At 52.7% G+C, this 70,022-nt stretch overlaps 2 protein-coding genes across 3 annotated transcripts; one reads left to right on the forward strand and one right to left on the reverse strand.

Moving 5' to 3' along the window:
• The first annotated feature begins 2,502 nt into the window (after window positions 1-2,502).
• On the forward strand, window positions 2,503-26,827 carry KCNQ4 (potassium voltage-gated channel subfamily Q member 4). Of its 2 annotated transcripts, none has more exons than XM_069540405.1 (14): window positions 2,503-2,526; window positions 3,184-3,310; window positions 3,519-3,694; window positions 4,337-4,462; window positions 4,864-4,974; window positions 5,166-5,261; window positions 8,261-8,349; window positions 10,105-10,266; window positions 17,056-17,276; window positions 19,009-19,108; window positions 21,303-21,434; window positions 23,952-24,081; window positions 24,657-24,848; window positions 26,633-26,827. In XM_069540405.1, the coding sequence occupies exons 2-14, from the start codon at window positions 3,193-3,195 to the stop codon at window positions 26,699-26,701; spliced, it is 1,722 nt and encodes a 573-aa protein (XP_069396506.1). In that variant the 5' UTR covers window positions 2,503-2,526; window positions 3,184-3,192; the 3' UTR covers window positions 26,702-26,827. The 2 variants fall into 2 exon arrangements, with proteins under 2 accessions (XP_069396506.1, XP_059860037.1); XM_060004054.1 differs by having other exon boundaries at window positions 17,059-17,276.
• Window positions 26,828-45,555: 18,728 nt separating this feature from the next.
• On the reverse strand, window positions 45,556-46,914 carry CITED4 (Cbp/p300 interacting transactivator with Glu/Asp rich carboxy-terminal domain 4). The gene has a single exon (XM_060004067.1). It carries the CDS (start codon window positions 46,654-46,656, stop codon window positions 46,099-46,101), a length of 558 nt encoding a protein of 185 aa, XP_059860050.1. The 5' UTR covers window positions 46,657-46,914; the 3' UTR covers window positions 45,556-46,098.
• Between the last annotated feature and the right edge of the window lie 23,108 nt (window positions 46,915-70,022).

The following is a 70,022-nucleotide window of genomic DNA, read 5'->3' on the forward strand; positions in this document are numbered from 1 at the left end:
GGACAGAATTTAAAGGTTTTTCCCCCCCGTTTGTATTTTTAAGGAAATGCATTTTAAAATTGATGTTAGTTTGTTGTTACCCAAGCAGCACATGTTTATTCTTTAAAAGTACTAAGAAATGAGCTTCCCTGGTGGCGCAGTGGTTGGGAGTCCGCCTGCCCATGCAGGGGACACGGGTTCGTGCCCTGGTCCGGGAAGATCCCACATGCCGTGGAGCGGCTGGGCCCGTGAGCCATGGCCGCTGAGCCTGCGCATCCGGAGCCTGTGCTCTGCAACGGGAGAGGCCACAACAGTGAGAGGCCCGCGTACCGAAAAAAACCCCAAAAAACTAAGAAATGAAGATAAGCAAAAAGCAAAACAAACGCCAAATCATTCTTAATTTTGCCACCCAGAGATCAGCCCTGCTGACCCTTGGTATGTGTACACTAAAAATCTATATTTTAAAAGTTGGAATCACATTGCTTTAAGGTTTCATAATCTGCTTTTTTCACGTAACCTATTGTGAAGTGGACATTTTAGAGATGTGTACCTATCGACATGGAAAGAATAGTGGTGAGGAGAAAAAAATCTTTAAACACTCAGCAGGAAGCCCCAAACGTGACCCATTTGCCTGAGGTTCTGAGGTCAGCTGAGCAGTGGGATTAAAGGATTTCTGTCCAGGGCTGGGGTGAAGGCCCATCAGAATTTGGCTGCAGGCCTCCCAGAGGAGGGGGCTGGATGGAATAGCCTCAGGAGTACCCTTCCGCCCCTGAGCCCTGTGTCGGTGGTGGTCCCCATTCCCGGTGGATGCGGCACTGGGTTCGCTGCGTTTGCTGTGGTTAATTATTGAACATGAGGAGCTGGTGTTCTCCCCAACCTCTCCCTGTGCCTTACGTCTTTGCTGACTCAGCTCCTGCCTGGAACTGGCACAGGAGGCCTCCTCTTCCTCACTCATTCAACCAAAACCTTTTACTGACATTTACCACCTACGTCCCCCCCCCCCCCCGCCCCGGGGCATGTGCTGGGCTGCAGCCCTATACCTGCCCTCCACGCAGGCTGGGAGCCCTGTCCAGGGAGGTGTAAGTGGGCCAGGGTGGAGCCACGCCCTTCCCATGTCCCACCCCATCTCCCCGTCAGCCCCCACTTTACGGATGCCGAGACTGGCTCAGAGAAGATAGGTGACTTTTCCAGGGTCACACACACAGCAGGGCCGGAATTTGAACCCGGGTCTCTCTGACTCGGAGCCCATGCCCCTGCCGCGATGAAATGTGAACGCAAATAAAGCGCCATAGACAGTGACTTGGGAGGCGAGCACTGGGAGGGGCGTTCTGAGGGAACAGTGGGATGGGGGCATCCCAGCAGGAGCGCTGGGGCGAGGGGAGCGTGAACAGCATCTCATCAGGCTCCAGTGGTGAGTCGTTTCAGGCAGAATGCAGTGTCAGCAGTCCCAGGTGGGGACACTCTGGGAACACTTTGGAGAGGCTGTAGGTCTGTGCGTTTCCGGAGAAGCCCATGCCCTCTGGAGTCTCTTCCAGGAGCAACACCCCCATCAAAAGGAGGAGTGCTTCCGGGAGGCCAGCATCGTTCCCTTTTGCCGCATCTGCAGCCTGTGCCCCACATCCTGTCTTCCCTCACATATTCACATTCTCCCTGAGTCCAGCAGCTTCTCTCCTCACGCCCTTTCCCCTCTTCCCATCCACTGGGGAGTTGGAAACCCTGGCTCTAATCTCACCCCTGTCCTGGACATCCTGGGTGACCTTGGGTGAATCCCTTTCCTCCTCTGGGCCTCAGTTTCCTCATGTGTGCAATTAGGGTTGAGGGGAGTGTCAGATGAGTTGGATTATTTCTAACCATCTGGTTCTGAGCCACTCAGTAGCTTTCCACTGCCCTCCGGGAAGTTCCAGGCCTCGATGGCATGGCTCCCTGCTGCCTGATTGCCCTCCCACACCCTCTCCCCCTCTGCATGTTCCCTCCCTATCTGTCTTCCCCAATCCCCTTTCCTTCCCTAGCTGTCTCAGTATTTAATTCCATGAGAACTCACGAAGGCAGAGGCAATTGTCCTCATTCTGCAGGTGAAACCATGCTTCTGCCATCTTGGAATTCATAGGGAAGGGGGGATTCCTGGGTCCCTCCCTCGGCCAGCCCAGACAGACCTACCACCCACAGCTCAGTGACCACCTCTGTGAGCGGCAGCTGCCTCAAGGGCAACTGAGAGGGCTGTAAGGTGTCTGTGAGCTCAGCAGCCTCCTGGAGCTCGGGGGCTTCTCCCTTTGGTGTCCAGCACCAAGCCACAGCTCCAGGGAACTCTGATTCTTAGTCTGCTTTCCAGATTATTCTTCCCAAATGAAGCTTCCCTCCTCCTCCTTCTCCTCTGACTCTGCAGCCCCCTGCCAGAGGCTCCTTGGCTGCCCTGTCCATCCAGCAGTCTAACCCTCTCCTTCATGCTGCTATTGCAGATTTTTGCTGGTCTTCAGCTGCCTGGTGCTGTCCGTGCTGTCCACTATCCCGGAGCACCAGGAAATTGCCAACGAGTGTCTCCTTATCTTGGTGAGTGCCGGAGTCTGGGTCTGAGGGAGGCTGTGTCGGGGTGGCACCTCTGGTCTGAGGGTGAAGGTGGAGTGAGGCTTCTCATACCATGGCTCAGAGAGTGGCTTGCTGTGCTGTGTTCTCTGACCTGGTGGCTGCCCCTCTCTGGGCTTCATCCCTTGCTTTATAGCAGGTGTTGGGAGAGCTCCCGCCTCTATGCCAGGGCTTATGATGGGCCCAGAGGAGAGCCACTCCTTCTCAGGATCAAAACTGCTAACACCACCCCTGGTGTGATGGGGGTTTTCCCCCTAACGGGAAGCACCTTGGAGGGTCACAGTGACAGACAACCAACCACCTCTTATGTCACCTGGTCAGGGTTACAGAGGCTGGGATGGCTGGGAGGGGGAGGGTGGGATGAGGAGAAGAAAAACCCAGACAGCTCATGGGGACAGCAAGGGAGGATAGATTTGGGCTTTCAGTCTCTTTGGAAGACATGGAAGAAGCCACTTCCTTCTGGAATCCTCCTCAGGTCCATCCAGGTGTAAGAACCTCCAGGAGAGGTGGTCTGAGGAAATCCTAGTACCCCTAACCCAGGGACTCCGGGCTGGGTGGGTGCCGTGTGACCTAGACCCCGGTCCTGAAGAGTGGGGACCAGAACTCAGGCCCCTGGTCCCACAGGAATTCGTGATGATCGTGGTGTTTGGTCTGGAGTACATCATCCGCATCTGGTCCGCGGGATGCTGCTGCCGCTACCGAGGATGGCAGGGCCGTTTCCGCTTTGCCAGAAAACCCTTCTGTGTCATCGGTAATGGGCCTACCCAGCCCCGCCTGACTCTTGACCCCCAAGCCCCAGGGTTAACACCCTGACCCCAGGACCCTGGCTGCTGACACAGACTCAACAGACCTTCCCAATCGCCCCCTCGGCCCCAGGAACCCCCAACCTCGGGTCCAGGCACAGGGTAGGTTGGCTCCCCGGCGCTGGCCATGACCTCGCCCGCTCTCCGCCCCTGCAGACTTCATCGTGTTCGTGGCCTCGGTGGCCGTCATCGCCGCCGGCACGCAGGGCAACATCTTTGCCACGTCTGCGTTGCGCAGCATGCGCTTCCTGCAGATCCTGCGCATGGTGCGCATGGACCGCCGCGGCGGCACCTGGAAGCTGCTGGGCTCGGTGGTTCTCGCTCACAGCAAGGTGAGGCCGGGCGTTTCCGGGGGCGCGTCCGGGGCGGAGCTGGTGCGGCAGCTGGAGGGGCGGGGCCGAGCGGAGGCGGGGCCGTGGTAGGGGAGACCAGGGACCCAGCGCGGGCGAGGCCACAGGGGCTACCTCGGGGGGCGGGGCAAGGGCGGGGTCTGGAGGGGAGGTCAGAACCAGGCCAGGAGGCGGGGCCTGAAGGGCAGGGCTTGAGAGTCTCAATTGGAAGCTTCCGGGTTTGGGGGTCTACGCTTACAGGGAAGTGGGGAGCTGGAGCGGGGTCTGAGGGTGGGGCTGGGGCGGGACAGGATGTGGGGCGGGATGGAAGCCTGAAAGTGGGGCTTGGGGGGCGGTGCAAGATGGGCTTGTGGGCGGAGGTCTGAGCGTGGAACCTGGAGGGTCAAGGGCAGGGCCGGGGCGTGCTCTGAGGTTTTGTGAGGGCCTCGCTCTTCCTTGAAGGCGGGGCAGGGTCTCCTTGAAGGGAGTTGCTGAGAAAGAAAGGCAGGCAGAGCCACCTCCAGGGACTTCCGAGAGGTGGGTACTCTTATCCCCTTTCAGAACGCCTCCCATAGGCCATTCTGGGAGCCGTCCACCTCCCCACCTGTGCCAGGTGTATGGTCTCATCCCTTGCTGACCCCACAGGAGCTGATCACCGCCTGGTACATCGGGTTTCTGGTGCTCATCTTCGCCTCCTTCCTGGTCTATCTGGCTGAGAAGGACGCCAACTCCGACTTCTCCTCCTACGCCGACTCGCTGTGGTGGGGGACGGTGCGTGAGGGTCTGTGCAGGGCCGCCCTTCTCCCTGGGACCCTCCCCGGCCTGATCGTCGTGACCCCGACCTAGGGGCCTGTCCCTGTCCTCTCGACTAAGGCTGGGACCTTCGTGACCAGCCTCTGTGTTAGTCCTCCAGTGGACCAGCATGTGACCCCATCTAGTTCCCTACATCAAGTCCTTGTGACCTGTACCCCTCTCCTCCACCAGCACGGGGGAGGCGGAGAATCCACTTATGCCTCTAACCAGCCCCCTTGACAAGTCCTTGTGACCAGTACCTGTGGGCAACCATGGAGGCCCCCTCCCTTGTGATCAGGCTCCCACCTGCCTGGGACCCAACAAGCTCCTGTGGGTGGCCCCCGTAACCAGCCCTGCAGGTAACCTGTTTGCGTTCCCAGATTACACTGACGACCATTGGCTATGGTGACAAGACACCACACACGTGGCTGGGCAGGGTCCTGGCTGCTGGCTTCGCCTTACTAGGCGTCTCCTTCTTTGCCTTGCCTGCCGTGAGTCCCCCTCCACTTCGGATGGCCCAGCCCTGGGCGGGGGCGTCCTGGGGACAGATCCTGCTTAAGCCCCGTCCAGCATTTGCATGAGTGGTGGTGGGCACCTCAGATGGGCAGAGGTGGGGGCACCTTTGCTGCCTTTTGTTGTCCCCACCATCACCATATTCCGCGAACCATGCCTATCCTCCTAGGGCATCCTTGGCTCCGGCTTTGCCCTGAAGGTGCAGGAGCAGCACAGGCAGAAGCACTTTGAGAAGCGGAGGATGCCAGCAGCCAACCTCATCCAGGTACAGGACGCCCAGGAAGCCCCTGAACTGAATTGGTGTGTCAGCTCTGTATGATGACCCTCGTGTCCCAGCTTCACAACTATGACTCCACTTTGAAGCTCAGAGAGATGTGACTTTTCTGGGGTCACATGCCAAGTCAGGGACAGAGCTAGGACGCTGGCTAAGATTTTCAGAAATTTCTCCCTGCACCACATGCCCAGTTCAGGGCTAGCCAGAGCTGTCCCACTGACCCACTGCAACCCCAACTCTACATGGCCTGAAGTGGAGTGGAGACTGGACAAGAGGCCCTAGGTCCCTAGTGGAAACCCAGTCCTGCCACCCATCAGCTGTGCAGTCATCAGTAAGCCTGTTCTACTCCCGGCACCTTAATTTACCCCGCAAGCACTCCCACAAGTGAATGTTGTAGCTACAAACCGAGAGAAACACGTTGAAAGAAAGAAATGGTTCTCTGAAGAGCATTTTACAGGGGACCTGGCCTGATCTGACCTTAAAGGGGAACTCAGGGATGACTACACTGGGAAACTGACACTTGAGCAGAGAGCTGGAGGATGGGTAGGAGTTAACTAGGTGAAGAGGTGAAGGGGGAAGCCTTCGAGGTAAGGGAACAGCGTGTGCAACGGTCCCGTGGTGAAAGGGAGCAGGGTGTGTTTGATGAACAGGAAGGAAGCTAGTTGAGACGGGAACAGAAAGCTCAAGTGGAAGGGTTTGGATAAGTGGGCGAGGCCTAGACCTGAGGGCCAGAGAGAGGAATTTAACAGTTTCCTAAGAACAATGAGGATCCATTAACAGGTACGGGGCAGGAGGAAGGGGTGACATGATCAGATATGTGTTCTGAAAGGTGGTGAGTGGATTGGAGGGTGACCTGCGTGTGTGGAGGGAGCAGATAAGAGGCTCTGGGAACAGTCTGGGTGAGTCCAAGGCGGGTGACTTGGACTAGGGTAGCAACAGATGAGATGGAAGGAAATAGGCAGATGCTGCGTATTTAGGAGGTGAAATTGGTGACATCAGGAGTGAGGGAGAGGGAGATGGCAGGGTGACTGGCTTGCCTGACTGGATGGTGGATGACCTTCCTCACTGGAGGGGGACCAGACTTGGGGGCATGAAGAGTGTGAGTTTGGCTGGGGCACGCAGAGTCTGAGGGGCCTCTGAGCCCCCGAGGGGGGATGTTGAGGAGGTCACTGATGTACTGGTGTGCAGCCGAGGTGAGGAATGTGCTGGGCCTTGTGTGCGGATGGTAATGAAGTGCTTGCCCAGTGGGGAGAGGACAGAAGGAGAAGAGAAGATGGTCCAGAGCTGGGCTTTAAGGAACCTCAGCACTTCGTGGCTGGGTGGTCAGAGTTGAGCCAGCCAAGGAGGCAGAGGAGGAACAGCCAGACGGGTGGGAAAAAAGCAGGAGTGTGTGGGCTCAGTTTCCCCCACTGTCTGAGGCATTCCGACAGGGCACGGGCTGAGGCAAGACTCTGATTTTTTTGTGACTCCGTGACTCAGCCTTGTGCAAGAGGAACCTCGGCGAGAAATAGTTCAGGGCACCTATGCACAGCCTGCCTCGGCCTGCTCCCCAGCTGGCCATGCTCTGACCCCCCAGCCCAGGTCTGACTCAAGGCCCCCCTTATCTTTCCTCCCCAGGGTGGAACCCCCCTCCCATCTCTACTATCTCCGGCCACCAGCCCAACCTTTCCTTCTTAGCATCCCTTGGGGCACAATGGCTGCTGTTCCCTGGGAGCTGGCCTTCCGAGGGGCATTGTAGGGGCAGGCGGCTGGCACTGGCCAGGCCGAGAGACAGCTGGTATTGTGGTGCCCATAATTAATGAGACAGCTCTGGCAGCTGCTCCCCAGCCCAAGGGGCCTAGGCAAGCAGGAAGTAAAAATATTCCTGTCTTGGGAGGGTGCCTGGCCAGTGAGGTCAGCAGTGGGCCGTCCCTTAAGGACAAGAGGCACCCGAAGAAGGGACCAGTTCTGCTTCCTCCTGCCCAGCACCTCCCAAGCCTTCTTGCCCTCACTGATTACCCCACTCACAGTCCCTACCTGGCTCTTCTCTTTACCTGGGGGGAGAGGGACTGTCCTTCCTCTTGTCTGATCGTCATCCCTCCTGCCGCAGAGGAAACCCTGCAACTTCATGGGTGCTGAGGGGTTGGTAGGTGATGCTGTTTCCTCCCCTCGTCAATCCCATGGGCAGTGACAGGCAGCTGGGAAGGAGGGGGTGGGGTTATTATTAGTAACAATGGTTTATTCAGTCAGTGTTCATTCCCCAGACACTTGCAGTGCACCCATCAGGTGCCAGAGGATACAGTGCTGACCAAGACACAGCTTACAGTCTAAGGAGAGAGAAAGACGTTAATCAAATACACAATGAATAGATATTTATCAGCTGTGGTAACAGGATAACAGGAGTGTTTAAAGGGGGAACTTGGTCACTTTGTTATAAAGCAGAAACTGGAACTTGGTCACTTTGTTATAAAGCAGAAACTAACACACCATTGTGAAGCAATTATACTCCAATAAAGATGTTTAAAAAAAGGGGGGGAACCAGGTATTAAGTGCCTGCTATGTGCCATGCACTGCGCTTGGCATTTAATATACATTTGCCCATTTAGTCCTCACAACACTCTGTTAGGTAAGTAGTATTATGTCCGTTTCACAGATGAGGAACCTGAGGCTCTGCACATTTACTTAATTTGCCCACATGAGTAGGTGGCAAAGCTGGGATTGGAAACCCACTTCTACCTGATGACAAAACCGCAGCTCTTAACTCCCACGCTCCAAGGCCTCTGGCTCTGATGCTGACTGTGCGTCACCTTGGGGCAGTCTTTTCTCTCCAGGCCTCCTTCTAGCCCTGCTGGTGGCTATGGAGTTGGAACTGGCCTCTGGCTCTGAGTACCCTTCAACTGGCCTGAGGACTGGGTTCTTTTGGGGGCAGAGGGTTGGTGGGGGGCTGAGAGGCCTGCCTCTCTGATGCCTTGTCCCCCACCACCTCCTTCCCGTTTCTTCCACACCACCAGGCTGCATGGCGCCTGTACTCCACCGACACGAGCCGGGCCTACCTGACAGCCACTTGGTACTACTATGACAGCATCCTCCCGTCCTTCAAGTAGGTCCTACTGCAGGGGGAAGGGGAGGTGGGTGGCTGGTAGTAATGCCCCTTGGGGACAAATGGCTGGGACTCAACCCTGGTGGGGGGGCAAAGGGGTGACAGCTCCCATGGGAGCATCTGGGGCTGGCCCTGTAGATCTTATGTCACCCAGAGCCTGGAACGTCCTCTCTCCCACTCTGCTATGCCAGGGAATGCGGTGACGCTGGACACAGGGCATGGGGTGGAACCCTGCCCTGCTGGCTGAGCCCTGGGTCCTGGGGTGTTAGCAGGCCACATGCTCACCCAGAGTTGTTGCCACTCAGGGCAGTGGCCCAGGCAGCTCACTCCCCGCGGTCTGAGTTGGGGGCAGTGTTAGTGCTCGCCAGCCTGGCGTATTGCAGCTGGGTAGAGACAGCGTGGCGTGGGCAAGAACGTGTGTGCCACGTTGGGTACAAGCACCCACCCCAGCACCCCCATGCGTAACTGATTTTACTGTCCCAGGCAGCAGCCTTAGGGCCCAGAAGTGGGTTCGCCCCACTGGCCCAGGCTGGGGTAAGACTGCACGGGGGTGGCTCCGCACAGGGGATCATTAATAGCATCACCAAGGTTCGTGTGGCCAGGTGCCTGGCCAGGCCCTGAGGCAGGAATGAAGACCTTGGAGAGCGGCTCAGTCCCGTGGGCAGGCGGGCAGTGAGCAAGGCGGGGCCAGGCTGCTGCGCTCAGCGTTTTTGCCGGTGCCTTTTTTGCCTCATTAGTTCTCCAAGAGCAGCTGTTGCGTGACCCCACTCACCCCTACACCTGGCTGCCCCCATCCCCGCTCCCTCTCAGCCCCAGTGGCCTTCCAGGGGAGGAGCAGGAGAGAAGGGGCTGGGAAGGAGGGGCTCCCAGAATCACACTGGTTCCCCCCATCTCTCCACCTGGCAGAGGCAAGCTCCCACCTTAGAGACAGGGATGCCGGTTAGATTAGAAGGAGTCATCCTTTCTAGAATCAGTCCTAAGGACTCAAGGCCAGGCCTTGGGGAGTGGGGCAGGGGCTGGTTTGTTAGAAATATGATGTGTGTGATGGGGAGGAAAGATTTGGGAAGGTGGTCTTGGGTCCTCTGGAAAGAGGAACAGAGCTTGGTTTGGAAATTCTGGGTCCACTGGTCCTCCTTTTCCCTGGACCTCAGTTTCCTCATGCATACAATAGACAAAGAGGACAAAGAGAGGAGATATCCTTCTTGGGTTATAGAAACAAGAAAGTTTGTTATAGAAACAAGAAAGCCTGAGAGTTAAGAAGCTGAGCCCTCAATCTGGTCTCCAAGAGCCCGGTGGCAAGAGTGAATGCTGCAGGAGGAGGAAGCTGGGCTGCACTATCAAGGCTCCCTCCTCAGCCTCAGTTTCCCCCTAAAATCCAGTCGCATCTGGAGGGCGAGGATTTCAGGGCTGCCGCTGGCCTCCGGGTGGGCACAGCTCCACGTCCAGGAGCTCGGCTCGCTGAACAGAGTGAGGTGGATTTGCGCTCCCACCTGCCCCCTTGGGAGGGCGCCCTCGAGTGGCGCCCACCCTGCACTGTCATACTTGGCACCCTTGAGGGTTTCCCAGGAGCTGAGTATAGAGAGAGAGGGGGGAAGGCTAGTCTCCCACCCCCACCCCTGCCCACGCGGGCCTGGGGTGTTTGCCGAGCACCTCCAGAGAGGCAGGGCCTGGCAAGATCTGTCAGGAGCTCAGTGCCCTTGGGTGAGGGGGTGGTGCCAAGGCCCTGCCTGCTGCTGACGGTGCCCTGTCCTGCAGAGAGCTGGCCCTCTTGTTTGAGCACGTGCAACGGGCCCGCAACGGGGGCCTACGGCCCCTGGAGGTGCGGCGGGCGCCAGTACCCGACGGAGCGCCCTCCCGTTACCCGCCCGTTGCCACCTGCCACCGGCCGGGCAGCACCTACTTCTGCCCTGGGGAAAGGTAGGGGCCCCCCGGGGCTGCCACCTCCTCTTGCTTCTCCTCCTCCTCTTCCATTCTTTGTCTCATCCTCTCTCAGACCTGCCTCCAGCCACTATGTGGGTGTCTGGGCCTGTGCTGGGGACTCCCAGGCCTTGTCATGAGGCCTGGACCAGTTGTCATCAGAGGGTCAGACAGGTACAGAACGAGGGTCTCTCTGGAGAGGCCAGAGTGGACTCATCGTTTTGTCACCTTGGGTTCCAAGGGTCTGAGTGGGGGAGATGTCCACACCATCCTTTCCCATCACCTCCTCCATTCATTCCATTGTCCTCTTTCTTTCTCTGTTTCCACATCCCCCTCACTCTTCCATCCCTGCACTCCCATCCCTCCCGGGAAGCTGGAGAGAGGAGGAGGCCGCTGGCCACAGGTGCTTACAGCTCAGGTAATCGTGGACACCATACTGGGGTGTGAGGGCAGGAACCCCCCCCTCCCCCAGCATGTTCCTCTAGAAGGGGCTTGACGCTGAACTCGCCTCTCGGGAACGAGATGCCACCTGGAAAGAGAGCTCTGTGACTAAGAACTGCTGTAGGGCCTATGTAAACTCAACCAATGACTAATGCTCTTGTCGTGTGCAAGCCTTGTCCACAGCTTTGCTAATCCCAGAGGGTCCTCCTGGGATTCTCCCACAATGTCTTTCTTCCTTACAGAGGGACATTTTGCTGTCCCAACAGTCTCTTTCCCCTTGACCTGCCTCTCCTGGAGCTTTTGCATCTTGAAAGAAGAACAAAGAAAGAACAATGCTTACCCTCACGTAAATGTTCATAAATAGTGGAATTTCAGGCATATTTGGGTAAGGGAGGCCCACTAACTCACAATATGGGAAAGCAGCTTCTCCCGTAGAGGTGTAGTTTTGAGGTCAAGGATTCAATCCCCCGCCACCACAATCACCCCGTTGCCTACCCATCTCTTTGTTTTGTCTCATCTTTACATGTCATCCCTGAATCAGCCAGGTGGACATCTGGTCCTTGAGCCTCAGGTGTGATTCTGAGTCCCAGGCCCAGAACAAGGGAGGGGAGAAGAGGTGAGCCACTCGGGGATCGGAAGGTGGAGGTGCCCTGAAAGCCTCCGCCGCCTGGTGCCGCGTGTCCTTGAGAAAGTCATCAAGCTACTCTGAGCCTCTGGGTTCTGGGCAGAAAATCAGCAGTTTTTAGGCTGATCAGGGGCTCTGGGTTTCTGGGCTAAAAGGGCCTGGGGAACAGGGAGGAGGGGGTTCTGGTGCAGAGGATGCTGGGAGCAGAATTCCTTTTCCGGTCTCAGTGAGGGCACTTCTGGCCAGGGGCTGAACAGGAAGTGGGTAGAGAGGGAGAGCCCCTCCAGGTCTCTGGGAGGAAGGGAAGCGTGATTGGCCAGGGTAGGCTGGGAGTTCACTGGAAGAGGGTCCACGGTGCAGCCCCACTTGTATCCTTTGTCACTATCTGAATGTCCTACAGTGTTATCCCCACACCCAGCCAACCACAGCTGACAGGTAGAAACTCAGAAGTTTTGGCATTTGAGCACCACGGCCCACGGCCTGCGCCAGGGCTCTCTGTAGCTTCAGTTCGCTCTCGTCTCACTCTGCCTGAGTAGGAAGACACTGAAAATGGAGATTATCCTGGACTCCAGTACTGGTACCACCCCCCGCAGCTGCTCTGGGTCTCTGGCCCCCCGAGGCCTAGGAACAGATGACTGCCGAGAGCTCGGCCATCACTAACTTCCGGCCTGTGTCTGTCTGCCCTGCAGTGTCTGTGTGGCTGGGGCTTATGGTGCTGGTGCTGGAGTGTCCCTTCTTCCCAGGGACGCCAGGGGCTGAGCTGGGATTTCTAGGAGATCAGGCACCAGCCTCAGGCCAAATGGCCATATCCTTAATCTTGGCTCTCTGGGCCCTGTGGGGTGGGTGCCCAAGACAGGACCCCCTTCCCCAACACACACACACCCCTGGTTGGCCACACCTTTAGTGGTGCTTTTGGGTGGATCCAGGCTGAGCACGTTCCCAGGGCTACACGGAGCAGGACTTCCTGAGGGGTGGCATTGCAGGGCCAGCACCTCTCTCTATGGGTTTTGTGATGAGGTGCTAAGACAGTGGTTCTCAAAGCATGGTCCACTGACTCCCTGCGTCTGCATCCCATGGGACATTTGTTCAAAATGCAGAGATACTGGACCTCTCCCCAAGCCCACGGAATGAGCATCTCTGGAGAAGAGGCACAGAATTCTGCATATTTAACGTGCTCCCCATGAGATCCTTATGCAAAGCTGGAGAACCTCTGCATTCTGGGCACGTGGGCTGGAGGATGATTTGAGCTGGGGGGTCCTTCTCTCCCACCAGCCACGGGAGGCCAGCCCCATCCTGGCAGCTCCCCATGCTCTGCCCACCTGCCTCCTTCCCACTAACCTCTGTTTGTGTCTTGTTCTCAACTTTCCAGCCAGATGTTTAGTAATAAACGGAGTTTCTTTCGGATCCACGCCAGCTGGAGACCGAGGTACCCCCTCGCCTTCTCCTGTTGCCGTTCCTCCTTGCCCCACCCAGTTCTGGGGCTGGAGAGGCGGACAGGATGGGCCAGAGACAAGGTGCATGTGCCTGCCGCCTGCCATCTGCCTTGGGGCCCTGATGAGCCCCTCGCCTTCCTGGGGATGCCTCTGCCAGGTCTGGTGCCCAGTCTTCCAGGGCCTGGTGCCCAGTCTGCCAGGTCTGGTGCCCAGTCTGCCAGGAGGGACACGTACAGGAGCCTTGGGATGAGTTCTGGCTCTGCCGCTGACGCCCCTGCGTGATCTTGGCCGAATTGCTTCCCTTCTCTGGACCTCAGTTTCCCATCTATGGAATGGGCAGATTGCACTAGAGGCTCTCTGAGGGTCCTTCCCACTCTGACCTTTGCCGGGCCTTTAGCTTCCTGGCTCCCCGCTGACCACCTAGATCCTAGCAGGCGCCTGAAGGAGCTGGGATTGGCACCTCCTTCGCTAACTCCAGAGCCCAGTTCTTTAGCTGCCTCCTTTAGCCACTACATCCCTTGGTACCTGCCCTGTGCCAGGCCCTGCACTAGGAACACAATGATGAATAAAGCATTGTGCCTAGAGAGTTGCAAAGAGTAACTGCTCTTCGGTGTGATGAGCACAACTGAAGGCAGAAGCAGGGGGCCTGTGGAGCTTGGGTCAGGCATTTCACCCGGAGAAGGCCCCCAAAGGAGTGGGTGTGAGGGAGGGCCTTCCAGGCCAAGGAAGCGACGCGCACCAAGGGGAGGGGGTGAGAGAGAGCGCGGCTTTGGCAAAGAACAGGCAGCCCAGCGTGGAGGTTGGGAGCCGAGGCTGGGTCACGAAGAAGCCAAGGGCCCCGTGTGAGCTTTATACTGTTGGCACTGCCTGGCAGCTTGGGCTTACAGAGTCCTGGGTTTCCCAAAGTGCATCAGGAGCCTTGTGGATCAGGGGACCCATGAGGAGGAGATGGGTGCGGAGCTCCTGGCTGCTCTACCAAGAAGCAGTGTTTCTTAGAAACATGGGTCCTGGATCTGAGCCTGGCTAGGGGACCTCGGGCATAAGCCCTCTGTGCCTCCATTTTCTCCCATGTAAAATGCGGACGATCGTAGGGTCTGCTTCCGTTCAGACTGTGCCTGGCTCAGAGGAAGTGCTATATAAATCTCGGCCTCATGCAGTTTGGTATGTTATGATGTGAGCTTGGAAACCGTGGCTGTAGGACAGGGGCACATGCTGGAGGATAAAACCAAGGAGTCTCTGGGTCAGATCTGCCCCTTTGCAAGATTCCTTGGGATGTGTGGGTGTGGTGGGCAGGAAGGGCGAGGCCAGCCATGTGCTGTTTCCCAGTCCTGAAGAGAGGGGCTGTATGCAGCACCAGTAGGGGTAGGCTGCCTCCCGCCACGCCTCCACCGCTGAGCTTGGCCTTCGGCAGGCAGATGGAGTCCTTAAAGAAATCCCTGTGGGAGTGAGCACAGGGGTTGGGTCCAGCAGAGCAGTCAGAGGGCAGCCAGTGCCCCGAGCTTACCCTCTCGCACGGGGAAGCCCCAGTCAAGCCCACACATCTATCCCCCAGACACCAACAGACGCTGCAATCAGTTTCTCACTGGCGCCATTGATGTCTTGGGTCAGAAAATTCTTTATTGTTGGGGGCTGTCACATGCATTGTTCAGCATGTTTAGCTGCGTTCCTGGCCTCTACCTGGATGCTAGGAGCACCCCCCAGAGTGACGACAAAAAATGTCTCCAGCCAAATGTCCCCTGGTGAGCAAAACAGCCCCCACCTGAGCATCACTGCCCGACACCCTATCCTGGCGGCTTGCCCCAGGGAAAGAACATAGTCTCTGCGGTCACAGAAAACTGGGTTCCAGGCCTCGTTCCATCCAGAGGAGCTCTATGACCTGGAAGCCGAGTCACCCCCTTCCATATCTGTAAAATAGGGGAGGTAACACTGGAGCCCGCCACCTGAAGTGGCTGAGAGCTGAAAAGGCTCAGGCAGTCAGAGTGGACCTTGTGTGTTCTGAGGAGCCAGGGAGGGAAGGAGCTCTTTCGATGTCCACTGTGTGCCAGGTTTCTTTCCATTTTCTTTGAGCTTTTAGGCTTCAAAGAGGCTGACGTGAGCCGTTTTCTGGGCGCTGCCCAAGGAGCTGGAATCCAGGGCCGCCCCTGGGAAAACAGTGCCTTGTTTCCTTGAAGAGGAGTCCAGGGTCTCTGGCTGGCTGGAAGGTTACAGAACCCCACAAACCACGCCGGAAGCTCCTTCAACCATCACAGATCAGAGCTGGAGAGGGACCTTTCAAGACCTCTAGGGCAAGCCCCCACCCCCTTCCTTTATCCGTCCTGCTGAGTGCAAACTCAGTCTTGCACACTTCCCGTGACAGGGAGCTCACCCCCTTCCCCCAGAACACCATTGGAGTGATGTGCCGGTCACAGAGGTCCAGAGTTCTGGGCCCTTGGCTGAGTGTCAGGGCCTTCTCCGCCCCCCTCTCTTCCTCTGCCCCTTGGAAGAGTGGAGGACAGAAGGAGGGGCTGCACGGACGGGGTTGGGGGGTGCTTGCCAGCATGAAGAGAGCCTGAAGTAACAGCTCGGCGGAGGAAAGTTTGGGAGAGCCAACCTCAAACTTTGGTTGGAATCTTTGGGATGTGCTGAGGGGGTCCTGGGCCAGCAAACAGCATGCTGGATTGCAGGGGCCGCCCTGTCCTCATATCGTCAGGGCTCGCATCCTTGACCTGTAACCTCTCCCCTCCGGGCAGAGGTTCCTACCCCTAAGGATGGCCCTACATCCCAGTTGCCTTCCTGAAGGCACCTGCTGAAGGTGCCCCTGGTTTCGAAGTCTCCCGCACCTCAGCACCTCGGCTCTATACTCTGTCCCCCATGCCCTGGGCATGGAGGACCATAGCTCCCACTCTGCCCTGAAACCAGAGTCTGTCCTCTCCTCAACCCTGGATCTGAAAGTCCCAGAGACCAGGTGACACAGTGTCCTCCCCCAGCCCCGGGCCCATCTCAGAATTCCTCCCAGACTGGCTGGTGCTCTCCTGAGCCAGGGCCCTGGACGTCTGGGGTGGAAGGGCCCCAGACGTGTCTGAAGGGGGCCCTTCAAGTGGCAAGCCACAGCAGGGAGGCAGTGGTGACACCACAGGCCATGGGATGGGGATGTTTGCATAGGTCCTATTCAGACAGCGACAACGTGGTCCTTGAACCTCTTGGACACAGAGTTACTCTACCAGGTATTGGTTAAGCAGGGCCTGTCGCGGGGAACCTGAGGCCTCCCCTCACCTGTCTTCCTCCAAGATTTGGGGAATGGGTGAGGAGTTCGGGTGCGGGAAGGGAAGTCTGAGTACACACACAGATACACACGTATGTTCACACGTACACGGAGATGTAGATGCCGTTGAACTGCAGACTCAGGAGGCTGGGGGGGTCACATAAGCAGGACGTCAGTCTGGGTGGGCAGGGCTCAGGCAGGGGAGACCACAGAAGAACAGGTTATAGACCTTCACTGGGAGGAGGGGCACCAGGCATGGCCTGGGCATACTTGTGGGCCCATGCTGGGCCAAGAGCCCCAGCAGGCCAGTGCACTGCACACCTCCAGGGGCACCATTCTCACTGAAGTCTGAGTGATGGAGACTTTGGAATTTTGCAGTGCACTGCCTGTACAACTGTACCATGTCCTAAAGCCCTGACCTGACCAGTGTGGGGTCAGATAGCTCCAGCGGTGGGCAAAGGAGGAAAATATAAATTGACACGTGTATACACATGCCGACGTAGGTATACACACTGGCACCTGTGTGCATGCAAGCACACACCCTACACATGCACGTGCCCTCAACTCCACGCAGCCCGCCCCTGTGTACAGGGAGGAGCTGGGGGCCTAACTCAGTGTGCGTGGCCAGGTGAGCTTCTCCATCCCTCAGCAGCCTGTCTGTCCCCAGAGGGGTCACCACCTCCACCCACCCACCTGCCTGGGCCAGGCCCAGCTCCCCAGTCCCCCTGTCTGTCTCTGACTCCCTTCTTGGGTTTCTGTCACTCTTTCCACTCTGACATCTGTCTCCTGTGCACCCCTTATCTGTCTGGGCAACAAGGGGTGGGAGGTCGGAGTGGGGAGGGGAGCTGTTCAGACTGACCCTGGATCAGCTTCTCATAGGAGTCAGGGCCTCCCTCACCACACCCTTGTCCCATCCCAGGAAGTCTCCCCTTGGTGGAGAATCAGCCCCAGTACCTGCCCCCAAGCCCTAGGTCAGCAGTGTCCCCACTCGCACTGGCCCCCAGCTCCGGCTAACTTGGCTCTCTCCCCCACCCGACCTGCTGTGCCAGCAGGCGGATGGGTATCAAAGACCGCATCCGCATGGGCAGCTCCCAGCGACGGACAGGCCCCTCCAAGCAGCACCTAGCACCTCCACCGATGCCCACTTCCCCGAGCAGTGAGCAGGAGGGGGAGGCCAGCAGCCCCACCAAGGTGCAGAAGAGCTGGAGCTTCAACGACCGCACCCGCTTCCGGGCCTCCCTGAGACTCAAACCCCGTGCCTCCGCTGAGGGTGAGCCCCTGCGGGTCTGGGGCCAGGACCTGCTGAGGGTGGCAGGGCGGACACAGAGTCTGGGCTGGGGGTGGGAATAACTTGGTTCTAGCCCCAGCTTTGCAGCAGGTTGACTATCTTTGGGCACCAGTCTTCTGGTCTGTAAAATGGGCATCATAATACCTGCTTTGCTGATGCTCCAGACAGTTTGAGAATCAGAGGAGAATGTAGAGGTGGCATTTGGTAGTGGTTAGGAGCACAGACTTTAGAGCCAGGCTGCCTGGGTTTGAATCCTGGCTTTGTCACTTATGTTGGGCAGGTAACCTAATCTCCCTGGGCCTCATTTTCCACATCTATAAAATGGGGACAAGAAGCATATCTACTTCATAGGATTGTTGTGAGGATTAAATGAGATTATCCACAGTAGGTGAGCAGAAGAGTTCTGGAATATAGTAAGTGCCCAACAAAAGCTAGAAGTATTACAAACATGCTCTGGAAGGAGCAGGAAGCCATCCTTGCTGAACTGAGCCCTGACTGTTGGGGGGTGGATTATCTCGTTTACTTCTCTCAACAACCCTGGGAAGTAGGGTCTGTCTCTATCCCCATTTTATGGATGTGGAGACTGAGCTCTCTCAGCTAGTGAGTGGTAGAGCTGGTATCCCCAGCCACGTCTGTCCAGCTCCATGGCCCACACTCCCCACCCTGGCCCTCTTTGCCAGCCCAGCCTGGGGATGTGAGGCTGTGAACCTGGTGGGGTTGCTTTTAACTGGTTAGAGAGGTCACTTTTTTGAGTTCGAGCTCTGCTCCTGACTTGCACTGTGACCTAGGTAGGATACTGCCCCTTTCTGTGCCTCGGTGTCTTCTTCTGGAAAACAGGAGGGTTGGACCAAGTCCCCTGGAAGACTTCTCCCAGCTTTGACCTGCTTCAGGGCCCTGGGTGGGAAAAGGAGTTGGGGGGGTAGACAAGGATGGAGGTTGGGGACGGGAACCTCGGAGGGAGGGGACCCAGCCATGCTGCCTCTGTCCGTGCTGTATCAGCCCCCAGCATGCTGCTGGCTGACCACTCAGACAGCCCTTTCCTGGAAAGTTACAGAACCCCACAAACCAGTCTTTGGGAGGTGCTGGAAGTCTGGGCATGGCTGGTGCCCGGGGCCTCCTCTTCCCTGCCAAGAAGCTGCCTGGCCTCCTGCCCCTCCTGCCCCTGTGAGGCCAGGATAGCATTACCTGTCTGTGCAGCGCAGGGCACCAGCCTCGGAGAAGCTGTTTCTCTCGTGGGGGCGGGAGGGAGAATGACTTGGTTCAGAGGCTGCGTCAGGAGCAGAGCTGGGGGGTGGGACCCAGTCCCTTGATTCGCTCCTGGCTGAAGGATGAGGCTGTGTGCGCAGTTATGTGCAGAGGCCTCAAGCCCCTTGTCTTTGGCGCTCACTGGCCTGCGTGGTGGGACGGGTGGGACTTCCTCTAGGGCTGTGTGCAGTTTACCCCGGGCCAGACCAGATGTGCCCTAAAGCAGCTCCTGCGTGCCAGCCACCAGGCAGATGTTTACACGGGGCAGACGGGCATGCAGCAAACCGAGGTTTTCACTCTGGGCAGGACAGCCAGGGGGGCAGGAACCTGGTCTGCTCTGTGCCCCCAGGAAGGTTCTGGGCCCTTCCTGAGGCTCTGTCTCCCTCTCCGTACCTCTAAGGGTGGTGGTAGGGGTTGGGAATGGCCCCTTCTGCTGCCACCACCTGTCCCCCTGCCCCGGACTTTTCAGAGGGCCCCTCAGAGGAAGTGGCAGAGGAGAAGAGCTACCAGTGTGAACTCACAGTGGACGATGTCATGCCTGCCGTGAAGACGGTCATCCGCTCTGTCAGGTGAGACTGAGGCTGGAGGTGGGCCACCCACTGCTGCTCCCCGTCTGGGGCCCGCCCTCATGGCCAGGCCTGGCCTAGCATCCAGCACGCCAGCTGCCGCCTGCCTGGTCCCCTCAGTGGAAGGCGGGTGGGGTGGGGAGACAGCATATGGCTCCCAGCAGGGTTTTTGCAGACTCATCGTGTCTGGAGGGCTGGCTGGGTGGGGCGGTGGGCACCGCTGCCCATCATGGTCCCTCTGCTCACACCTGTGGTGTCCTCTCTGCTTCTCTCCCCTTCCTCTCTCTTACTTTATGTCAGGCTCTCTTCTCTTTATTTCTCTCTCCCTAGCTGGTATCGGCATCTGCCTGTTTCTCCCTGGGTCTCTGTCTTACAGGCAGTTTTGCTCCATCTCTGTGTCTCAGTCTCATCCTCCTCTTGCCTCTGTGACTCAGACTTACTGTCTCTCCTTGGGTGTCTTGACCTCTGCCTGTTTGTCTTCCCCAGGACTTCCTCCAGAGCAGTATTTTTCAAACCACAGGTCACAATAGTTTGAAATCAACTTAGTGAAATCAATTTAGTGGGCCATGGTCAACATTAAAAAAAAAAGAATAGAAAGTATCAGAGTGCATCCCTCATAGTAAGAATAAAAATGTTGATGAAACTTCTGTTTCAGTTGTGTGTGTGCGTGTGTGTGTGTGTGTGTGTGCGTGCGTGTGTGTGCGTATACTAGCTTCTGTAAACTGTATTTCTTATGGTGGGTCTTGGTCAAAAAGTTTGAAGGCCCCTGCCCTACTGGCTTTACTGGCTGTCTCCCTCAACAATTCAGGGGGGGCAGAGTCTCCTGAGCCCTTTAGCCATCCAGCCAGGGATCTGGCCCCACGCTCCTTGGAATGGAGTTCTGGCCTAGCCTCTGTCTCCACACTGCCGCTCCAGCTTCACCCCTAGGCCTTCTAGACTTACCCCCTCTCCTCCCTGCCTCATGCACCTGCCTAACCCTTTTAAATCAGAGTCAGCTGGGCACCCTCCTCCCAGAGAGTCTGAGGCCTCTCCCCACCCGCTTTTTACACATCCTGTCTCTCCCCTCCAAGTGCCCAGCTTCTGGAACACAACGCCCGAGCTGCCCCCTGGCTCAGGTCAGCTCTCCTTGACGCCTCACACGCAGCATGCCCCAATCCTGTTCCTCCTCCCATGTCCCCATGTCAGGCAGTGCCACCGCCATCCACCCGGTGCCCAAGCCATGGGAGTCATGCTGGACTCAGACTCAGAAGCCTTTCGGTCCTCTCTCCTGCACTGCTCAGGGCTGTCCTATGTCTCCACCCCACTGCCCTCTCCCAGCTCTTCCCCTGCAGTGGGTCTTCCCACCCGGGACTCTGCCCGTCCGGGGCATCCTCCACACAGGCCTGCAGAGGATGGTTATGCTGAAGCAGAGGAAGCCACACGGCCGTCCCCACTGCCCCAACCTCCCAGGGCCCAGTCGCTGCCGGGGATTCAGAGCTCTTCAGAGTACCCCCCTCGGCCCCACCACACATACACACACCTCCCCTGCCTCCCAGGGATTAACCCTTTTCCTTCACATCCTGTTCCAGCTACTCTGAACTGACTCTCACTCACACATCTCCTTGCCTGTCTGTGTCCAGAAAGCCTCCCTTCATTCCCCACCTCTTGCCCTGGGACTGCAAAGTATCACGCTTAAGACTTGTCCCCTGACCTCCCCACCCAAGCTCTCCCTGCTCATGGTCCCCAGTCTTCTTTCTCCATTCCTTGACATGACCCTTGTCACCCCATAATTGTCTGTGTCCTCTCCGTCTCCCACCCCAGACCAGTGTTCCTGAGGCCAGGGATTGGATCTGATGCCCTTTTGGGTGCCCGGGGTCCAGCACAGCAGTGCTAACAGGCATATGCAAAAATGTCTTTCCCTAAACTGTCATCAGCAACAGTGTTCACAGATGCCTACCTTGTGTTCCACCCAGCAGAGAGAAACCAGGCCCAGTCCCTGCCCTCCCAGCTGACTGAAGATACAGGCACATTAAAGAATACCAAACAAACTTAGGGGGCCGGGGCAGGAGCGCGGCGGGTATGTAGGCAGGCTGGACACCCAGCAGTGGCTGTTTGCGGTGGCCCAAGCAGGAGCTGCCCTCGTGCTGGACAAAGTAGCAAAGGACGGAGTGGGGGCTGGAAAAGAATCCCTGTCCTCTGAGACTCCCTCCCCCGACAGGATCCTGAAGTTCCTGGTAGCCAAAAGGAAATTCAAGGAGACGCTACGACCATACGACGTGAAGGACGTCATCGAGCAGTACTCAGCAGGGCACCTGGACATGCTGGGCCGGATCAAGAGTCTGCAGGGCCGGTGGGTGAGCCGGCCTCCGAAGGGGGAGGGGGGCAGGGCGGCCGCGGCACCAACCCCCGCACGAGGTCCGCTGGAGCCTCTCTGCCGGCTCCCGAACGGAGCCCCGAGCGCCCCCTAGGGCCCTCTGCGGGAGCTGGAGTTTCTGGCCTGCAGCGCTCTGCAGCCAGAGCCCGCACCTGTTGTTGAACCTGAAGAAACGCCAAGCCGCAGGTCCTCCCTGCGAACCTACTGACCTGCTTGCCTCGGGAACGTCTTTAGATGACTGTTTTCTCGTCCTGAAGTAACAGGCTTAAGATAATCAGTGACTTCCCATCTCCTAAGGGAATAGGCAAATTGTCCTCAACGCTGCTCACCTCTTGCCTCTGGAATCCTCCAGCACCTCTTCTCTCCACCCAGCGTATAGGTAGATTCTCACGTCAAGACCCCAATCACCTACAACTCGCCCTTTTCCTCTTGTGGCTTGCATTCTCACTGCCCATTCATTTGTTCTCTCAAGAAATAGTTACTGGGTATTTATTTGTTACTTACCAGACAGTGGGGATACGGTAGAAAGCAAATGGCCCCTCCCTCATGGAGCTTTCATGCCAGTTGAAGGAGAACAGATGATAGTAAGTGAAACTAGAATATGTCAGATGATGATAAAGGCTAAGGAGAAAAATAAGGGTTAGGGTGTTGGGATTTGTGATTTTTAAATAGGCGAGAAGGTGACATTTGAGAAAAAAAAAATTGAAGGTGAGGCAAACAGTCCCATGGTTGTTGTTTAAATAGTTTCCAGAGGGAACAGCAGGTGCAAAGGGTTTGAGATGGGCAGGTGCCTGGGGTGATGATTTAGGAACAGCAAGCAGGCCAGTGTGCCTGTCCTGGCATGAGGGAAGCAGGAGATGAGGTTAGAAAGCTAATGGCACTTAGACTATATAAAGCCCTGTAGGCCACTGCAAAGATGTTGGCGTTCATCAGAGTAAGATGCAAGCATTGGAGGGCCTTGAGCAAAGGACTGATGAAATCTGAGGTATATTTTAAAAGGATCACCCTGGATGCTGTGTTGAGAATGGCCTATAAGGGGCTAGGATGGAAGCAGGGAGACCAGTGAGGGAGCTACTTCAGACATCCAGGCAAGAGATGCTGGGGACTTGGACCAGGTGGCAGCAGTTGAGGTGGGGAGAAATGGTCATATTCTCGATATATTTTGAAGGTAGAGCAGACAGGGTTTTTGGAAGGGGTGTAAGAGAAAAAAAGAGAGAGAGAGGGAGAGAATCAAGGATAAAGCTAAGGTTTTGGCTTGAGCAAGAGGAAAAAAGTTGCTGTTTATTGGCATGCGGGAGGTCAATGAGTGGAGCAAGTTTTTTTTTTTTTTTTTTCTTTGCGGTACACGGGCCTCTCACTGTTGTGGCCTCTCCCGTTGCGGAGCACAGGCTCCGGACGCGCAGACTCAACAGCCATGGCTCACGGGCCCAGCCGCTCCGCGGCATGTGGGATCTTCCCAGACCGGGGCATGAACCCGTTTCCCCTGCATCAGCAGGCGGACTCTCAACCACTGTGCCACCAGGGAAGCCCTAGTGGAGCAAGTTTTGCTCAGGAGAGTTGGGGCATGTTGGGTTTGTGATGTCCATCAGACATCTAAATGCAGTGTTGATCTGGCAGCGGAGTGTGGAGTTGGGAGGAGAGGTGTAGGCTGGAGATGCAGATTTGGTGTCAACAGTGTATAGAGGAATTGAAAATCTGGAACTGAAGACATCAGTTAGCGAGTGAGCATAAATAGAAATAAAGAAGTCCCAGGAATGAGCCTTGGGTCCTGCAATGTTTAGAGATTGTGGAGATAAAGGAGGAACCAGAAAAGGGGACTGAGAAGGAGCAGTGAGTGAGGTAGGAGCAGTGAGTGAGGTAGGAGGAGAACTGGGCGAGGCTGATGTTTGGGAGTCCAGATGAAGAACATGCAGGAAGAAGGGGTGATCAGATGTGCTGAGCACTGCTAATAGGTCAAGTATAATGAGAATCAAATTTAACAACGTGGAGGTCATTTGGGAACTTGACAACAGTAGTTTTGGTGAAATGGTGGGAATGAAAGCCTGATTGGGGAGGTTTTGGAGAGGAAGGGCGGAGAGAAACTGAAGATAGAGGGTAGAGATAACGCTTTCAAGAATTTTGCTATATAGAGGAGTAGAAAAATAACGTGCATCCAGTTCCAGCCTTGTCCTCCTTATAACTCACATTCCCACTTTTGTCTCTCCCTCTACCCAGTCCACCGTTGCCTGCCTGTCCTCCCATCAGGCAGCTGTTTTACTTGTCATGCTTGCGTGTGGTGCCTTTGCTCTCCTGTTTGGAAAACCCTCAAAGCAGCGGCCGGGTACCTCCGTTTAACTCGGCCTCCATTTGGCAGATCAAACTGGCCCCGCCCTCAGATTGCCTGCTCCCACCTTGCAGGATGTCTCTCTCCCCTTTCAGCAGGCAAACTCAAATTCTTGTAGGAGAGAGTTGTGGCGAGTGCCTGGGCCCTTTGACAGTTCCCTTTCCCCACAGGGTGGACCAGATTGTCGGCCGGGGCCCCGGGGACCGGAAGTCCCGGGAGAAGGGCGACAAAGGGCCCTCCGACACGGAGGCGGTGGATGAAATCAGTATGATGGGACGCGTGGTCAAGGTGGAGAAGCAGGTGAGTGTCGGAGGGAGTTTCGCTGGTGTGGTGGAGCTAGTCGTCGACCGAGAAGCTCTGGAAGGCCCCCGGGTCAAGCCCAAAGGGAGGGTGCGTTTCTCAGAGCAGCCCAGAGCACCCGCGGGGCAGGCATCCCCTGCCCGACCGACCCCGCCCCACAGATAAGCCCCGCCTCCCAGGAGGCCCGCCCACTCCTGCTAAACGACCCCGATAAACCCACCCTCTCCAGCCAAGCCCCGCCCTAGGTTGCTAGCGTCTCAGATAAGCCCGTCGAAGTCCCACCTGCTTCATTTGACCCCCTCCTCACTTGTCTCTGTCGATCACCCGGACTATCCCAACCAATCACAACTAAATTTCGTTCGTGGGGGGCGGGGCGGGGAATAAACCCCAGGTTCCCAGCTTCGTTCCGCCCTCCGGCCAAGCTCCGCCTTTCCTGTCGCGCCCCCCTCCCGGAGGAGCCGCGTCTCCCAGACGTGACCCTCCCCGGGAAAGCCCCGCCTCCCAGCCGCGTCCCGCCCCCAAGTCCCGCCTCCAGTCCCGGCCAGGCCACGCTTCCAGCCGCGCCCCGCCCCCAGGTGCAGTCCATCGAGCACAAGCTGGACCTGCTGTTGGGCTTCTACTCGCGCTGCCTGCGCTCTGGCACCTCGGCCAGCCTGGGCACCGTGCAAGTGCCGCTCTTCGACCCCGACATCACCTCCGACTACCAAAGCCCTGTGGACCACGAGGACATCTCCGTCTCCGCACAGACTCTCAGCACCTCCCGCTCGGTCAGCACCAACATGGACTGAGGGGCTTCTCAGGGGCGGGGTAGCACACGGCCAGGCCCTCGGCCTGGCACTCGGACCCGCCCTCTGAGGCCTCCGGACTCCTCTCTTACTTGAACTCGCTCCCTCGTGGGGAGAGAGGCCACACGCAGTATTGAGCTGCCTGGGTGGGCGAGATACCCGATGTGGGTGCCAGCGACCCGCCCCACCTCAGGAGCGTGAGATGCCAGGCCGTACGGAGGGCAGCAGCGGCGGCTATCCCGCGGCCTCTGGGACCCCCCAGTGCCCTGCCTGTTCCATCAAGGCCCGACACGGCCCGCCGGGCAGGGGCACTGCTCCGGGAGTGGGAGTGGGGCGCTGGGGCCCTGAGCCCTGAGTCAGCTTCCAGCTATGCAAGGTGAGGTCTTTGGCCTGCCCTTTGGACAGAGCAGGGAAGCCTTCCGGCCAAGTCCCCGCCCCACTTGGGGGTGGGCCCACGGTGCCCATACAGGTACCCACAAGCACAGGACCCTGCCGCAAGGCAGGTGGGCACCATATATGCAAACTATGTTAAATATGCAACTTTGGGGACCCCCATGGGGTCCCTCTGCCCCTCCCCCACTGGGAGATGGGCCCCCAGCAGTAGCTGGTCTCAGGCTGCTTGGCTATGACCCCCATCCCTGTTCTTTGGCTTATCAACTGCTCACCTCCCAGCATGGGGCCTCTTTCTCCCTTGCCTCCCAAAGGGCAGTGTCTGGGCCTTTCTTCCCATTTGCAGGTGTCCCCTCCCAGGGGCTCCCTCTTCCTGCCAATGTTCACTCCCCTCTGGCCCTAGACACCTTTGACAACACAAGGTTCTGTGTTCTCCCCCCAACCTCCCATAGACAATGCTCCCACCATCACACAAACATGTCCCTACAGTTTCCCCAGACATGCAGGAAGTCTCTCACACTCGCGCTGACACACACAGTCACCCACACTTGGAGACTTGAGCACAGAGCCACTCAGCCTTTCCTGGGCCTCTGTAGCTGAGGCCAGTGGACTGGCCTTGCAGGGCAATGTCCACTCCTACCAACTACATCCAGGCAGGAGAGGGAGCTCTGACGTGACTCCAGGTCTCCAGAACTTTACCAGCTCCCCTTTCTCAAGAAGATCTGCTCCGCACAGGTCCAGGAGCCCTAACTGCTGCCTCTGCCTGCCCCCGAGGGCCCTCCTTAGCGTCCCCACAGCACAACTCAGGCCTAGGCCTCTGGGGCCTGGACAGCACTGGAAAGACCACAGGCCCTTCCGCAGGGTGGTTATCAGGCCCACTTCCATCTAGGCTTGCCCTCTTCCTAGTTACTCTAACTCACTCCCAGAGAGAATTATAAGGCATCTAGTGAGTACCATTTGTCAGGCACCAACTGCATATGGCGCTCACATGCACTGTTTCCCCTCCTTCCATACTCCACTTTTCACTTCAGTTGGCAGCCCCCATACCGCATAAGCCCCCATCCGCTCCAGGCCCCCAGCACCTCTTTGGTATCCCTACCCCTTTGTCCCTCTTCTGCAAAGCCAGTGCAGGTGGCAGGAGGGTGATGGGTAGTGGACCAATGGTGACCCTTTGTGGGGCAGGGAGTAAGGGGTTCAGGCCCAGCTGCCTGCATCTCATGACTGGGGACCTGCATGCACCAGCACCAGGGCTGGGGTTGGATCTTGCTCAGCCCCATGGTGCCCAGCCACTGCCCCCACGTGCCCTCTGCATGTGACCGTCATGCCCTGGATGGAGCCTATCCTGGCTCACCTCACCTGCACTGCACTGTCCCCAGAGAGCCACACCTCCGCCCCCTGAGAGACAGAGCTGTGGAGAGGGGCAGGAGAATGGGATTACCCTATGACCAAAGGAGACTTGGGAAGAAGCCCTTCCTGCTTCCACGATCAAGGTTCCCCACCAACCCGGTTCTCGGATATGCAAGTACCTCACTTTGTTAACTTATTAACTTATTGATTTCATTAAAGTTTTCAGCAGGAGGTGGTTGGTCTTGGTTGTTCAGTGCCTGTGGAGTGGGGCATCTGGTCTGGGGGTGGGGATGAGGAGATTTGGAAGGCAGCTATGCTCACCACTGTACCACCAACGCTGCACAGGAGGACGAGGAGATTTGGATTAGTCAGGACTCTTTTGGTTGTAAACAACAGAAATGAAACACGATATGCCTTAAGTGGAAGGAAGGAAGGAAGGAAGGAAGGAAGGGGAGGGAGGGAGAAATTTATTGGCCCAGATAACTAAAAAGTCCGGGGGATAGATTTGGCTTCATGCACAGCTAGATCTAGGTGCTTAAATGTGTCAGGGATCTCTCTTCTGTCTCAGCTCTCCTCTTAGGCAGGCTGACCTCTCAAGATGACCTCCGGCACTTCCAAATTTACTTTCTTTTGGTTTAGTGCCCCAGTGAAAAGTGAGTACCACTTTTCTAATAGTTTGCATCAGCCAGGGTCCAGTCAGAAAAACAGAAACTACACTAGGTTTTTCAACACAAAGGCTTTACTATAGGGAATGGGTTACACTGATGTAGGTAGACGGTAAGAACAAACAGAACCACTGCAGGAAGCAGCTCCCACTCCTAAGGCAGGAGTACAGGGAAGAGGTTGGGACTAACAGAACCTACAGGCTTGATTGGGGGAACCCTAAAGTGCTAGGGCTCAGAGGTCTGGAGAGGGGGTGCTGTCTGGCTGATGCTAGTACCTCCTAGGGGACACAGTGAAGCTTGTCTGGGAGTACAGAAAAGTAGCTGAGGGCTGGGAGCGGCTGTGGCTACCAGGCTGTTGCCGATGAGGTTAGTAAGCAAAGAAGGAAAATCTCCACTCCTTCTGCCTTCCAGTGTTTCCCCAGTGTCCCTAGTTGTCAAAACTAGCTGACAAAGCTGATGTGGTTTGCAGAGTCCCAGCTCCAGCTTCACAGAGCAGATTACAGAAGGCTGAATCTGGAACGAAAAGACAGTAGCTTCATAACTCGCACCGCCCACCCCTTTGGACACTCAGTATCCACACACGTCAATCCACACGTTTGAATGTCCATCTAACAACTATCCTGCATACAAATGAAGAGACTCTAACTCACTCCCCGGAAAGAGAAAAACAAGTAGTCCCGACATCCAATAGATGTATCCAGCTCCAGGAGTTAAGTCACTGAATCCATATTAGAGTGACGTTAATTACTCTAATTCAGTCACAGTTGCACCTACAACTGAAGAGTAAAGTTAGCAATTGCTTACAATCTTAAACTAATAAGGGAAGGGCTTCCCTGGTGACGCAGTGGTTGAGAGTCCGCCTGCCGATGCAGGGGACACGGGTTCGTGCCCCGGTCTGGGAAGATCCCACATGCCGCGGAGCGGCTGGGCCCGTGAGCCATGGCCGCTCAGCCTGCGCATCCGGAGCCTGTGCTCCGCAATGGAGAGGCCACAACAGTGAGAGGCCCGCATACTGCAAAAAAAAAAAAATAATAATAATAATAAGGGAAAAGGAGAGGAGAGGGAAAAAAATCACTTAATATCACACACACATACACACACACACACCACACACACACACACACCAAGCAAAGAACATATATGTAACTGCAGTAGACCTCCTTCTGGTAACTGATCACAGTGCCATAGTTGTTAGATGCATAGATAGATACATAGATACATTTAATTGAGTAAATGTTTCTCTTTATATATCATATATATTTCACTAATTGAGTGAATAAACTTCTTTCTTCCACTGTCATTCTATGTTCCCTTTGCCCTCGCCAGGATCTCAGCTAGTTGGAGTTTGTTACATGGTGGAGTGACCCAAATAATCATTCCTGAAGGGTCTGAAGCTTCAGTGGTCCTGCACAGTTTTGGGTGCCATAGCTTTTTTTTTTTTTTTTTTTTTTGCGGTACGCGGGCCTCTCACTGTTGTGGCCTCTCCATTGCGGAGCACAGGCTCCGGACGCGCAGGCTGAGCGGCCATGGCTCACGGGCCCAGCCGCTCCGCGGCATGTGGGATCTTCCCGGACCGGGGCACGAACCCGTGTCCCCTGCATCGGCAGGCGGACTCTCAACCACTGCGCCACCAGGGAAGCCCTGGGTGCCATAGCTTTTTAAAATTATTATTAATTAATTAATAAGGTTACTTTTGGCTGCGTTGGGTCTTCGTTTCTGTGCGAGGGCTTTCTCTAGTTGTGGCGAGCGGGGGCCACTCTTAATCGCGGTGCGTGGGCCTCTCACTGTCGCGGCCTCTCTTGTTGCAGAGCACAGGCTCCAGACGCGGAGGCTCAGTAGTTATGGCACGCAGGCTCAGTAGTTGTGGCTCGTGGGCTCTAGAGCGCAGGCTCAGTAGTTGTGGCACACGGGCCTAGTTGCTCCACGGCATGTGGGATCTTCCCAGACCAAGGCTCGAACCCGTGTCCCCTGCATTGGCAGGCAGATTCTCAACCACTGTGCCACCAGGGAAGCCCCAAGTGCCATTGCTTTTTGTTAACTTCTGTACATGGAAGTACTAAGAGGACCCACAAGAATCCCCTGGGTCCCTTCCTTGCCCTTGCTGTATATCGGCACCCTAATTTCCCTTTGGCAGTGAGGATCAGTCTGGCAAGCCAGCATGTTAACTCTTTCTTTGCCTGCTGTTTGAGTGGCATGAGAAGCCCAAAATAGCCAGTTAGAAGTTTCAGCTTCCAATTCAACGAGAACTGTGTTGCTTCCCTTCTTCCCTTGATAACTGAGACCTCCAAACTATCGGAGGCCAGTGTCGTGGGGACATGAAGCAAAAGCTTCACGAGCGGCTGTAGTAACCTGAATAATGACCACCCAAAGATATTAGGTCCTAATCTCTGGAATTTGTAAAATGTTACCTTATAAGGAAAAAGGATTTTTGCAGATGTGATTAAGTTAATGATCTTGACATGGGGAGCTTATCCTGGATTATCCAGGGGCCCTAAATCCAATTGCCAGTGTCCTTTTAAGAAAGAGGCAGAGGGACTTCCCTGGTGGTGCAGTGGTTAAGAATCCACCTGCCAAAGCAGGGGACATGGGTTCGAGCCCTGGTCCGGGAAGATCCCACAGGCCACGGAGCAGCTAAGCCCGTGTGCCACAACTACTGAGCCTGCACTCTAGAGCCCACGAGCCACAACTACTGAGCCTGTGTGCCACAACTACTGAGCCCACGTGCCACAACTACTGAGCCCGCCTGCCTGGAGCCCGTGCTCCGCAACAAGAGAAACCATCACAATGAGAAGTCTGTGCACCTCAACAAAGAGTAGCTCCTGCTCACCACAGCTAGAGAAAGCCCGCGCGCAGCAGTGAAGACCCAATGTAGCCAAAAATAAATAAATAACTTTATTTAAAAAAAAAATAATAAAGAGGCAGAGGGAGATCTCACACATGCAGAAGAGGAGGAGGCAATGTGAAGACAGAAGCAGAGATTGGAGTAATGTGGCCTCGGCAAAGGAATGCCAGCAGCCACCAAAAGCTGGAAGAATCAAGGAAGGCGTTCTTCCCTAGAGTGTTGGAGGGAGTGCAGCCCTGCTCACACCTTCATGTAGACCCAGTGAGGCTGATGTTCAACGCCTGGCCTCCAGAACCGTGAGACAATAACTTCTGTTGTTTTAAGTCACCAAGTTTATAGTAATCTGCTATGGCAACTACAGGAAACTAATACTGACAGTTACTTGGTGTAATCATGAGAGACGCCACTCTCACCTACCTTCCTTTGTTTCCTGAAGCCTTATATACTGGCTGTGTCAGTGAGGATGAACCACCGCCTCCTCCATGAGAGAATAGATCCAGTGGGATCAACCTGGTACCAGGTGGCTCGATGAAGCCCCACAGAGTGGTGATAGTTTGGGTGTTCAGCACCTGTCCCTGCTGACGGTGGGTCGTACATACAGTTGTGGCCTTAACCAGACCAGCCTCGGTGAGGTAAGTCCATATCGTTGAACCCATAAGTAGTCTCATTCTTGCCACCATGACCACATTATACAAGAGCATGTTGAGCTAGCGCTGGAGGGACTCCGGAGAGAGGCTGACTGACACCCACAGGATGTGCTGTCTTAGCATCTGAATATCGAGAGCCTGCTCTCCGTGGATGCCCTTTGGTGAGATTTTTCCTTGGGATAGAAATATATTCACACCCCGCGCCCATTTCCGAACGTCCACCTAAATACCTCTTTCCAAGTCTTCCTTATCCGCAATCCACCAATTCTGTGCTTTCTGAGTCCTGACCGTCCAGCCAAACCGTGAGCCACTACTCAGAAACCAATGGAGATCCACACTTCTTTTTTTTTTTAATTGAAGTACAGTTGATTTACAATGTTGTGTTAATTTCTGCTATACAGCAAAGTGATTCAGTTATACATATTATATATATATATATATATATATATATATATATATACATTCTTTTTAATGTTCTTTTCCATTATGGTTTATCTCAGGATATTGAATATAGTTCCCTGTGCTACACAGTAGGACCCTGTTGTTTATCCATTCTATATATAATAGTTTTCATCCTCTAATCCCAAACTCCCAATCCATTCCTCCCCCACGTCCCTCCCCACCCCACCTTGGCAACCACAAGCCTGTTCTCTATGTCTGTGAGTCTGTTTCGTAGATAAGTTCATTTCTGTCGTATTTTCGATTCCACATATAAGTGGTATCACATGGTATTTGTCTCCCTCTTTCTGACTCACTTCACTTAGTATGATAATCTGTAGATCCATCCATGTAGCTGCAAATGGCATTATTTCACTCTTTTTTATGGCTGAGTAGTATTCCATTGTATATATATAACACATCTTCTTTATCAGTTCATCTGTCGGTGGACACTTAGGTTGTTTCCATGTCTTGGCTATTGTGAATAGTGCTGTTATGAACACAGAGGTGCATGTATCTTTTTGAATTATAGTTTGCCCAGGAGTGGGATTGCTGGTAGAGCCACACTTCTTGTCATCTCTCAATCCAGGCAAAGTGGGTGACCCAATGTACTGAAGGGTGAGTAGGATTTAGCCAGGCGTGGGAACAGGGATGGTGAATGTTCCAGCTAGAGGGCATAGCACGTATAAGAGTCCAGCGGCACCAATAAGTGTGATACATGAGTGGGGAAGAAAGAGATCCCTGGCTGGGCCCAGAGGGAAAGGGAGAGAGTGGTGCAAGATGAGACTTTAGAATGAGACAGGAGTCAAGGTTTATAGGATCCACAAATCATTCCAAAGAGACAGGACTTAAACGTGACGGCAATGAGGAGTCAGTCAAAGATTTTGACCAGGGATCAAACAGGATAGATTTGCATTTTAGAAAGTTTTCTTCCCAGGGTGAAAGATGGATTTGAGAAAGTAAGCCTGGCTGCAGGGAGACCAGTTAGGAGACTGCTGTAGTAATCCGAGCACGAGATGCTGGTAATCTAGACAAGTCCCATGGCATTTCACTAATTGAATAAATGTGTGTGAAGCACCTGCTGTATGTCAGACCCTGGCTCAGCACAATACACAGGATGATCAGACGCAGGAGACCAAGTTATGGCCCCGAGGTCATCCAGCCCCTGGAGGAAACAGATGCTCAATTACCCAATGCACACGCCACTCTTTATCTTCTAGGTTTGTCTGGCTCAGCAAGGAGGGTTTGCAGGTGGCTATGGGAGTCCCCAAACTGTCATCAAATATGGCCTTGAGAGCAGATATGATTTTAGCTGGTGTGCCACTCATCTATTGCTAGGTAACAACTCACCCTACACCTCAATAGCTCAAAACAACAACAATTTTATTTAGTCTTGATTCTGTGGGTCAGCAATTTGAGCTGGTCTCAAATTCTGAGCAGTTCTGCTGGTGTCACCTAGGATCCAGGGTGCTCTGTACGTGTTATAGTTTTTCCACTCTTGCAGATCAAAGAAAACCATGCCACATAGTTCCCAATTTGGATAACTTATTTCATGTACTTTGGACATTTCCAGTTGTTGAAACATCTTCTTATTTTCCATCTGAGAGGGACGTCTCTTTCCCTTCCACACCTCTTGTGTGCAAGAGGGTCCTGAAAGCTGCTACCTGCTGTATTAGTTTGCTGGGGCTGCCATCAAAAATGCTGCAGACAGTGGAGCCTTAAACAACAGAAATTTATTTCCTCACAATTCTGGAGGCTGAAAGTTCAAGAGTGTTGGTTGCGTTCTGAGGCCTCTCTTCTTTTCTTGTAGATTTCCTCACATGTAGGTTTCCTCACATGATTGTGTCTCTGTGCATGTGTGTGTGTCTGATCTTCCTCTCTCTCTCTCTGTGTCCTATTTTCCTCTTCTCATAAGGAAAGCAGTCATAATAGACTAAGGCCCACCCTAACAGTCTCATGTTAACTTAATCGCCTCTTTAAAAGCCCTACCTTGGGGACTTCTCTGGTGGTCCAGTGGTTGAGAATCCATCTTGCAATGCAGGGGACACCGGTTCAATCCCTGGTGGGGGAACTAAGATCCCACATGTCGAGGGGCAACTGAGCCCGCGTGCCGCAACTAGAGAGCCCGCGAGCCTCAATGAAAGATCCGGCGTGCAACAACGAAGACCTGACTCAACCGGAAAAAAAAAAAAAAATCCCTATCTTCAAATACAGTCACATTTTGAGGTACTGGGGATTAGGGCTTCACCATATGAATTTGGGGTGGGGTCACAATTCAGTCCATAATACCTGGAGTGGGGGTTTGACCCACCTACCTGGCCCCCTTTCTGCTCAAGGTACACAGAGCTGAGGGTCTACTCTGGGGCTTGCCCCTTCCCAGCTGGACAGATCCAGACACACGTCTAGACATCACGGAACCCAGTGGTTAGGAAACCTTTTTTTTTAAGCCGCAGAACTTTTGCTACAACATAACCTTATATGGGACCCTAATATATAAGATAAAAATCAGTGCAACCAAAAAATGTGGACCTCTCAGATGTGGCCCCAATTCTCCCCTCACACACACATTGAGCATGTGCCCAGCATTTTGTTGCAGCCAAAATAAATCAGATCCGTCTCCAGGATGCGTTCTTTAACTATTTTAGTAGACGGTATTATTTGTCCCAAAGGCTTCCTTTCTTCCTCATCATCGCCATGGCTACCTTTGGGTGGAGTATACTTCCCTACCTGGCTTTCCTACAAAGAGATTCTGAGACAGAGAGTGGTGTGCAGAAGGTTTATCAGGGAGTGTCCTTAGGACATTCATCTGAAGGATGTCAGGAAGGCAGGACCAGGCAGAGGGAGAAGCTTATAACTCAATGTGATTAAAGCTGAGGCATCTGTGGGTCTTCAGGAGCTCCAGGGCTCAGAGTTGTGCCAAACTGAGGGAAAGAGGCAGGCCTTTGTTTCCATGCATCAGCCAATCACTGGTCATGAGCCTCTGGGAGGGGCGTGGCTTTAGATGAGGCAGTTCCCAGGGATTGACAGTTGTAAGCCAGCAGTGGCAACTCCCAGCAGCTGGGGAATGAGTGCATAGTCCCTGAAGGGGGGGACCTGAGCACCACAGCCTCCACTCTACCATCCCATTGACCTTGGGCTTGGCCATGGGATTTCCTCTGACCAATGGAATGTTGGGAGAAAGGACAGCGTGCTTGTTCCAAGGTAAGGCCAAAAGAGGCCTGGTGAGTTCTGCCAGACCTTCTGGTGCTTCCTTCCTCCACCATGAAAAGACTCAGATAGCTGTTGTTCCTTCATTCTGGGTCCACAATGCAGACTCTTGGAACAGACCTGAGCCAGATTCAAAGTCAGGAGTCCAGCCTGGTCCACCAAGCGTCAGCTAAACTGCAGCTGCTCTAAGGCTCAGGAGTGTGAATTAATTGCTGAGATTTGGGGGTTGCTTGTTTCACAGCATTATCACAGCAAGACCTGATTAATACAGCTGGCGAGGTGGATTTTACAGGGAGCTGTGGAAGGTTTACATTGCCCATCACGAAGCAGAATGTTCTTTATACTCTCCTCTAACATCTTTGTTTTTGTCCCAAATGGCTTATCTGGGCACCAGACACTTCCTCTTCTCTTTCTCTTTTTCCTACACAGCCTCTAAAGTGGATAGGAGACATGGAGGATTTCCTGGAAGAAAGTGGGGAGATTGCTGGAGAACAGATACCCTGGGAGGAGGATCCTGAGGCCCGAGATGCAGGCTTCCCTTCCTGCTCAGAACCGGGGTGGGGTGTGCACTTACCTCCTACCCTCACTCCCACTAGACTCCTCTCCTGAATCTTATGACCCCCTTCCCCCGCCTCTCCTTCCCCAGGTGTCACTTCAGCTCCTGGAGGGCAAGAAGCACACCTGCTTCTCATCTCTGGTCATCACCGTCACAAGGTGATTAAGAAATGCTGGTTGGCAGGAAGGGAGGGAAGCAGGGTCACCTGGGATCGATCATCTTTCCCGTGGGAATCCTCCTAGCCCCTGTTATGTGTCCCCATGGCCACAAGGCGTCAGTAAAGACCTTGACTTGGTGTTACAGTGCCAGTCTGGAGCCAGGAGGGAGGCTGGACTTTTGGGACCAGGGCACCCCACCAGGAAGGCCCAGTAGTTAGGGCCAGTGTGTCTGGGAGAGAGAGAGAGAGAGAGAGAGAGAGAGAGCGAGAAATGGCAGAGCTGAACGGGGACTCCAGGACTTGCCTTAGAGAGTCAGGGGCTGCGTTCTTTGTCCTTCACTCATTTATTCTACAATCGTTTGTTCATCTCTACTACGTGCCAAACACTGTTTGAGGTGCCAAGGTCAAAGCGGCTCTCCCAAATTCACAAAGCCCCTGCTCACAGGGAGTAGACACTAGATTACTGTCTAGACAGAAGATAAACAAAAAACAAGATAATTTCAGAGAGCGATAAGAGCTATGAAGAAAAATTAACAGGAAATGGGATAGTGACAACATTGAGGGGGAGCAGTTTTTCGAGGGGCAGGTAGGGAAGCTCAAGGTGGAAGCAAGAGCCTTCGGGAAGAAATCAGAGCTGCCAAGCCTCCCAGGGGCTCGGCTGGTCCAACAGACGCATTTTGCTGATGGAGAAACTGAGGCCCAGTAAGACAGGGCAGAGCCCAGAACTGAGTCCACGTCTCCTGACCTCCAGGCTTGTCCTCGGGTGGCCTTTCTCCTCTCAGGTCCTTAACGTGCTCGCGCGTCATCTCGGGCGGGTGGCGGTGGGGGAAAGGAGAAGACGTCAGGGTGCTCTCAGAATGTGAGGGTCAAACAGGGACCAGAGGAGAGAGACGCTCAATAGCTCCGAGTGCGGGAAACACAGAACCACATTATGGTGGTAGAAAAGTCCCGGAGTTCTGATTTTCCCCATGATACAACTTCAATGCTTTTTAAAAATATATTAGACATAAAATTCTTTTCCAAATTTTGGTTGTGGTGCCTCTGCTTTGCCTGCTTGCAGGGCGTGACCCTGGGAAAGTCATTTCCCCTCTCTTTAAGCCTCGGTTCCCCCAACGGCAAAATATGAACCCAGCTTTCCTGACTCCAAAATCACTGCCGGGACAGTCCTCGTAGGACCACACACACCACTGCCTCCACCGCCCCCACCCCCACCCCCGCCCGGGCTCATCTGGTCTGGATTCCCTCCCTCGGTTCCTGAGCCTGTCCCCGCTGCCCACAAGACCATCAGACACGACCATAGTCGTTTAGAGACTCCCAGTGACCCCAGAGGTAGGTTCGGGCTAATTATCATCCCCAGTTTCCCAGCCAGGAAGCAGGACTTGCTCAAGGTCACACAGCCAGTAAGCAAGAACGAAGATTTGAACCTAAAGTTCCATTCAGTTTCCTCTGCTCAAGGCTCTCATCCAAGATGACGACCTTTTCCTCCCACAAAGCTTTGGTGTTCAGGGAACTAAGCTTCACTTTCCTGGAAATAAATTTACGTGCTCTGTGTCGGTCCAGGTATTGTCGCTTGGTGTGGTGCTGCCACCCCCTGAGCGAAGGGGGTATTGCACCCTACCTCGAGCTGGAACCGTCTCGGCCAAACCCAGGCAGACATGGGTCACTTGACCCACGAAAGCACTGAGGTGGAAGAGGTGACTTAAACAAGCCATGGACCCTGGCTGATTCTTCTTCCTCTTTCCCACCTCTTTTGACCCCCTGCGGCCTGACTCTGGGCCTCCGCTCCCCTGAAGCTGCTCTGGCAAACTCCGTTTTCATTTCCTGGTTGATAAATTGAACAGCCTCTTTTCAGCCTTCATTTCACTTGAATTTTTAGCAGCATTAGACACTGGCAACCACACCTCCTTTGGGAAACGTCGACCTCAGCTTTCAGGACCTCTCTGCTCATTCTCCTCCTGCCTCCCCAGCTGCTTTTTCTCAGGTTCCATCCCTCCCTTCTCTTAAATGTCAGTGTTCTCTCCTTGGCCATTTGCTTCTATTACTTGCCATCATCATCCCTGTGGCAAGCACGGATACGCTAATAACGCAAAAAGTGTTTATTCTCAGTCCAGACCTCACTACTGAGCTCTCGGTGCATTTACCTGGCCTGCCTCTACCTGAACATCAACCCAGGATGACCCCATATGTCCATTCTGACCTTATCCCACTCTCCCCAATCTGTTCCTTCTCCTGGGTCCCGCCTCAGGGAAGACCTGTCCTGTCTTCCACCCACATTCCTGGGAAACATTTCTGGCTCCTCTCTTTCCTGTAGCCTCCACTTCAACAGGTCATTATTAGGACTGCAAGTGGTCCCTGATATCCATCCCCACCTTCTTCCTTAGTGGGAGAACCTCCAAATTCTACTTAGACACATGGGTCACCCAAAATAAAGACCACATTTCTGATGCTCTCTTATGGTTGGGGGCGGGCACCTTCCAGAATGTGCCCTTCTCCTTCTCTTTTCTTCTTCTTTCTGGCTGGAATGTTGATACAGTGGCTAGGGCAGCCTTTTTGGACCATGAGGTCTGACTCATGAGTGACAAAGTAATAAGATAAAGAAGTGTGGATATTTACATATGACAACCACACCAGTCCTGGACCACCTACCTGGTTCATTTCATTTAAACTGCTGTTATTCTGTCACTCAAAGGCACACACCTAATCCTAAATAAGCCAGGTATAGAGTTCCTTCAGCAAGAGTGTCTTCTTATACCAGATTTTGTGTTCCATGCTTTTTCACACCAAATCTCCCTTAAGGCTTATGACTTCTGTCTTTACCATCTCTCCCTTCTACCCCACCTTGCCACCACTTGTCCTAGGGCCCTTATCTCTACCCGAATTGGTATGATAACCTTCTCAGCATTCTCCATTCTTCCAATGTGCCTCTCTCAAAATCCATTCTACTCACAGCACAAATTGGAAACGAATATTTCCAAAACACAAATCTTACTCTTTTTCCATCCTGCTCATAAAATCCAGGGCTCCGCATTACCAAAAAGATCAAGTCCAAGCTCCTCAGCCTGCCACTCAAGGGTTATCCTTCTTTGACCCTTACCAACTTCAGGTATATCCCTTGCCTCTCTGAATATCTACCATACATGCTAACATTTCCTTGTTGCCTTTCCCAATCAAGTCCTATTCATTCATGCCACTTGGCCATTGCACACATTGTCACCTCCCCTGGAATTTCTTTCTTTCATGTGCTCGTATCCAAATTCTACCCCAACCATTCTACCACATGAGCACCTAGTATGGTAAAAATTTTGGTAAGTGCTTTCTCAGCAGCAAACTGAGAGTAAGTCCCATTATTATCTCCATTTTACAGATAGGGAAACTGAGACTCAAAGAAGGGAAGTGAGTTACCAAAGATGCACATTCACAAGTGATGACTGACCTGATACCAAGTCAGTTCTCTTTATATATGACATAGGCCTCTGACATCTTCCCCACTCCACCAAGTGCTCTGGGGCAGAGGAGACTTGAGTTCTAATCTCAACTGAGCCACTCACTATGGTAGAGACTGTTGGTTGCCCACCAAAAGCCATCCTTCCCATCTTCCATAGTAACTGAGTTGTTGACGAACACATGGTTGCCACCTAGAAGCCATATTGCCCAGCATCCCTTGCAGCTAAGTGTGGTCATGTGAATAAATTCCCGTCAAGAGAATCTGAGTGGAAGTAATGTGTGCATCTGGGTCTTAAAATATTGGTTGTGCTCATCTCCTCACTCTCTTTCTCCTGAGAGCTGGATATGACCCAGCTTCCACTCCACAGACAAAGACCAAAAATGAGAAACAAAAAAATGAAAGCAAACTTGGATTTGAGCTGCCATCTTGGTTCTTGAGGTTGGGGTCATGTAAGGCAGGGCAACAAGAAGGAGGCAATCTGGGTCTAAATGACTGGGTGGAACTAGAATGAAATATTTTCTGCTTTTTAAGCCACTTAAAAAAATTCCCCTTTGTTACAGAAGCTGAGCTAACACTTAAATATCTCTTACTATGTGTACCATCCTAAGTACATTCAATACTTTAACTCAAGAAATGACTAGCTGTGTGGTGTAGGCAAGTCATTTCACCTCTATGAGCCTCGGCTTCCTTACCTGTACGAGCCTCAGCTTCCTCATTTCTACATGACCTGGAGTAATAGATTAAGTCAGATCCCTGAGAGAATTAGGTGAGATATTATGAGTCAGTACTGGATTACATAACAAGCAGACAGCTCATGTGGTTAGGGGCACTAGCTGCAAATCTGAAAGAATTTGACTTGAAGGAGAAAAGGAGGAGGAGGAGATGAAGCTTTGCTGTTTCAAAATAGTTATGGAAAACTGAAGAACTTTTGGGAATTCCTTACACTAACTTTACAGCTTGGTATTATTTTATTTTGAATCACATATAGGGTGGAACAGGCAAACTTGTCCAAACTTCTTTGATAATCATGGAACTAGAAGTGAAATACCCTTTTTTTTTTTTGCTTTTAGAAAGGTAAAAACTAAGACACTGCTAATGTCCAGTGTGGTCAAGGGCATGAGCCAATAGGCACAGGCACAGAGCTGGCAGGAAGGCGAATGTGTCAGCCACGTCGGCAACTACTTGGCAGTGGCCGTCACAATTTTATTTGCTCATCTCTTCTGATCCAGTAATCTCGCTTTGAGGAATCCACTCTACAGAGGTGTTCCCATAAGTGTTCCAGGGTCAATATACAAGGATGCTCCTTGTAGCCTGAGCTGTAACAGTGAAAATTTGGAAACACGGGAACTCTCCACCAGTTGGGGACCGGGTAAATAGATTATGCACAGTGCAGTCATTAAAAGGAATTTACTGACATGGAAGATTTCCAAAATACATTAAGTGAAAAATATCCAATGATAGAAAGTAGTATAATTCCATTCGCGTGAAAGAGAGATGTATATTATGTATGTGACACAGAACACAATGTTCTCATTAGATGTGTGTGCGGGGTGGGGGGGGGGGAACCTGGGGGAGGTCTTTGACTTTTCACTTTACATTTTCAAAATTGTTTAAAAGTATTTTGCCTCCAGCATATTGTTGAATAAAGACAAGGTGTTTGTTTTAAAAACCAACAATGATTGGCTCAGAATCTGAGATTCCGCAGCCAGTGTAAGCTGGGGTGCCCAGGGGGAGTCTTGCTGCCGGATGTGCCAATTTTATGGCGGAGGCCCCAAGCCAGAGCTGCTCACCAGCAAGAGGCGAAGGAGTGAGTCCCTCTGGAGACCACCCTCTAATCCGCTGTGTAGGACTCCCTGCCCCATCCTGGCCACATTCCTGCTCCCTGAGGGGTATCTGGACTGCATGCTTATTGGTATCCAACCTCCTCCCATCCTACAAAAAAGAGGGTCTTCTCAAGGGCCCTGCCTGGTTTACCATGTGTCGGTCCATCCATTGCACTGCCTGTGTGTTGTTAAGTAGGTTGCTTAACCTCTCTGACTCTTGGCTGCCTAGAATGAGGCCAGCAGAATAAAATGAAGCCAATAACTACACCCGCCTCCCAGAGTTGTGAGGACTGCAGGAGAGAGTGCACCTTAAGCCCGCTGCCCCACCACGATGCTAGGGAAGCATCGCACTTCCTTGCCCTCCTCCCTCAGGCCAGCCTCACCGCCTCCCAGCACCTGCGAGGCAAGAGGGCTGAGGAATGTAATCCTCTTCATACAGAGCTTGGAGAGCTCAAATGACATGCCCAAGGTCACAAGTTCGTGGTTAAGCTGGGACTAGAGCTCAGAACTCACAATGCTAACTCAGATGCCAACCCTGGGCCATCTTTCAGCCCAGCTCCCAGCTCAGGGCTTCACTCCAGCACTTCCTAATACCCACTCTGAGCCACACATGGGGTGGAGGTGGAGATGAAGGGGAATCAGGTTCTGATTCCTCAGACCCTTACAGTCTAGGTGGAAAGACTCCCCACCAATCCTTCTATGTGATGAAATAGGTCTTTCACAGGCGGAAAAGGCCCTGGGGAGGGCATTTCTGGCCGAGGAAGCAGCATAGGCTGAGGTATGGAGGCATAAGGAGCATCGGGTATCAGGAACCTGGGTGGCTGGAGTGGAGGGTGGGGAGGTAGCTGGAGGCTGGCTGGGACAAAGCTCTCTCGTCCTTGTCCCTGTGGTCATGTTTCCCAGCAACAGCTCCCATCTGAGCCACTCATGGGGACAGGCATTTCACATCACCTTCATTCTTTCTCACAGGGAGCCTGTGGTGTCTCCAGCTGACAGATGAGGAGACTGAGCTGAGAGCAGCTTCCTTTATTTCCTCCATCTGCCAGGGCACACGTGGGGCCTGGGTCTTTACCTGGATGTCCCCCCCACAAGGTGCCCCACACCTTACCCTTTCATCGCCACCAGTTCTCAGGGCTTCCCGGATCCCGAGTTGCTCGGCAGCACTGGCCCAGAAGCCCCGGCATGTGTCTCTGCATTGCACACTCCAGGCTGGCCCAGGTCTCAAGTCTCAAAGTGTGTGCAGGTCTCCTGTCTCCAGACCAGCTGCAGGGTAGAGGTCATGGCTATTCACCCCCAGCTCACCCCAGCCAAGCAGTGCTTCACTGTTTGCGATGTGCTCTCAGAAACCCAGTCTCATTTGAATCCTTGCACACGTACCTCGGAGGGTGGGGCCTTGTACAGAACAAGAAGCTGAGGCTGAAAGAGGCTCAGTGTGACTTCTGCATCGCATGGACACAAAGTAGCAGCACCAGGTCTGGGACTCTGCTCTTATTTCATTCAGGCTCAGGTCCTTGGCCAGCCCCAGCCCGGGGAGGGAAAGGGCCCTGGATAGATGGGAGTGGGCATGCTCACCCCATCACTTACTGGGGTGTGACTTAGAGGAGTCTGAGCCCATTTTCTGACCTCTGGAATGGGAATAAAACCACCTCGTGGTGCTATATACAGGCTTGGGTGATAGTTAAAGGAGGGGCTCGAAGAGAAAGAGCACCTACTGTGTGCTGCTAGATCCCATCATGCCTGCACACAGTAGGCACTCAGTAAGTCTGATTTAGTCCCACAGTCAGCCGTAATCCTGACCCAGCACTTGTAACAGCGGGGTGGCGGAAAGAGTTAGGCAAGGAAGGATTAAGGAATTCAAGAGGATTACGGTAATCAGCTAAACCATCTAAGCTTCCTGGGAAAAGACCAGGCTCAGACTGTTCATTTAATTTACTCAGCAAATGGCTGTTGAACACTTAGCCGAGCTGGAATGATGGCTATGACGATGGTGATGGTGATGATGATGATGATGAGATGATGGCAGCTCTCTGTTGAGAATCGACTATGTACCAGGTAATTATATGGACTCTCAGCACATCAACCCTATAAGGTCGATATTCCTTAAAAAGATTTTTTTTTTTTTGCTTCTAATAGGGACGGTGCTAGTCAGGTCTGGGACTAGGGAGAGGCAAACGAAGCTGCCAGAGACAGTTAAAAGGCACTCTTATGACACTCGCCTCACCCTAGTTCCCAGTCCAGTGCTTGTGGTGTATACTGTGATGTGCTGTCCAGTCCCTGCTTCCCTTAAATTGTTCCCTGGGTTGCTGGGAGGGCTGCCAGCAGACGGTCTTCCCCTCCTCACCGGCCCACAACTCCCCCAGGGATGGCTCCGGCAGGGGAGAGCCGCCCTGCCCACCGTCACCCCACTTCCCTGGGCAGCCATATCTGGTGACTGCCGAGGGCAGGAATAAAAAGGAGTATAATGGTCGGGAGGACTCTGAAAGGCCCTTCCAACTCCAGACCTCCCTGTGGGGTTGGCCAAGGCTCTTGTTGGATCTGCCACGTAGCTTCCTTTGCTAGCTTCTGCTCTGGATCCTTCCTTCCCTAATAAAATTCTTGCAGGCTAAACATCATCTCAGAGCTGGCTACGGGCAACCAGCAACAGTGTTACTGTTGGAGTAACCCCTCTTCCTAGCTGGTTACAACACAGCCTTTCTAAAGACTCTAATATAAAGTATCCCCAGAAAGCCAGGGCTCAGAGATGATAAACTACAAGCTACACTGTTCTAAATACTTTATGGGAATTAACTAATTTAATCTCCACTGCAGCTCTATGAGAGAGGTACTATTAGCATCTCCATTCTGTAGATGAGTTTGAGAGAAGTCATAGTTGGAAAAAACTACTTGCTAATAAAATCCAGTCAACCAAAAGATGATTCAAAATAACAAACTTCAGCCTGGGGAAACTTTGATATGAAAAGGAAAAAACAAAACAAAAAAAAGATGAAATAATGTCTTGCCAGTCCCATGACTCAGTTCCCAACCCTGAGGGGAGCCTGATGCCCAACCCCAAAGACCCAGCCCAGGTAGGAGAATGAAATCCAAAGGATGGGGTGATGGGGAGAGCAATGGGTTATTTTAAGAGGTAACCTCAGTAAGAGGTAAAAAGTACCTATTGGAACCACAGGAAGCTGGTTGGAGAACAAGACTCAAATGGTAAGTGACTTACTTGAGGTCAGGCAGCTAGTAGGAGCTGCTTCTGGAAATGGGCCCCGAGGCTATCAGACCACAAGCCTCCTGGCAGAATGGACACTCCATCCTCCTCTCCAGCTGGGAGGGTCAGAATCCTGCAAAGTGTCAGGGATTTGGGGATCCAGGTGGTGGGCTGCCCCAGACTTGCCTTTTCCTCTGTCCATCTGTTTGCTGTCCAACTAGTCAGCAGCCCCTCTGGGAGGGATGGTGGGTGGGAAATAGCTCAGGAGCTGGACTCCCTCTTCTACTCTTCTTAATTCTAGGAAGAGGCGGGTGTTGGGTTTCCATTGCAACCCCTTCCATATGGAGAGCACTTCAGAGCTTACCTACTGCTTATCATCCCACCCCTGAATCTGCTCCCCACTTACTATGAGGCTTATTGTCTTGTGAGATAGTAGGGCAGGGTTATTAGCCCTATTTTACTGGTGGAGAAGCTGAGGCCAGACCAGGGCCAGACCCTCCCATCCCAATCCAACCTTTTGGTTTTTATCTCTGGCCTGGGATCTTGGGCAAAGTGGAACAAACACTGGCTGTTCTAAGCCCAGAGCTCAGGTCAGTTCTTGCTCAGCAGCCTCTCTGCCCTTCCTCCCCAACCTGTTTGAGGATATCTCCAGGATCCTAGGGGAGACCTTCATTCATTGGCCAAACACCTCTGCTGCCCACTCCATGCCTGTCCTGGTGGCTCGGGAGCCGGTGCTGACAGCGTGCTCTGGGTGAGCTCCCAGGCTTGGAGGAAAGGCATGCCAACAAGCTCGGCATGAGGGTGAGGCCAACCACGGGGCACAGAAGGTCACAGCTCCATGTTCCTCTCCACAGAGTCTCTGGAATTCATTCTCTCCTCTCCAGCCCCCCTGCCTTGTTTTGCCCTGGTCCTCAGCCTCTCTTCCATGCTTTCCATTCCTCTCTTCCTGCCTTTCTTCCACACCCCTGAAGCACCTAGGGATCTTTCCAGAGAGAGGCAATAGCAGAGGGTGGCCAAGAGCTCATGCTACCAGGTCTGGGCCAGCACCACATCCTTCGTCTGTAGAACAGGGACTGTGCCTACCTCCCAAAGTCCCCGTAAAGCCAATAGACCTTTCTAGAGACCCCATGCCTTCCCGTACAGGCCCTGAACTTGTGTGCCTCCCTGCCTTTGAGTGGGCTCTCCACTTGCATGCCATCTTCTCCAAGTCCTAAAGACGTACTCACCATTCAAGGCTCTTCTCACCACATCAAATGCCACTGGCTCCCTGAAACCTGAACTGACCTGACCCCTTGCACCAGCTGAAACCACGTCCTCCTCTGGGTTTGCCCACTGGGCCATCCTACCTAGTTTTTAGTCCTCATCCTGCTCTTGTACCAAGATGAGTTGATTTCCAGGCCTGTCACTTGGACTGTGACTCCCACTTGGACTGGGACTCCTCGAGGGCGTGATTATTACTGTAGAGTAATCATCATTATCGTTTACTGAGGGCTGCCTGGGTGTCTTGCACTGTGCTGAAGGCCTCACATTGCATGGGATCCTCACAACCACCTAAGACCGGGCCCATCTGTCTCTGAGGAAATGGCTTCAGAAATCTCAATGGATGGTGTCTTGAACAAGAGAGAGAGCTCTGGTTCAAAGCCAGAACCTGAACCCTCAGGTACACCCCGCTCCCCTCTAGCCTCCATGCGGAGCAAACAGTGAGGGCAGCACCCCCAAGCTCCCCTCACCCCTCCCAGGAGCCGGGAAGTCCGTCTGTGGTGCCTTGGGGTTACCTTGCCATGCAGTGGTGGCAGCCTCTGCCTTCCAGATTATGACAGAACAATTGCACAACTCAGATATTTTCGAAAGAAACTGTCAGTTTCCTCTCCTGACCACTGCCAGGGGCTGTGTCCTCCATCCCACCCAGGGCCTCCAACAGCCTCAGGACTCGAGAAGCCAAATATAGCTGGAGTTATAAGGAAATGAAAACACCAGACTGGAAAGTGACCCAGTTTTATTGTGGTGCTGGAGGTCAGATGGGGTATTGCTCCACTCTGCAGGGCTGAGGGCTGTACATTCTGCCCCTCCCCAAGGCGGGAGGCCCAGCGACCTCAGGGCCCAGGCAGCGGGGTGGGGGCCTGGCGGGTGGGCGGCTCCAGGCACCCAGTTACCACAGTGGTTTGCACAAGGAAAGGGGGAATCAGGCAGAGGCCTGGGATGGCTCAGATTGGGGGTTGGGGCGGGGGAGGGTCCGAGAGGAGAGGACACAGAATCTTAAGAACTGGGAGTCCGGAAGGGGGCGTCCAGTCCCCTTCACTTTACCGCTGAGGCTCCGGGGCAGAGATGAACGCAAACTGTCATTCTGCAGGAGGCAGGGCCTGGAGTGAGGCCAGGCGTCCCAGCCCGGCGTCGGCTCTGGTGCACTAACTGCTGCCTCCACCCTCACGGAGGGTGCGTGCGGGGTCCAGGCGCTGGGTGCGGAGTCCGGTGGGCAGGCCCGCCTCCTTCTCTCGGGCACGCAGGCAGGCGCCCGGCCTCGCTCAGCAGCTCACCGAGCCGGCGGGCTGCGCCGACCCCAAGTCCGAGAAGCAGTCGAACTCGCTCTGGCCCAGGAAGAGCTCGGGCAGATCGCGCACGCGGTGCAGCCCGAGCTCCAGCTCCAGCGACGTCAGCGCCTCCTCGTCGATGAGTTCGGCGTCCATGCCTCCCAGGGCGTGCGCGGGCGGCAGCAGTGGCGGGGCCGGGGCGCCTGGCACCGGCTGCGGGCCCGGAGTTCCTCCCGAGGCGCCGGGGGGCGCGGTGGCGCGGCCCGGGTACAGCGTCGCCACGGGCTGCAGGTGCGCGCTGCCAGCGGCCGGCGGTGGCACGGCCGGAAAGGGCTGGAAGGCAGGCGGCGGCCCGAAGGCCCCGTACGCCAGGGCCCCCGGTAGAGGCGGCGGCGGGCCCAGCGGAGCCCCCCGCGGCCGCAACCCACTGTCCAGGCCCGGGCCCGAGTAGGGCTGCAGCGTCCGAAGCGCGTGAGGGCCATGGGCGGGCGCGGCAGGCGGCGGCCTCGGCACCAGGCTGTAGCCCTCGGCGAGCATCAGGTGGTCGGCCATGACGGCGGGCCGACTGCCGGCAGCGGCGGCGGCGGGCCGATGGTCAGGGCGGGCGTCCCCGGGTCCCGGCCAGCTGTTCCTCTGCAGCGAGGGATCCGAGCCCCTTGCCTTCTCCGCACTTCAGCCGGGCAAAGGAAAACCGAACCTGACCCGTGCTCCTGCGCAGCCCAGGACACACCGAACTCAGAGCTCTTGTGCACCCCAGCTCAGGGCTGAAATGACCCTGCACACCTACACAGTCGGGCTGCTAGACCTCCGCGTCGTGCCCCCGGCCTCGGCGCCCTCTTATATCGAGAGGCGGGGCTGCCCCCGTCCAGGGCGCTCATTGGCTGGATGAGACTCTCCTGGGCGGGCCGCACCGCCCCTCCAGGAGGCCTCAACCCCGCCCCTGTCAGAGCTCCGCCCTTTGGGCCTCAGGCCGGCGCCTCCGGCTTTGAGCTCTGTCTGGGAGCGGGGTGTTCGGCGCTTTTCAAATGGTCTGGTCTTGGCTGCCCTACGCTTAGTCTTGGGGCTGACTGGGGCCAAGCCTGCACGGACCAGAAGGTGGAGTAGGGGGGCCAGAGGTTTAGGCCCCCAGAACTGCAGGATCACAAGCCCAACCTCTTAACCTCTTAATTTTCCAGATTAAGAAAACTGGCAAGGCTCAGCGGCAGAAGGAGTTACCTGGGAATACACAGTAAAGCCTTGACAGAAGCGAGACTCGAACCCAGGCCTTTTGATTGCTACCTCTACACAGGGCACAGGCACCTTGGTGGTGCAGGGTCGCGGAAGATCAGCTGTCCATCCCCATAATCCCAGGAGAGCCAGTTGCTCCTCCTCCGGCTCCCACTCCCTTGTCTGTGGAAGCATGTACTGAGTTGTTATTAAAGTAATTTATGGGCTTGTTTCCTGAAGGACTTGTTCATCTTCATGTCCTCAGCACGTAGCCCAGAGCCTGGCCCAGAGCAGGTTTTCAGTAAAAGTTGGATGAATGAACAGATGACGGAATGGATTGCAACTCATTCCCCTGAGCTTCAGTTTTTTCATCTGCAAAACGGGACAACGACAGCACCAATCCGACTGGCTTGTGGTGAGGGTTAAATGAGGTGACGTGTGCACAGTGTCCAGCACAATGCCTGGTGCATGGTAGGTGCTCAAAAATGTACCTCAAATGAATGAAAGGCTGGGTTTACTTCTGTCCCTAGAGATCTTCTGAGCAGGGGATGTTGCACCTTCCCTTGATAAGAATAGTTATAACTTGGGTGTTAGAGTGCTATATATTCTACGAGCATCTTACTGGAGGCAGGGCATGGATATCAGCCCCATTTTGCAGATAAGGAGACATAAAGGGGAAAGTGAGTGTCTTGGGGTCATACACAAGCAGAGTTAGCATGTGAATGCCTGTGTCCTTAGAGCAGCTGGAGTCTTTCCTGGTGGCCAAGAGACAACTTCCTGAACTGTACCCTCCACGTGTTTGCCACTCTGCCCCTCCCTTCTCTGGCTCTCCTCCCCTGGTAGTGTCCTTGGGATTTCCTGGAACCTGGGTTTATCCAGTTTGTGCAGAGGGGAGAACCCTAGAGTGAGAGTCCAGGGGCCCAAGTTCTAATTGTATCTCTACCACCCACAGGCAGTATGACCATTGGGTGTCACGAGGGGATGTCACTTGGTTCCCCAGGGCCTCAGCTTTCTACTCAGTGAAAGGGAGACTGGAGTCCCTGCCGGGTCACCTGAGAGCTTGTGAGAAGGTCACAAGTGACCATGGGTGTGATCACATTTTTTGCAAAGTATAAAAGCTGCACATGGGAACTGCGTCTCCTGAGTCCCTCTCCAGTAAAGAGTTCACACAGAAATTCCTAAACCTGGCTGCACCTCAGACGCACCTGGAGGGGTGGAGGTGGGAGGGAAGCAGGAGGCTTTGAAAAATACTGAATTTCTGGCCCCACCCAAACCCTTGACTCAGACTCTCTGAGAGTATTTTGAATCATAAATTTGTATTTTTACAAAGCAACCCTGTCATTCTGACATAGTTGTCTAAGGACACCAACATTTGGGAGCCAATGTGTCACTGAACAGTTTTCCTTTTTCAAAAAAATGTGGTGTGTGTGTGTGTGTGTGTGTGTGTGTGAATAATGTTTTAAAAGGTCTTTAATTTAGTCAACAAGTATTACTGAGCACGTATTCTATGCCAGATATTGATCTACAAGAGGTTTTCAAGCTTTGGGGATCAAGTAAGTCTTTGAGAATCTAATGAAAGCTACTGACTGAAAATTAATAGACGGAAACCTCACTGAAATGGAGTTGGGAGCCCAGAAGGGGGAGCTCTCACAAAGGTGCCACTGGGGCATCAATACAGATCCTAACAGGAAGAGACCTACCTTGCATCTCCAGCAGGAAGTGACGCTACTTTCCAGTAGAGGAAGAAAGATTTTTCTCTTTGCCTGCTAACAGCTCAGCCAATGAGAGACTGTCACAAGTCAGCCAATGAAAAGTCACTATACTTCAAACTCCTAGTTTCCTCCAATGGATTTTTTGTTTATAACAACACTTCCAACTTCCCTCCTCCTCTATAAAAGAGTTTCCTCTCCATTGCTTTACCTGGACTTGTGTGTGGTTCACCATAGTTGTATGTCCCAAATTACAATTCTTTGCTACTCCTGAATAAACTTGTTTTGCTGGTAAAATAACTGGCTGTTTTATTGTTTTAGGTTAACACTACAGACATCGTGGTCACAAACTATTGCATAGGAATTTGGCAGTTAGCTGATCCCTGGAGGATCCAGGAGGTCCTCAGGGGTTCATGGGGTCTGGGTTAGAACCACTCTTGGGTACTTGGGGACATATAGTTAACATCAAACTAAGTAAAATAGTTATTCACATGTTAGAAAGTGGTAGACACTATGGAAAAAAGGAAAAACAGATTAGGGAGGAGATTGGGGGTACAGGGGGGCAGTGTGCAGTACTGCACAGAATGGTCAGGGTGGGCCTCACTGAGGCCACAGGTTTGAGCAAAGACTTGGAGGAGGAGAGGGCAGTAGCCACGCGGTGTCTGGGGCAAACTGGTCCCAGCAGAGGGGACAACTGGAGTGTACTGCTAAAGCTGTCGTACCAGGGACTGAGGCATCAGCATCACCAGGGACCTTGTTAGAAATGCACATCTGGGGCCCCACCCCAGACCTGAATCAGAAATGGCTGGGGCCCAGTCACCTGCATTTTAATCTGCCCTGCAGGTGATTCTGAACCCGTGAGTTAGGGTAAATCCTGGAGGCAGGTGTGAGCCACAGCCAGGAGGGAGGGTGACTGGAGCAGAGGAAGCTTGGTGGGGGGGGGAGGTCAAAGAGGCCAGAGGGAAGAAGACCACGTGAGGCCTTGAAAGGGCCCTGTTAGGCCCTGTAAGGACTTTGGCAGGGGAGTGACGTGATCTAATTTATGCTGTGAAAGCACTGCACTGGTTGAACCCGGTTTCTTTCTAGCACTTCCATGAATTGCTTCCTTGCTCTGCTTGGACCGCCCAGGCACATTCGTCTCTCGGGACTCATGCTGTTCCCTCTGCCTGGGATGCTGTTCCCTCAGACATCCACATGATTCACTCCTTCCCTTGGTTCTGATCTCCTTCTAAATGTCCCCCCTCAGAGGGACCTTCCCTGACCACCTCTATCCCACTCTATTTCCTCACCCTGTTCTGCTCTTCTTTTCAGCACCTACCACCACTTGGCATTATTTCAAAGACTCTCTCCCTCTCCCTGAGAGCAGAGGCCTTGCATCTCTTTTTCTGCACCGTGTTTCTAAGGCATTAGAATGGTGCTTGGCACATAGGAGGGACTTAATAATTCATTGAATGAATAGATTAGGCAGAGTGAAAATTATTATCTTTTTTGACAAAGAAGAAAACTGAAGCACAGAAAATAACTCAGGAAGTTGGCCAAGGTCACAAGGTGTGTGTGGTGGAACAGGGGCTGGAAGGGACATTTGTAGTCCTGGAGCAGGGCAGTCCCCACTGATCCAAGCTGCTTTCACCCCAAGCCATGTCTTCATGAGCCCATGGTGGGGAGCAGGGGGAAAAGCCCTTGAGTCTACCTGGCATGAGTTGACAGGGCCACATTAATCCTTGACCCACTGGGCACTGGTCAGTGGTCACCAGTAGAAGGAACTAGTAGCTCCTAGGGACCATCTTGTGTCACCAAGTGAGAATGCAATTCTTTCCTCTTCTTCCTTGTGTCCAGTCCTTCTTCTTGAGGAGTTATAGAAAGATCCACTCAAAGTGGCTTCAACTTGTTTCAAAGACCCCAGGTTCTGGTTGGCAAGAACTTTTGGGTTTTACTCTTGCGGACAGCCCCATTTCTAGCACCCGAGGCAAAGATTGCCTGAGACTGGAGGGCTCAGGAGTGGTACCTAGGGAAGACCTCGCTCTAGAACCTCTGAGCTGGCTCCCCAGTCCCTGGCTGAGCAGGGTCCTCAACCCTGCCGAGCAGCTTGGCAGACTTGGCATTTAACCCTGGAGGCTGCTCTGAGACCTGAGCTCCAGGCTTTGACTGGAAGGCAAAGTTCATCTCTTCTGCAGCTTTTCCTCAAGGCTATAGAGCAGGGGAGATATTTCTACAGATGCCCTAAGGGCCATGTCCTCCAAGAGCCCCTAGAGGGTGACTTGCACCACTGTACTAGATGCTTGGATGATGAGAATGAGGCTACTGCACCAGATCATAACAAGAATAGTATTAGCTAATATTTATTGAGTGTTTACTATGTACCAGACACGAGCTGGATGCCTTACGTGTAATATTTTTTAAAAAATATTTATTTATTTATTTGGTTGTGCCGGGTCTTAGTTGTAGCAGATGGGCTTCTTTGTTGCGGCTCCAGGCCTTCTTAGTTGCGTCATACATGCAGGATCTAGTTCCCGGACCAGGGATGGAAGCCAGGCACCCTGTATTGGGAGTGCGGAGTCTTATCCACTGCACTGCCAGGGAAGTCCCTACATGTAGCATTTTATTTAAACCTCATAATCAACCTGTGAGTAGTTACTATCATTCCCATTTCACAGAGAAGTGACTTGCCCAAGGTCACACAGCTAGTAATGGAGGAAAGAAGTGTGGCAGTGCCACTAGTTTCCTCCTAGTGTCACTCTCTCTTTCTTCTTTACCAGCATGCCAGGTAAGGTCCTGCCGCGACAGCTCCAGGTCTCCCCTCTGGCAGAACAATCTGCTCCCTCACCCCGTATCTGCATGTCTAATTCCCTCACCTCCTTTGAGTCTTTGCTCAAATATTACCCTCCTCTTGACTACTCCATTTAATTGTAGTGGTTTCCAAAAATTTCCACAAATTATTTAAGAGACCGCCTCAAATTCCCCTCTCCTTAAATGTGGGATGGACATAGTGACTCACTTCTGACAAATAGAATATATAGCAGAAGTGACAGTGTCATTTTCAAGACTAGGTCATAGAAGATATTGTGGGTTTCTCCTTGCTTTCACTCTTGAATCATTTGTTCTGGGAAAGTTAGTTGACAAGCCATGAAGACACTCAAGCAGCCCTAGTGGAGGGGCCCACATGGCAAGGAACTGAGGTTTCCTGCCAACAGCTAGTGAGGAACTAAGGCCTTTTGCCAACAGCCATATGTGTGATTTATCTCAGAAGTGGACCCCCCCAGCCCCAGTCAGCTTTTGGATGTCCACAGCCTCAGCTGACATCTTGTTTGCAACCTAGATAAGCCAGTTGTGGATTCCTGACCCACAAAAACTGAGGTAATGCATGTCTGTGGTTTTAAGCTCCTAAATCCTGGGGTAATTTGTTACATGGCAATAGGTAACTAGTACATTATTACATCAACCAGTTCCTTGTCCATCTACCAAATGGGCCTGATTTTGCTCTAGTTTTAATTTTTTCTAAGCAGTTATCATCTTCTAACACATTAAATAATACTCTTATTTATTACATTTAATTGTTTATCCCCTCACCACTAGAATGTCAGCTCTACACAGGCAGGGATTTTGTCTGTCTCATTTATCGATTTATCCCCAGCACCTATTTCATTAAAAAATGTGATACAGTCATCCCTTCATATCCACGTGGGGATTGGTTCCAGGACCCCCGTGAATACCAAAATCTGCAGATGCTCAAGACCTTATATAAAATGGTTTAGTATTTGTGTATAAGCTACGCACATCCTCCCATATACTTTAAATCATCATAGATTGCTTAAAGTAGCTAATACAATGTAAATCGTTGTAAATACAATGTCAATATTTGCCAGCATGTGGCAAATTCAAGTTTTGCTTTTTGGAACTTCCTGGAATCTTTTAAAAAAGTATTTTCAGGGGCTTCCCTGGTGGTGCAGTGGTTGAGAATCTACCTGCCAATGCAGGGGACACAGGTCGAGCCCTGGTCTGGGAAGATCCCACATGCCACAGAGCAACTAAGCCTGTGCACCACAACTACTGAGCCTGCGCTCTAGAGCCCGTGCTCTGCAACAAGAGAAGCCACCGCAATGAGAAGCCTGCACACCCCAACGAAGAGTAGCCCCCGTTCGCCGCAACTAAAAAGAAAGCTCGTGCTCAGCAACGAAGAGCCAACGCAGCCAAAAATAAATTAATTTATTTAAAAAAAAGTATTTTCGGGCTTCCCTGGTGGCGCAGTGGTTGAGAATCTGCCTGCCAATGCAGGGGACACGGGTTCGAGCCCTGGTCTGGAAAGATCCCACATGCTGCGGAGCAACTAGGCCCGTGCGCCACAACTACTGAGCCTGCGCGTCTGGAGCCTGTGCTCCGCAATGAGAGGCCACGACGGTGAGAGGCCCGCGCACCGCGATGAAGAGTGGCCCCCGCTCGCGGCAACTAGAGAAAGCCCTCGCACAGAAACGAAGACCCAACACAGACAAAATAAATATATAAAAAAAATAATTAGTTAATTAAAAAAAATTATTTTCAGTCTGTGGCTCGTTGAAACCAAAGATGCAGAACCTGCAGATGTGGAACTAGTGGATGTAGAAGGCCGACTGTGTTATCATTATAAGACGATTCTTATTTTGGAAAAATTAAGGTGTAAAAAGAACTCATGGGTCTGAGGATCAATAAAATATGATTGTAGGTGCTCAGTAAGTATTAGAATATGAAATGACAGAGTGCTGATTTTGTCGAGAGCAGCAATGTGCCCAGTCAAAAATCAGACACATTCCTGGCCAATGAGTTATAAGCAGAAGAGGCTGGGTGGGGCCTCCTGGAAAGCTCTTTAAAAATAGATGGAGGGCTTCCCTGGTGGCGCAGTGGTTGGGAGTCCGCCTGCCGATGCAGGGGACATGGGTTCGTGTCCTGGTCCGGGAGGTTCCCACATGCTGTGGAGCGGCTGGGCCCGTGAGCCATGGTCGCTGAGCCTGCGCGTCCGGAGCCTGTGCTCCGCAATGGGAGAGGCCACAACAGTAAGAGGCCCGTGTACCGCAAAAAAAAAAAAAAAAAAAAAAAAAGATGGAATTATGCAGACGAGGTAAAGCCACAGAGACAAAATGAAGATTGGTGGTTGCCAGAGGCTAGGCAGCAACTGCTCAATGGGTACAAGGGTTCCTTGGAACTAGGTAGTTGGTGGTGTACAACATGGTGAGTATATTAAATGCCACTGAACTGTTCACTTTTAAATGGTTAATTTTGTGTGATATGAATTTTATCTCCATTGGAAAAGAAAAAACAGATGGATTCAGCCAGCGCTCACTTTTTGTGCTTTGCCTTTCCTCCTTTCCTGCCAGGGATGAGGATGTGATGCCTAGAGGGGCAGCAGCCATTTTTTCAGCATGAGGATATAACAACAATGATAACAACAACTAACATTTATAGAGCACTTAACATGTGCCAGATTCTGTTCTAAGCTCTTTATGTATATCAACTCACTTAATTTTTACAACAACCCTATACAGAAGGTAATTATTCCCATTTTATAGATGAGAAGACTGGTACAAAGAAGAAACATGATGGCATATGCTAAGGATGGCAGAGTGGAGTCTAGGAGGAGCCTGGGCCCTCCATGTACTATGGAGTCTCTGTAGCAGTCCTGAAAGCCCTACTTTGGTCTTCTTACTATTTGAAAAAAAGTATGTGCTATTTAGTTAAGCCACTGTAGTTAGGGGTCTGTTCCAGGCATCCTGAGATTCAGTCAGGTGTATCTGACTTTAGTGCAAGTGCACCTAACGTCTATGCTCTCTTAGCCTGCAAATCAGTTATCAAGGGCTGTTTGGTCCTTCTGATCCCACTTGGTGGTGTTCCTCTACAGTAGAGATGGGGTCTCCCTCCACTTTGAAGCCCCATTGCCCAGTACAGGGCCTGGTCTGTACAAAATAGTGCAGTGTGATTTGGGGATTAGCAGTTTGGACCAGGGAAAGGAACTTGGAGTGCAGGAGGGAGACGGTCCCAGCTGTAAAGCAAACATCAAAGATGCAGTGATCTGTGAGGTGGGGGAAGATGTCATGGAGGAGTGAGCCTTCTCGTATGGGCTGGATCTGGACAGATGGAGAAGGCAGGGAAACGGGCTTTCTTGACAAAGAGCACAGCTTTTGAATGGAAACACCAAAGCATGAATGTACACAGTGAAGTTCAGGAAGTACCAGGTGGCTGGGAGGGGCCAGAATAATGGTCATTTGTATCTGGATAGGGAGAGATCAGACCTGAATGATGAAGGCCCTTGAAAGTCAGCACTCATAATACTGAAAGTCATCTGTGCAGAGGTTTCTATATCTTCCCACAACAGCCCAAGAAAGAGAAAATGCAGGAGGTGTTTCACATAGAAAGGAACTGAAACAGAGAGAGGGGAATCAGTTTGGCTACTGTTGCATAGCTAGCAAGTGTCACGGGTGAGACTTGAACCTGGGTCTTTTAACTTCTGTCCTGTGTTTGCCTGCTTAAGCAAGGGATTGTCAGCAACTCTGTGTGCAGGGAAGGGCCATGGAAGGGCTCTGGGCAGGGGAATGGTGATCCTCCTGTTGGTACTTTCTCTCTTGCCAGTGGAAATGGACAGGATGGATTTGAGGTAAACTGCTGGGGCACGGCAACACACTCATTCATTCCTTCATTCAACAAATTCTGAGCTCCTACTGTGTGCCAGGTACTTCCTGGCCTCATAGAGCTTACAATTTAGTGACAGGAGAGACAAGAACCAAGTGATAAAACAAAACGATTACAGACTGTCAAGGACGAGGAGAGGACAAGCAGGGTGATTTGAACTTACTTTAGGAAGAGGGGTCAGGGCCTGCCTCTTGGACGTGGGACATTAGGTTGAACCTGATAAAGAGGAGGAGCCAACTCTGCAAAGAACAGAGGAAAGATGTTCTGGGCAGAGAAGCAGCACATGCAAAGGCTCAGGCGGGAAAGCGCTGGTGCATTTGAGGAACTGAACAAAGGCCCTGAGGCTGGACGCTGGTGAGCCAAGCGTCAGCGATCAGAGAGGTAGGCGAGGGTCAGGTCAGCTGAGGAGCTGAGTCAAGGGCTTGGGTGTGTTTCAAGTGGGATGGGAAGTTACTGGAGCCAGGAGGTGCCCCAACAGGACCGGAGTCCTGTGACCCTGTGGAAGAAGCGGATTGGTAGCAGGGGGAGCTCAACCACTTACAGTGGAGTCAAATTTAATAGGGGCGGGGCCCTTAAGTTCTAAAATCAACATGTAAGGCAAAAATCACGTGTAGTCCTTAAGGATCCCCTGTGGAACTTATTACAGGTACATTTTTGCATGTTCAATCTTTATAATAATGGGTATATTTGTATGTACTATATGTAGTAACATACAGTGTATGAATAGTCATACATTTTGGAAAAAGCACATATTCAAAATATAATTTAATATCACTCTTAAACACACAAAAGGGAGAAGTAAAGGCAAGGGTCGTCTAGTGCGCATGTATATTTGCGTGAGACTCCCTGTAACGGATGCTGTTGGCACCCCGCGCGGACCCCCTTTCCTGGCTAGCGCACCTGCCTGCCAGCTGCCGGGATGTTGCTGCTAATAAGCACAGCGGCCTGCTTCTCTTGTCAAACGGAAGCCTCCTCTTCCCTCACTCCAGCCCCCACCAGTCCTAGGGACTGACTGATGAGGGTACAATAGACAAGTCTCCTTGCCTCGATGTGACACTGACTCTGTAGGGCAATGGCCCCAGCGCTCCCCGTGAGTCAGGCTGGAACTCCAGCTTTCTGTGAACGCCCCTTTCTTTTCCTCACTCCTCTTCTCCTGAGAGCTCAGCTTCTAGGAGATCTGACCTAAGACCCTCCCTTGAAATGCATGCCTATTCGGTGCTGGGGGCTGATGTCCATTGCCCTATTCAATCCTCACCATAACCCTTGGGGGGACACTCCTCTGAGAAGTGCCCCCTTCCTCATTTTACCCATGGGGGTCCCCGTTATGCTATATGACCCACCTTTGCTGGACAGAGCCCCCTATGCCATAGACCAGAGTGGTGGAGCTTAGGCCCAGCTGGACCAGATTCTTTCTCCCAGTAGTTTGGAATTGGGACTTGAAGACAGCAGCCAGACTGAATGAGGTTGGCACCGTCACACATAAACCTCTGGGTGAGCTCTGCGGGCAGCCAGCTTTGGCTACGGGCACCAGATAAATGGAGGAAACCCATCTGCAGAGGGAGAAAAATGAAGCAAGCACGGAGGGAAGAGAAATGAGAGGCGAGATGGGGAGGGAGTCTTGCCTGAATTTCTGGTGGCTTTACAGGGGGACTGTCAGGCTCACGTGCCCTTCTGCCTTGGGGTTTCAGGAGGTGCCCTGGTCTCCTGAGACAGTCCTGATTTTGCTTAAGCTAGCTCGAGAAACATAAAAAGTGTTGGGTCAGATGGGGAGTTTTGTCCCCATTTTACAGATAATGAGAAGGATACTCAGGAAGGGTAGTCGCCAGCTAATTATTATTATTTATTTATATTATTATTATTTATTATAATATAATTATTATTATTTATTTATATTATTATTATAATCGCCAGCTTATTATTTCCAGAGCACAGCCGGAAACTGGCACAGCTAGAATTCATCGCGGGGTCTGGCTCATTCCTTAGGTCAGGTTCCTTCCACTGCTCATGCCTGCCCACTGGGCACAGGGCTCTGGGCACGTGGATGCTGCATCTTTGAGCATCCCAATTCTGGGCTGGCAGAAATTGCTTCCTTGGGCTCAGGAGTTCCCAAGCTGCTTCGAAGGTGGCGAGGGTGTCCCCGCACCCTGGAACCTGCTACTTCTGACCTGGCATCCACAGATATCCTGTGAACACGTGGCCTGTACCAAGCTTTGTAGCCAGGATCAAAGGATGGCCACAGAGCCCTGGACCCTCCCCCTGAGGATGACCTTGACCTGCGATTGCTGTGTAAGTGGGACCCTGAGACCCTGCACATCTGTGGGAAGGGGAGTTTGGCCTGAGTGGTACTTCCTTACCAGCATCGCCCATCCCTTAAGAATCAGGCTGATAAAGAGCCACTGCTGAACCCGAAGCAGGTGTGGTTGATCACTTCCTTCTCCACACTGCTGCCACTGCATCCTGTGTCTGAGTCATTTCCACATCCCTGTACCTAACATGGTGCCTAGCACAAAAGAGGCATGGGGGCACTTTTGCTGTGTTAATGGCATTGAATCTTACACTGTTGGACATTGTGTCCACTCGATCCCCTCGATGACACTTAAAGCAGCATGAGGGTAGGGCCCAGTTTTACTCTGTGATGGGGGAAGGGCCAGTATGGTGCAGTGCAAGAGCGTGGGCTCTGCAGAGAGTCAGGAGTCTTTGGTTTGAATTCCATCTCTGCCCCTCTGGGTCTTGAAATCTTAGGCAAGTTATTCCTCCTCTCCGAGCCTCAGTTTCCTCATCTGTAAAATGGGGGTGGTAATAATAACAACTCTGTGACCATGCGGTCAGGAGGATTTAGTGGGATAATATATCTAAAATTCCATCACGGGCCTAACACAAGGTAGGAGCTCAGTGAATACTGATTTTCTCCACTCTGGTATCTCTCACAGTGCCTGGTATATAGCAGACATTTAGTAAATGCTAGCTCACCTTCAGGCCATCCTGGACCAAGCAGGTCAAGCTACCAGCTGACAGCAATGGCATGAATGGGCCCAGGAGATGCCAGCAGAGCCCAGCCCAGCATATAGAATCAAGAGCTAATAAATGATTGCTGTTTTAAGCCCTAAGTTTTGAGGTAGTTGTTAAATTACTAGGTAAGTTACTAAGTTACTGAGACAGATACTGAAGTTGTAGGAAGGGCTGGGATGGAGCTGGTCTTAGGAGCAACTGGAACTAGCCCTCTCTCTCTCTGTCTCCTGTCTTTGGTTTTTTCTAAACGTTACCTTTTTTCTCTTTCACAGCACAGTGATTTTCTTCATGGTGTAGAAAATATAGCTGAGTTTTATACCTTGCGCCTTTAGCTCATGGAGAAAAACTGACTCCTTTCCCTGAGTCTGCAAGTCCCTGGGAAAAGACCAGCTGGCTCAGCTTGGGTCAAGCCCCGCCCCCACCCAGTGATGGAATGGGGAGGGCGAGATCACAAAGCACGTCCTAGATGACACATACTGAGCACAGGGCAGGGCCAAGCACTATTCTAGGGCAGGACAATCCTATCTGAGCTGTTATATCTCTGTTTTGAGGAGAGGGAGCTGAAAACCGAGGCACAGAGAGCTGGAGTAACTTGTCCAAGGTCACAAAGCCAGAAGGAGGTGTAGCCAGGATTCATACCAAGACTGTCTGACTCCGGAGCCCACACCCTTATCAACCACACTGCTCGCCTCTCAGATTGAACTCCTGAGGAGATCCAAAGGATTGAGGGGTGGGCAAGGTGGAGGCCCTCCAAGGAAGGAACTGGAAGGCTAGGCCCAAAGAAGGGAAGCCTCCAGGAGGCATTAATCACACTGTCTTCAGGTCTCGAAATGGCTGTTTCTAGGTAGTGAGAGTGGAACATTCTGGGTGACCTCTGAAAGTGAACCTAGGACTACTGGGAAGGGGGTTTCAGTTCAGTGGAAGGAACTTCTTTAGAGTCAGAGGTGTCTGAGGGTAGTACGGTAGCTTCTGGAAATGTGAGTGCCTCGTTGCCAGGAGTTGGAGGAGCCCCATTGTCAGGGGAATGGTTTCGAGGGTTCCCGCCATCCCTCTCTCTTCCCTGTACCCCGGAGGGTACAGCCTGGGCAGGACAAGAGGAAGGCACTGGGGGATGGGAGGCTGGACTCGCTCAGTGGTTCCCAGATCTTTGGATCAGTAAACCATCCCCTTCCAAATTACAGCAACGGCTGTAAGGCGTTAATTTTTTATCTCGCCAAGTCAGAACATAAAACAGCCCAACTAGCCAGCCAAACAAACCAATAGCAACTACCAGCCCCCTACTTCACCACTTCGTAAGAGGGAAGCCGTTTCAACACCAAAAAACCCAAACAGACATAATCTCAGAATAAACTATTGTTTTCTTTCAAGGATGAGCAGTTGACACATTTGCATAAACATGACCAACAAAGGACTTATTAAAAACCAATCTGTAGGCAGAAAAATTAGGGCCTAACACTTTGTCCAACATGATTATGTGCTAATATGATTGTTCTCTTGATACGAGTTTTTCTGTTTGAGGATCTGGAATTGCCAAGACAAAGACTCGTTTGGGGACTTAAAATGTTCCACTTATTGTTGAAAATCTTGTTTTAAGTGGGAATATTGAGGGAAATGGAAGCAGTACGCTTCCAGTGATTTCATCTTGCAGGTGAATTAAGGAAAAAATAGCTTCTGGGTTTCTTCAGCCCCTTTTCCCTTCAGCGTCACTCCGCCCCGCTGGACCCTGCTGTCTGGGGGTAGGGGTAGGGGGAGCACAAGAAGGGGTTGCCTGAGGGCCAGGGTCCTTCTCGCCCTGCTGCCACCCCAGTCTATGCTGCTTGAGGACTTGGCCTGCCAACGCTTAGCAGAGGGGATGTTCAAACTGTCGCAGATTCGTGTGCCTGGTCTTTAAGAAGGACTGGACCAGACACCCTGCAAAACCCCTTTCCAGTCAAAACTGTGTCGTTCCAACAACTGGTTCTTAGAGTCCCTGAGAAGCCCCTATGGCAGCTTGATTTGGCTGATTTTATGAAAAGAAGTCCATGAATGAGGAAGGATTCTGTTTTTATTAATAATAGTAACAGTAGCCAATGTTTTATGAGCCTTTTCTCTGTCAGGCCCCACACATGCATTATTTCATTCAGTTCTTACAACAACCCTGCAAGGTATGTACTAGGAGTGTTCCCATTACATAGATGAGGAAACTGAGGTCCAGGGAGGTTGCTGAAAGTCACACAGCAAGCACCTGGCCAAATTGGGCTTTATCCCTGAAGGAGTGCTAAGGTTTCACTCTTAACCACTGTGTCCTGTTCTAAATTTCCTTCTCAAAATGTGGAGTGGAATATTGGTGGGAGTGGGGCTGGAGAAACAGGGCCTATATCTGCCCATATCTCAGTAAAGATCTGCTGTTTTCCAGCAGATGGAGGCTGCTGTGATCATCTCCAGTTACCCTGTGGGTGTGACCCGCCTCCTTGGCTGGTGTGTAAATTCCCTGGGGGAGAGTCATGTGTCCCCTTGAATCCCTAGCCTGTCTGGAGACTATGGGATAGGGCGCCCCCCCCCGGAGCCTGGCTCCGAGTTAGGGGAAAAAGCTGGGCCAGGCAGGAAGAGGCAGCTGGGGTTTCCTCAGGGTGGGTCGGCCTGGCTTTTGCTGGGCTGGAAGTCAGCCTGAAAAGGAATTTCCCAGTCATGTCTTTTTTTTTTTTAATTTATTTTTGGCTGCACTGGGTCTTCGTTGCTGTGTGCGGGCTTTCTCTAGTTGCGGCAAGCAGGGCTACTCTTCGTTGACGTGTGTGGACTTCTCATTGTAGTGGCTTCTCTTGTTGCGGAGCACGGGCTCTAAGTGCACGTGGGCTCAGTAGTTGTGGCTCGCGGACTCAGTTGTTCCGCGGCATGTGGGATCTTCCGGAACCAGGGCTTGAACCCGTGTCCCCTGCATCGGCAGGCGGATTCTTAACCACTGCACCACCAGGGAAGCCCTCCCACTCATGTCTTAATTCTGTCTTCCTTGTGTAGCGAGCACACCATTGGAAGATGGGCTGGGCTCTTCACTTTCCCAGAAAACAGCTGTTCAAGGGAGAACAGGAGACTTGAGGTACCTTCCATCTGGGGAGGAAACAGCACTGTCTCATAAGGTAGCAGGGTCTGATTCTTCCCTCCTGGGAATATACCCCAGCAACTTCACAGCTGATTGGTGCCCAGGGAGGAAATCCTGGCTTAGCTGTGACCACCAGCTGTTTATCCAGAGTTGTGTCATAGAAATACAGTGTGAGTCATGTGTGAAATTGTAAATGTTCTAGTAGCCACCTTTTTAAAAAAAGAAAACAGAAACAGGTGAAATGAATTTTAATAGCAAATTTCATTTAACCCAATACATCCAAAATTACATTGTTAACATGTCACCAGTATAAAAATTAGCGAGCTATTTCACACTTTTCATATGAAATATTTGAAATCTGATGTATTCTATGCTTACAGCACAATTCGGATGAGCCACACATCAAATGCTCAGTAGCCTCGTGTGGCCAGTGGCTACCACATCGGACAGAGCAGTTTTACACCATGGAGTCTGGAGGCGAAGACCTGGAAATTTCAGAATTTTTGTATCCTGATTGCCTTTGGAAGGATTTCAAGGTCATCCAGTCACACCTGTCACAAATAAGGAAATGACTTTCCTCAAGGTGACCTACGGCCCCTAGCAAAGCTGAAGTCCACGCCTGGCTGTCTGTGTCCCAGGGTCAGATAACTCCCCTATCCCATCAGCCCCTGCCAGTGGACATGCGTTGCTGACAGGCTCCATCAAGGTGTAAAAGAGGGGCAAGAGGTGAGGCGGGAAGACCCTGGAAGGAGGAGAACATCCTCTCCTCTGCCACCTTCTCCCGTTCTGGAGGGAACGTCTGGGCACAGAGTGGGCAGGAATTCCTTTGATGACCCCTCAAACCTGAACATAAACTCAGGCCCACGTCCTCCCTTCTGATTCTTCTCTTTTCTTTTCATACATATTGCTGCCTTCAACAGGTTAGACCCTGTGCTAGGTTGCTGATAAAAGATAGGTCATGGGAATGTAAATTGGTGCAACCACTATGGAAAACGGTGTGGAGGTCCCTCACAAAACTAAAAATAGAGCTGCCATATGATCCAGGAATCTCACTCCTGGGCGTGTATATCCGGACAAAATTATAATTCAAAAAGATACATGCACCCCTCTGTTCATAGCAGTACTATTCACAATAGCCAAGACATGGAAACAACCTAAATGTCCATTGACAGATGAATGATAAAGACGATACGTTATGTATGTATATGTGTATATATGTGTGTGTGTGTGTGTGTGTGTGTGTGTGTACACACACAAAATGGAATACTACTTAGCCATAAAAAAGAATAAAATAATGCCACTTGCAGCAACAAGGATGGACCTACAGATTATCATACTAAGTGAAGTAAGTCAGAAAGAGAAAGACAAACACCATATGTTATCACTTATATATGGAATCTAAAATATGACACAAATGAACTTATCAACAAAACAGAAACAGATTCACAGACATAGAGAACAGGCTTGTGGTTGCCAAGGGGGAGTGGGGTGGGGGAGGAAGCATGGTCTGGGGTTAGCAGATGCAAACTATTATATGTAGAGTGGATAAACAACAAGGTCCCACTGTATAGCACAGAGAACTATATTCAATTTCCTGTAATAAACCATAATGGAAAAAAATATGAAAAAGGATATATATTGATATATGTATAACTGAATCACTGCTGTACAGCAGAAATTAATCCAACATTGTAAATCAACTATACTTCAGTACAATAAATTAAACAAAAACAAAGGTCAGACTTCCTGGGGGAAAGAGCAGTTAACTCTACCTGGGGCAGAGAAGCAGTGGAACTCGGTGGGGGGGTGGGAATGATGGGGGCAGGGCATGAAGGGAAAGAGCTTTCAGGCAGAGGGTGACTTCGGAAAGAGGGGAGGTGTGAGGGAGCTTGTCTCCTGTTTTCCCAGGGGCAATAGCCGCTATTATTCTTTCTCCTCCCACCACCTGGGGTCCTAGGAGTTGCCATGGCTTCCCATGAAAGAAGGGAGACTCCATTTTTTATATGTCTGCCCCACCTGAGGTCCTAAGAAGACCAGCATATGGTGGGTACCCAGTGGATGGAGGGGAAAAAGGGAAGCAGACGAAGGGAACATTAGGGGGACTTCCCTGGTGGCACAGTGGTTAAGACTCTGCACTCCCAACGCGGGGGGCCTGGGTTCGATCCCTGGTCAGGGAACTATATCCCACATGCATGCCGCAACTAAGATTTCAACTGCCACAACTAAGGAGCCCGCCTGCCTCAACTAAGACCTGGAGCAACCAAAAAAATAAATAAATAAAAGAGGACATTAGTTTGAGTCCAGACCATTTGGGCCAGGGAGTACAGGGACCAGTAAAGGGGGCAGGAAGGGAACTGGTGTGTCCTGAGCACCTCATCGTCAGAATCTCATTCACAACACCAATGGCAGGAGGTAGGCGACATTTCTGCCCCTTTAGGTGAGGAAAATGAATCTCAGAGAAGCCCAATGACCTGCTGGGGTTAAGGTCCATTCTGTCTGTTTCAAAGGCCAATCTTTCTAGGTTCTTTCTGGGACATCCTCACCTGGCTACTGCTAAGAACCCAGCAGTGACCAAGTTCTTGGCAGGCACCCCCGCCTGTGGGGAGGCCTGCTTCACTGGGAGTTCCTGGTGAAGTAGAGGGTACCTAGAAGAGCCTCCTGTAAGAGTCACCACCTCCGTCACCCCCACGCCCCACCCCAAGGTGAGGATGGGAAGCAGCTCGGAGAGGTAGAGTGGCTTGTTCAAGGTCATACAGCGAAGGGGTGGGTAGAGAGAGGTGAGATTGACACCCCTGCCCCTGGGCGCTGACTCATGACAGCTGCTGTGGGAAAGCCACCGCTAGGCTCTCAGCCTTGGCTTTCCCAGCCAGGCAACGGGTAGGATTGCTTTGGTGTATCTGCCTGCACCTGGTGCCAGGGGACTGGGGAAAAGGTGAGCACGGCGCATCACCAAGGCACCTCACCCTCACCCTGTTCCAGTGCCAACAGCTCATGGGGCATCCCTCCCCACGGGCAGGAGCCTTTCCAGTTCTCAGAGGGACAAGACCAGGCTCTGATGTGGCTCAAATCCCCAGCACCCAGCACAGGCAGGGTGACCAACTGTCCTGGTTTGCCCAGAACTATCTCAGTTTAGCATTCCAAGTCCTGCAGCCCGGGGAACCCCTCAGTCCTGGGCAAATAGCACCGTTGATCACTCTAGCCCTGGCACGAAGTCAGTAGTTGGCACTCAAGAAGTATCCTAAGTGAATGAACACAATCAATGGACTCAAGAACAACAAATGGGCAGCAGTGCTGGGAGGGGGGCAGAATGGGGACTGCCGTGCCCATTTTATAGTTGAGGAACTGAGGCCCAGAGAGCGTAAACTTTCAGGTTGCTTGTATATATCTCATGCCTTTTCCTCAGCATCAAATCTCCTCTAAACTGTCCCCTGAGTATTTTGAGCTGGTCCCTGGGGTGAGAGGCAGCTGGGCACAGAGAAGGCATTCAGTGGATTTTGCCCATCCTAAACTTGAGGTTAGAAAGGACAAGGGAGAAGATGGGCTGCTCTATTTCAGCTCCACAATGGAGAGCTTTGGTGTCCCTGCTGGGTTTGGTGGGTTCAAACCTCACTTCAGCCACTTCAGCTGCGTGGCCTTGAGCAAGTGACTTACTCTCTCAGCTTCAGTTTCCTCATCTGTAACATGGGAATGAAATATGAATGCCCAGTGTCTGAGGCTGTTGCGAAGATTAAATGAGATAATGAACAGAAAGCACTTAGCACAGGGCCTGGCACAGAAGAAGTGCTCCAGAAACGTCAGCTGCTGTAATTTTTCTTATTTGGCACCGCAGGCATTGGTTGTGTACTACCCACTGTGTGGTGGAGCCCTAGGAGATGCCTTGAAGGACAGACGTCTAACACTCCTGTTACTGTGTGACCTCCGCAAATCCCACCGCCTCTCTGTGCCTCCGTCTGTGTGTCTGTAAAGCGGAGTTTTACCCCATTCTGGGTGTTTGTGAGGACTAAGTGAGCTGGTGTGTATTTGCGATGGTGAAGAATAGATTCTTAATAAACGAGCCGTCCCTTTCCTCTCCACGCACAACCTAACCCTCAGAACCTTCCTGTGAGACACATTATTATTCCCGTTTTACTGAAAAGGCAGCCATAGCAGAAGGTACTCGGCTAACGTCTGTTTGGTGACTAAGTGAACGAAGGAGTGGGGAGGGAGTGGGCGCGTGAATGAATGAATGGATGAATGGCGCGTGGGAACCCGCCCAAGAGCTTGGCTCCTCGGCTTTCCCAGCCAATCGGGGCCCGGGGTCCCGCCGCTGCTCCCCGCTTAGGTGTGGGGATGTGCATTACGGGGTGCGGGGCCCTCGGAGATGGCACTTGAAAGGAGCCGCGAGCTCGCCCAGCTCCGCGCATTAATTAGCGGCGGGAGAGCTGCGCGCGGGCTTATCGGCCATCGCGGCCTCCCGGGCTGGCGGGCTCCCCACGCCGCCGCCGCCGCCGCCGCCCAGGCTAAGGGCATGGAGGTTCCCACGCTCGGGTCCGGGCTGGGGGCGTTCTCGGGACCGCTTAGCCGCGCTCGCCACCGCCGCGGAGGCAGGGCTGTAATTAGGGTAATTGCGCGGCTCCACACCCGCCGCTGCTCGGAACCCCAGGCCGCGGGGAGGGGCAGACGCCAGGGGCGCCCCAGCCCCTGGCGAGGCTCATTCCTCCAGAAGAGTTGTCAGCACTCCTGGGCCGCCCGGGCCGAGAAGGGGCTCCTGGAGTCGGCTCTTTGGGGAAAGGAGGGAAGGGAAGAGGACTAGCCTTGATGAGCACCTACTGGATGCCTGTGGTTGGCTAGGCGGTTCCGTTCCTGCGCAGCACCGGCTACTGTCAGAAGCAGATGAGAACATCTGGACCCCGGGGGTGCCTGGCCCAGAGAAGATGCTCAGAACGTAGCATAGTATCCTAATCCGCCCAGCAGTTTAATAGGGGGGCACTGGAAGGCCCAGAGGGGTTAATTGACTGTGTCCAATATTACACAGCCAGTGCATCCATGCTTCAGGGAGCAGGAAGATGAAGACTCCATGCCCAGCAAATGTTGGCTCTGCTTCCTCCAGTACTTTGATTTTACTGCACCTGGAGTCTCAACCCTAAAGCCCATCCTTGATTTTTAGGTTCTTGGCAGCCCTAATCATAACCATCCTTACCACTGATACAAATTACAGGGAATCCTTCTGGAAAGGCAGATAGAAAGAAATAATCCAATTTCAAACTAACTCTAATCCTAAACCCAACCCTCCTCCCAACCCATACTTTAACCCTCCTCTACACTTAACTCCCAGATTAATCTTGACCTTGGCCCTTGCCCATGCCTTCAACCTTCTCTCCCAATGAACCCCCATCAACCCTCCAACCCCCTCCCCCAGGTACCCTACATCTGGAAGGTCTGCTGAGGTTCTCCAGCAGCTACTTCAAGCCTCTGGACCTTTGCACATGCTGCAGCCTCAGGCTGGGTTGTGCTTTTCCCAGGGCCACCTGGTAAACTTCTCTTACCTTTTAAGTTTCACTGCAAGCCCTTTAGGTGTCATCTTGTCCCCTGACCAGGCTCTCCACAGACTCTGAGCTCTTAGAGGGTAGGATCAGAGCCTGCTGGGAGTAGAAATTGAAAGTGGAACCAATTAATTGATTATGAATGAGTGAATGAATGAATGAATGAGACAATGAGGGAGTAAATGAATGAGTGAGAGAATGAATGAGTGAATGAATTTATTGAATAAACAAGTGAAGGCCTATTCTGAGCCTAAATCTTTAACCCTCTCCCTAGCCCTAAATCCCTTCCCAAGTAGGGAACAGTTGACAGACCAAGGGACCCTGGACCTACCCCACCCCCCCACCCCCTGGGTGCCCTGAGACTGCTAATTCAGTGTTGTCTGTGACATGTGTGCATATGCTTTTGAGCCTAGGACTTTGAATCAGACAAGCCTGGAGGCCATTCCTGGCCACAGTGTTTTCGACCTGAGTGACCTGCACAAGTGACTTCACCTCTTTGGGCCTCTGTTTGCTGATCTAAAACATAGTAACAATAATAAAACCCATCATGGAAAATTGTCCTCCTTCGAGCCCCTTTTCTGTAGCTCAGGCTTGTAGTTCAACGCTGCAGGAATGGGGATGGAAGGAACCGGGCAGGTGTGTGTGTGTGTGTGTGTGTGTGTGTGTGTGTATGTGTGTGTGTGTAAGGAACACAAGCTTTCTTGAGGGCAAGGAACACCAGTGAGGGTAGGAGGCAGGGCCACAAGGAAGGGAGGCAGCCCCCTGGGTGGGGAGGGAGGCTTCGTAGAGGATGTGAGAATCAGTTGAAGTCTGCTGCTGGACAAGTCACGGCAGAGGCAGCTGCATGTTCAAAGACATCAAGCTGTGAACAAAGGGCTCCCTATTATTGCTGGAAGACAAAGTGGGAGGTGGGGGGGTGGCGGCAGAAATTGGGGCTGGTGAGGGTGGCAGTGCCTGGGTAAGGAAAGGCCTGGAGGGGCCTTGGGCTGTTGCACTTTTTCCTGTAGGCAATAGGGAGCCATGGCAGGTTGGGCAGGGAGGGGTGGTAAGATCTGGGCTTTAGGAAGATCGCTCTGACCAGCAGTGTGGAGGATGGCATGGAGGTAGCCCCGGTGGGAAGCAGGGAGGTCCGTTGGGAAGCTAGCTGGGGAGTACAGGTGACACCAAATGATGTTGGTGATCAGTCGAGCTTTACTGAGTGCCTGCTACGCCCCAGGTGCTGTTCCCAATGCTGACCTTTAGTTTTAACTCACTTAGTCCCCACAGCTCCCATACAAAGCAGGTGCTCTCATGACCTTCTAAGAAATACCACCTATACGTGAAAGTCTTTCGTAGGTCCATCTCTGGCCCGCACCTCCCCTCTCTTGGACCTATATGTCCAACAGCGCATTACCTGCTCTACGGAGGTCTAATAGGAATCTTAACCTCCACGTGTCAAAAAAGGATCTTCCCAAACCTGCTCCTCTCTGCATTTTCCGCATCTCAATAAACAACGACAATTTCATCCTTGCAATTGCTCAGGCTAAAAACTTTGGAGTCATCCTCGTCTACCTCTGCCCCCAACCCGATTCTCACCCCTGGCACCCTCCCTCTCACTCCTCACATCCAATCTAGCTGCCAATCTTGTCGATTCCGACTTCAGCACATTTCCTCAGTCTGATGGCTTCTCACCTCCCCTCTGCTGCCTGCTGGGCTGGGTCCCACTCTTTCTTGCCTGGGTTATGGCAGTGGCCCCATTTCTGGCTGGTCTCCCTGCCTCTGGCCTTGCTCCAGCCCCTTCAGTCTATTCTTCACACAGCAGCCAGTGTGACCTTAACTTATAAAGTCACATCAGGTCCCTCCTCTGCTAAAATCTGCCCCCAGTTCCCTAGCATCAAAGTCGAGGTCCTGACAAGAGCAGCGATATCCCTCCATGACCTCGTCCTGACAAGAGCAGCTATATCCCTCCATGACCGTCCCTCTCTCCCAGCTCCTTATCAGACTTCTTCCATGCTCTCCTCCCTCACTCTATTCTGGCCACACTGACTTCTTTGTCAAATCTCCAACTCTCCAAATCCCCATTTGCCTCAGCATTCTGGTACTTGCCCTTCCTGCCACCTGAATGCCGACTCCCCAGCTATCCAGGGAGTTTTCTCCTTCAAATTTCTGCTCAAATGTCACCTTGTTAGTGGGACCTTCTTTAGCCGTCCTATTTAAACTAAAAACCCTCCTTCTTCCCCTGCCCAGACACTCTTACCCCCACACTAAAATGTCAGCTCCATGAGGACAGGGATTTTTGTTTGCCTCACTGCCATATCTCCAGTGCCTGGAATATTGTAGGTGCTCACTAAATTGTTTTTGAAATCGAATGTGGAATCCTCATTTTACAGATGAGGAAACTGAGGCACAAAAAGGTTAAGTAACTTGCCCAAGACTGCACCCTAGTAAGTGATTGGTCTGGGCTGATGAGACCAGAATATGGGCAATGACCGCAGCGAGGATGGAGAAGAGGGATGGATGAAAACGAGGAGCCTCCCGATGGGCTCAGGTGACTGGCTCCAGAGTCCGTGGGCTGACCGCTGCACCAGGGGGTAACCTTGATATTGTGGGACCTCTCAGGATTGACATGAAGGTTAAATCAGTCTGGAATTGAAAAGACATCGTAGGGACTTCCCTGGTGGTGCAGTAGTTAAGATTCCGCCTGCCAATGCAGGGCACACGGATTCGAGCCCTGGTCCGGGAAGATCCCACATGCCGCAGAGC

Source organism: Delphinus delphis, chromosome 1, assembly GCF_949987515.2.
Source record: "Delphinus delphis chromosome 1, mDelDel1.2, whole genome shotgun sequence".
Lineage (NCBI taxonomy): Eukaryota > Metazoa > Chordata > Mammalia > Artiodactyla > Delphinidae > Delphinus > Delphinus delphis.

Coding starts and splice junctions, on each gene's coding strand:
- KCNQ4 (XM_069540405.1), top strand. CDS start 3,193: ATGATCGTGGTGTTTGGTCTGGAGTACATCATCCGCATCTGGTCCGCG. Junction 17,277..19,008: donor ACCCCGTGCCTCCGCTGAGG/GTGAGCCCCTGC, acceptor CGGACTTTTCAG/AGGGCCCCTCAGAGGAAGTG. Junction 19,109..21,302: donor ACGGTCATCCGCTCTGTCAG/GTGAGACTGAGG, acceptor CTCCCCCGACAG/GATCCTGAAGTTCCTGGTAG.
- CITED4 (XM_060004067.1), bottom strand. CDS start 46,656: ATGGCCGACCACCTGATGCTCGCCGAGGGCTACAGCCTGGTGCCGAGG.